We start from the raw sequence: 72,089 nt of genomic DNA, 5'->3' as shown, positions 1-72,089 counted from the left end.
ACCTCAGATCGCGCAGGGCAGCCCGCCCTAGGACGCCCAAGGCAACCGCCCAGGCCGCCCATGGCGCCACCCTAGGCCGCCTAGGGCCACCACCCAAGGGCGCCCACGGCAGCCACCTCAAACCGCCCAGGACGGTGCCCGGGCCTGCTTACTGTGTCCATGCCTGTTTGTCCGTCTCACTTGCCGTCAAGGCCGTACAACGCCTGGACCGCCCCGTCTTCTCGTCCAGTGGACCGCTCAACGCCCAGATTCACCCAAACTTGTTTCGATCAGAATTCCCTACAGCCTCTTCACGCAATACAGTGCCGAGGTACGCATGAACTCTTTGGTGTCAAAGTGTTCTCCATCCTGTATTCCACGAGAAGTCTCCACCACCATCAGATTTGTTTTGATTTGGATTTTCCTACAATTCTCTTCGAGAGTTTCTATCGTGACGTGAATTTGGGTATTGATTTTGGTGCTTCGGCATCGTCGCGGTGGGTGAAGACAGTACTCCCGCCCTCGACGAGGATCGGAGCTGCACCACTAGTATTTCATCGATTTTAAACTCCAAACTCGACCGTGTGGACTTCTGTGGTCTGTTTTATCGCTCCCTCACCCAATCCATCCTTTGCCTTCCATCCGTCCTTATCATTTTCTCTGTCCCTCCAGTCGTCCATTTCCCAATCCTACATCAACTTGGTATCATAGCCTAACTTGTGTCAGCCCTGTCATTTCCGCCATCGTAGAAGTCATCATTGCATTAGTTCCATTGCATGCATCTGCGTTCAGGCAAACGCGTCTCCGCTCCAATGACAGACCAACCCCAAGATGGACCTGATGTGTCCGTCCCCGTCCATGAGTTGTCTTCGTCCGCCCAAATGACCTCCTCTCGAGGGGACATTGATCGCGTGTCAGACACTATTCAGAATTGTTTTTCGTGACGTGAATACAGGAATTACCAACATGGACAACTGTCTAACCAGTTTAATCGATGTAGTTAGTGAACTAACGTACCAACTCGAGAACAGAGGTCTTGACCGACATCGCCGTGATCGCGAAGATCATTACCCACCTAATCCTAGATCTCAGGATTAGGATAGGAATCAATGTGACCTTGATGACCCTATACGACCCGAGGATAGATCCGAAAGCCAAACTCAGAATTGTCCCGAACGAGACGATCTGATTCCTCCAGAGATTCGCACTCCGGTCCGTGATAGGAATCGTCGAGATGATTACTATCCGTGAGCCTAGGACACCAAGTCAGGATAGGAATCATCCCCCATGGAACGATCCCTATCCCCTTGTGGATAGAGCCCCGATGCATGATGGAAATCATCTACCACGAGACGATTACCATCCACCGAAGGAGAAGATCCCAGAGCGTGATAGGAATCATTCCCCACGGAATGATCCTTATCCGCTTGATGATAGACATCGTTGATGGAACAGGAATTGTCCGGACAGGAACGATCATTTTTCACCCGAGGATGTGGTTCCCCCTCGCGATCACCGCCGTGCGGATCACGACAACCAGTGGCAGCAAATTCAGCGTAGCGTCAAAGTCGATGTTCCATACTATGAGGGATCTAGGGACCCTAAAGAGTATCTTGATTGGGAGTCCAAATTGAATAGTTATTTCAAGTGGTACAATATGCTAGAGTGGTAGAAAGTTCAATACGCCGAGATAAGATTAGGGGGACAAGCGAAAATCTTTTGGGAGAATCTTGAATTTTCAATTTATAACCGTCGTGAGGCACCCATAGATACTTGGCCCCAAATGAAGGACAAACTGCGTGAGAAATACGTCCCACTTGCTTATTTAGATAACCTTCTTGACCAATGGCACATACTACAGCAGGGTAGACACCCCGTCTCCGAATATATCACTCAATTTGAGGAGTTCTATATGATGTGCCGAGTTGAAGAGAACCCTCGAGTCGTTATTTCTCATTTTAGAACTGGTCTTAATCCTTATTTAGAGACGGAATTGCTTGTCCGTAAGGCCACCACACTCGAACAAGCCTATCAGATTGTGGAGGACTTAGAACTGTGTCAAAACTTGTACCACACTCCCGTATACAGTCGTTGTGCTCTCACCGACCGCACACACTCATCAAATCCTGCTTATCCCAACCGTGTGGTCCAGCGTAGCCCTCCGTTAGCTCTCCCAGCACCACCTCCTGTTCCCGCTCCCACTTGCACTACGACCGTGCATCGTCCTCCAGCCCCTTCGCCATCTTCCACTATACCAAATGCGCATACATCCTCTTCCCTCGATTCTACTGCCAAGGCTCCACCTCAACCCAATCCCACACATATCGGTCCCTCTGGCTTGACCTGTTTTAAATGCCAGGGTCGTGGTCATAGAGCTTCTCAATGTCCATCACGAGCCCTACATATAGGTCAGGAGCCCTCCGATAACATCACTATCGTAGATGATCAGCCTATCGACGAGGAAGAATATAGAATAGATAGCTACGTCGAAGAAGAATTTGTGCACGAGGAAGATTAAGTGGGCTTCATTGGTATCACCCACTACCCACCAACCCTTCCTCGTCGAGATCCTTCTACATCTCTTAGGGGAGTTATCCGATGTACCCTTACCCAACCTTCGACCGATACTTCCACTTTTAGGATGTCCATATTCTATACATATTTCAAGATTCGTGACAAGATGTGTAAAACGATTGTAGACAGCGGCAGTTGTATTAACGCCGTATCCGATGTCATGACGTCACATTTGGGATTGCCTTTAATCGACCATCCTAACCTGTATTATGTATCCTGGATTGATGCTACCTCGATTCCTATAAAGAATCAATGTCGTCTTCCTTTGAAGGTTCAATCTTACGAGGAAGACGTATTGTGCGATGTGCTACCCATGAAGGTGGGCAGCCTTATCCTCGGCCGCCCTTGGCTGTATGATAACGATGTACATCTTTTTGGTAGGAGCAACACTTGTTCATTCATCCATCGAGGAAAGAAGATTACGTGGCATCCCTATACCCAAAGTCCACAAAAGCCTTCGCCAAAATCTCCATCCTTAGGCTTGTGTGTTATTAGCGGTCACCAATGTCAGAAGGAGCTAGATAGTGAAATGACTATGTGCTTAGCTATGATTCCTGATCATTCCTCCGAGGATTCCACCACCCCACCACCCGAGGTTTCTCAGCTAATCGATGAATTTGCAAGTGTCTTCCCTAACAATTTACTTGATGACCTACCCGCGATGCGTGATATTCAGCACGCCATCGATCTCATTCTGGGGTCATCTTTACCCAACCTTCCTCGTTATCGGATGGATCCCACGCAGTACAAGGAGTTACAGTGTCAAGTCCAAGAACTCTTGGACAAGGGATTTATCCAAGAGAGCCTTAGCACGTGTGCCATATCTGCACTGCTGGCTCCCAAAAAGGATGGGAGTTGGCGCATGTGCATAGACAGTAGAGCTATAAATAAGATTACAGTCAAGTATAGGTTTCCTATTCCCCACATCGACAACATATTTGATATGATGGCAGGTTCAAAAATTTTCTCCAAAATTGATCTTAAGAGCGGTTATCACCAAGTTCGTATCCGTCCAGGAGATGAGTGGAAAACTGCCTTTCAGATCAAGGACAGATTATATGAGTGGAAAGTCATGCCCTTTGGTTTATCGAACACACCTAGCACCTTCCAGCGATTGATGAATCATATACTTAGACCATTCATAGGGAGCTTTGTCGTCGTATATTTTGATGATATTCTTATTTACAGTAGGTCCACACCCGATCATCTCCGTCACTTACGTCTAGTTTAGGAAGTGTTGAAAACCGAGCAATTATATGCTCATCCAAAAAAATGTTCCTTTCTTGTTAGTCATCTCTCATTCCTAGGTTTTATCTTATCTGACCAAGGTGTATCCGTTGACCTGGCCAAAATTACCGCAATAATCCAATGGCCAACCCCCAAAAATGCCCATGATGTTCGTAGCTTCCACGGATTAGCAACCTTTTATAGACGATTCATTTCCAACTTTAGTACCATCATGGCACCACTAACTGAATGTCTCAAAGGAAATCATTTTGAGTGGACTACCGCAGCGCAGAAATCCTTTGATGAAATTAAAATGAGAATGACTCGAGCCCCCATCCTCCGACTTTCAGATTTTGATAAAGTATTTGAGGTTGCTTGTGATGCGTCGAGATTAGGGATTGGTGGAGTATTGAGTCAGGAGAATCACCCCATCGCATTCTTCAGTGAGAAATTAAACAAAGCCAAACTAAAGTACTCCACCTATGATAAGGAATTCTATGCCATTATCCAATCTTTACGTCATTGGCGTCATTATTTATTGTCTAAGGAGTTTGTTCTCTACTCTGACCATGAAGCTCTAAAATATCTTCACTCCCAACAGAAACTTAACCCTAGAGATGTTAGATGGGTTGAGTACATCCAATCTTATACTTTCGTGCTCAAACATAAGAGAGGTGTCAAAAATAAGGTCGCCGATGCCTTGAGTAGACGAGTCCACTTACTGAATGTTATGAAAGTTGAGGTTATTGGATTTGACCAGATGAAGGACCTATATCCTGATTTCCCAGACTTTGCTCCCATTCTAATGATGTTAGGCAATTACCCGAATCCTGAAAACCAAGATTACATCTTAGAAAATGGATTTTTATTTTATGATCGTCGCATGTGCATCCCGCAGTCCTCTCTTAGGGATTTACTTGTGTGGGAGACGCATGCCGGAGGCCTTAGTGGTCATTTTGGGAGAGATAAAACCATCGCTATGATCAAGCATAGGTTCTTTTGGCCATCCCTCAAGTGAGACGTAGCCAATATAGTTTCCCAATGTCGTGTGTGCGCTCTCGCCAAGCAGGTCAAACAGAACACCGGCCTATATACCCCTCTACCGGTTCCTCAGAAACCTTGGGAGGATGTAAGCATCGACTTTGTGTTAGGACTTTCAAGGATGAACAAACGCTATGATTCCATCATGGTGGTTGTGGATCGTTTTTCGAAAGTGGCCCATTTCATTCCTTGCTTTAAAACTTCTGATGCCTCTCATGTCGCTCAATTGTATTTCAATGAGATTGTGCGTCTCCACGGACTTCCAAAGAGTATAGTATCAAACAGAGATGTCCAGCTCACTAGCTACTTTTGGAAGACTCTTTGGCATCTTTTGGGGACGAAGCTCAAGTTTTCCACGGCTTTTCACCCCCAAACTGATGGAAAAACCGAGGTTGTTAATAGGAGCCTCGGCAACCTATCACGATCTCTGGTGGGAGACAACCTTAAATCTTAGGATTCTGTCATTCCGCGTGCTGAGTTTGCCTACAACGCGTCAGTCAACCGTACTACCGGCATGAGTCCATTTGAAATATTGCATGGTCATTCACCTCGTACACCGACTGACCTTATACCCATGTTACCGCATACTAGAGTCTCAGATGATAGTCATGAGTTCGCTAGTCATATTAGACGTCTGCATGAGGAAATTCATAACACATCATCAATAGCAACAACTCATACAAACAGACCGCAGATTTACACCGACGTTTTTGCGAATTTAAAGAAGGTGACATGGTGATGGTGAGGGTTAGGCCGGAGAGATTCTCTTCCAAGCGGGCTACTAAGCTTCATGCTCGGAGTTCTGGGCTGTTTACAATCCTCAAACGAGTAGGGGAAAATGCCTATGTCGTTGACATACCCTCCACGTGGGGGATAAGCACCACTTTCAATATCTCGGATTTAATCGGATTCAAAGCCCCACCTCTTTCATCTAATGGCCCTCCTCTACCCTCGGACTCCTCGGTGAGTGAGTTTGACTTGTCCACTCCTCCTTCACTACCTTCTGAGTGGCAAGAGAACATCGAGGCTAGACTGGATGAGGTAATCACCTTCACCAAAGGTGGGACGGTGCGAAAGTTTCTTGTTTGTTGGCAGGGTAAAGCATCGACGGACGACACGTGGATTATGATGAAAGACCTGGCTTGCCTGCGCCCGGCTTGGTGACCTCGCCGGAGTTTTCAGATGCTTACTCGATAGAGTCGAGTTCTTCGCACCCAGGGTAAATGGTGGCATGGACGCCAACACATCGACAACGGACGCGCCGCCACCGTCAACTGGAGTAACTGTCTCCATTACGGATACACCGCCATAGTCAACCAAAGTCAACGCCTCCGCCACAGACACGCCGCAACCGCCATCAAACAACTTCAACATATCGGCGTTACGCACGTCTCCACGCACACACACTCCTTCACGCATCATGACACGTCGTCAACGACAGATCCACAATTACCCCTTGGCATGACATGAAGCACGTCTTGGGTCTTTAATTTCTCGTCTTAATTTCTCGTATTTAAGTTGTATTTTCTCTTTCCTCCAAGGCCTATATGTATAGGCCATTATTTCAAGAAACAGTTAGGCAGTCATTATTCAAGAATCGAGTTTTGTTTAACTCTTCTTGGAGGACTGCCCAAGCCTCCCTATCCCTTCTTCAACCCTACCTCCGCCGCCACTGCTACTACCTCGCGTCGCCAGGCAACATCCTCCTCCTCCTCTCCACTCCCCTTCCTCCCTTTCCCTCTTGTCTCTCTCACTCTCTCTATCTATCTCTATCTCTCTCTCTCTCTCTCTCTCTCTCTCTCGCTCTCTCTCTCTCTCTCTTTCTCTCTCTCTCTCTCTCTCTCTCTCTCTCTCTCTCTCTCTCTCTCTCTCTCTCTCTCTCTCTCTCTCTCTCTCTCTCTCTCCCTCTCTCTCTCCCTCACCCTCCTAGGGAGGCCGCCCATGACCGCCCAAGGCAGCTACCCCAGGCCGCCCAGGGCGACCAGCCCCAGGCCGCCCAAGGCTTTCGCCCAGGTCTGCCGCCAAAGGCTGCCCAAGGCAGCCACCCCACGCCGCCCAGGGCTGCCGCCCAAGGCAGCCCCCCCAGGTCGCCCAGGGCAGCCCGCCCAAGGCCGCCCAAGGCCGCCCAAGGCAGCCACCTCAAACCGCCTAGGGCAGCCCGTCCTAGGCCGCCCAAGGACACTGCCCAGGCCGCCTAGGGCTGCCGCCCAAGGCCGCCCAAAGCAGCCACCCCAGGCCGCCAAGGGCTGCCGCCTCATAAATCCAAAATGATAGTAATATATATGTGCAATTTCAGCTAATTTATCTACTTCTTTATCTTTATCTGGATATATTATCAACATTTATGTTAAGTTGTGAAACAGCATGAAAAAAAATCAGCTTTTTCTAATTTGGAGTTAATTATTATCATTTGTGGGACTAACCCCACTTAACTCAATGAGTTAAGTGGAATGAATCTCACTCTCTTCTTAGTTTATGTGGAAGATGCAGGAATTAGGTGAAACTTTCATGAATAAAGGGGATAATTAAATGAATAGGAAGCTATTTGGACCAGAGGAGCAGGCTCAGCCACAACCCTGGGCCAATAAAGAAGGCCCAAAGCAAGACAGTTGGCTCTAGTCTAAAGGCCCACTAAGGAAGCTCCACTAAGCCCACTATGAGAGGCATGTTGGGCCAAAGAAAGGAGGGCAAGGGGAAGGTCCAGTCATGATTATTTATGAATATTTCAGGGGCTTAAATGATGATTGGAGGACAACCTTGGACGTGGATCCAAGCCAGAGAAGAAGATCCAGCCATTCAATCCACAAAGCATCCAAGGGTGGAGACTTAAAGATAGCACCTTTAATGCTAATTAAGGAAAGAAGCCTTGAACGTCCAGGGGGTATTTCAAAGGTCTCAATGCTGATTGGAGGACCATAATGGATGTGGATCATAACCCTGAAAAGAAGATTTGGCCATCCATTGTATTAAAAATCCAATGGCTCTCCTTTGCTCTCTCTCCCTATATAAACCCCTTCACCCTATTGTAAAATTCATCTTATGGTTCAATCGAAAGTAATGTTTGGGTGGCCTAAGTGCAATTGAGTCATAGATCCATTCACCTCAGTGAGTGCCAGGCTGAGCAGGAAGCATCCAGGGCTGAAGAAGCTGGTGGAAAGGAGAAGAAGAAGTCCCTTGGACCTTAGCGGGTGTGAAAAAGAGGTTACCTTCTTATTTCCCATTTTTTGTTCTTTTCTATTCGTCTTTTGTCTTTTGATTAGTCTTGGATCAGCTAGCCAATATCCAGACGGTTCCAGTGCATCCAACCACGCTCTAAAATTCGTTTTAGAACTCATTTTAGAGTGATTTTAGTACAGTCCATTTTTTCTCTCTCCTCCACCAAGGCACCTTCCCCATTTGGCATCCGGACTTAGCCAAAATTTGACTAAGTCCAGAGCGCCAAAATGTTTCATTTCCTATTTTGTTTTAGCTTTCAAATACTCCTAAAAAATACCAAAAAATTATTTTCTGCCTATTAATATTATAATAATATTTTATTTTTCTTTGTTATATATTTTTATTTAATTAGTTATTTATCTTCATATGTAGTAAACCTACTTCTAAAATTATTAAAAAATACATAACTAAAGCACAAATTCCTAAGAAAAAAACCCTTGCTCCATGTGGATCGACCCTTACTCTCCCTACGCTAGTAAGGTTATTATAAATTTTTGTTGTTTTAATTCGGATAAACCAACGACACTAATTAGTGAAGTTAGCTCATCACTAATTACCCTAAAATCTGAATTATCACTGCCCAAGGCAGCCACCCCAAGCCGCCAGCGCAGCCCGCCCAAGGCGCCACCCCAGGCCGCCTAGGGCCGCCACCCAAGGGCACCCACGACAGCCACCTCACACTGCCCAGGACGGTGCCGCGCCTTCTTACTCTGTCCGTGCCTGTTCGTCCGTCTCGCTCGCCCTCATGGCCATACAAAGCCCGGAACGCCCCGTCTTCTCGTCATGTGGGCCGGTCAACACCCAAATTTGCCCAGACTTGTCTCGATCAGATTTCCCCGCAGCCTCTTCACACACTCTAGTGCTGAGGTACGCATGAACTCTTTGGTGTCAAAGTGTTCTCCATCCAGTATTCCACGAGAAGTCTCCACCACCATCAGATTTGTTTTGATTTGGATTTTCCTACAATTCTCTTCGAGAGTTTCTATCGTGACGTGAATTTGGGTATTGATTTTGGTGCTTCGGCATCATCGCGGTGGGTGAAGACAGTACTCCCGCCCTCGACGAGGATCGGAGCTGCACCACCAGTATTTCATCGATTTTAAACTCCAAACTCGACCGTGTAGATTTCTGTGGTCTGTTTTATCCCTCCCTCACCCAATCCATCCTTTGCCTTCCATCTGTCCTTATCATTTTTTTCGTCCCTCTAGTCGTCCATTTCCCAGTCATCCTACATCAATTTTGTTTTATAATTTCATCAGATTGCGGCCCGTTGCACCACAATCCCATTGTTGTTCATCGGCCTGACCCAATGCAAGAGTAGAACAAATAGTGGGATTCTTGTCATATATGGAGAAATGTAAAAAGATGCAATGCTATATAAGTTCTATCAAGTATTCCTTAATGAATTAAAATACAATACCTCTTCAATAAGCGTCCAAGTCTTCACGGATGGCCAGAGGGGGCCTATCTGGTGGTCTCGTTGTGTGCTTGTGTGATGGCCTCTCGGTGGGCCTCTATGTGTGGCCAGCTTGGGTTTTGCTTGCTGGGTGCCGCTCCTTATATGTTGCGGGCGGCTTGAGCACCTGCGCTCAGTTGCATCTGGCTGGCTCGCGCGCTGATGTGCTTGATCGGCCCTAGCTGGCCCATAAATCAAAAAATATTTTTATATATTCTTTATTTTATTTTCTCTCTTTCCTGCAATATAGATAACATATTTGATTCAAAATTATAAATTCACAATGTCTTTAACATATTTTATGAATAAATTTTATAAAATGTTGAACATGTATAAAAATGACATTAAAATGCATTTTTTTATCACTTCCTCTATTTAGTGCGTGAAATGCAAAATTCCTGTCAAATTGAAGACAATACACATGAACTGATCCCAAAATCACTTTAAAATGTGTATGATTACATGAGACATTTTGGGCTTATCAGGGATCATGCGATCCCAAGTGGTGAGGTTATCCCGCATGATGAAACGGAGGAAGTTCCCTAAATTATGAGTCACCACTTTTGTCTACCCATCCGTCTACGGATGGTAGGTCGTTGAGAACTTGAGTTTCGTTTGCATCAAGGCCCAAAGGTTCTTGCAATAGTAACTAGTAAAATCCACATCGGGATCTAAATGCAAATGATCACTGTACTCCATGAAGGTGATTGATCTCGTCAAAAAACAGTAGCGCTTCTAATGACGGGTTTACTGTCTTTGAACACGGCACAAAATGGGACATATTTGAAACTCCATTGATGCAGGATGATAGGACTGATATGGGTAGGGTAGACTAACTGAAGGATGGATAAAACAGACCACAAATCACAAGATTGAATTCAAAGATTTAAGTCCTGTGTAAATACTGATGGTCCAGCCCCTTTCCTCATCGAGGGCAGGAGTACAGTCTTACAACCACCACGGTGAAAACAAAGCCACAATTTCAATAAATTTGAATGGGCGTTTGCTAGAGGATTCAAAGGTCTGACAACTAACCGCTAGAAGATTCAAATCCATGAACTAATCCAACGGCGGTGGACAAGTAATTGAGGAATACTGGATGAAGAACACTAACACCAAAGAGTGCAGAAAGTACCTCAACACTAAAGTAGTGCATCGTGGCGATGCGAGAAATTCTCGACGTGTCATTGGCGGGGGCGTATGACGTGCGTATCGACATGGTGTCATGGATCCAACTGGGGTAGGCAGTTGCACACGAAGGCAGTTGCAAGCGGCAATAGAGAGGATAGGAGGCAGCGCTCAATGCACGCGACAGGAGCGGGAGGGTGGTAGCGCGGGCAAACGGCCGTGCGCGCAGCGTCGTGGGCGGGCGGCCATGCGTGTAACGGATGCTGACAGCCTGCCGGGCGGGGCCGATAGCCCTGCGTGCAAAGAAGCAGAGGTGGCGGTCATGCGTACACGAGCACAAGCCATGGTCACCCACACGTGGGTGTGAACGGAGGTCGGACGTGTGTGGACGTAGGAGGTTGGCGGGCTTTGCGGATGACCTTGCACGCAGCGGTGCAAGGAGGTGACTATGTGAGCGCAGACACGAATGGCAAGCAATGACAATCTTCCCTTAACGGCAATGGTGACGGCGGCAGTGGCTCGAAAGGGAAGAGGGCCAGGGCAAATTTTCCTCAAGGAGAAAGAAACTTCAATTCTTAAGAAAAATCACCAGGTGTTTCTTACAACATTGGCCTACGTATAGGCCTGGGAGGAAAGAGAAAATAGGAAATAACTGTTAATTAAAAAATCTAATATGTATATGATGTCGGCGGCGTGTCGACGTGTCACGTCAAAGGACAGTTTTGAAGCTGGTGTTGATGACGTGTCATGATGCGAGATGTCTCATTTATAGGTGAAAGCATGTCTGGTGCTAATGCGTTGTTGTGGTCGCCACCATCCATGAATTACCACCATGGAAGAATCATTTTGTCAGGACGCCTTGGGTAGTTTGAGGATGAAATAATTCCTGACATCATCCCATGGGCATGGGGCACTTGTAGGGGGGGTATAGAGAGTTGCATTTTGCTTCATTGTCTTGGCTTTGAAGTAGGTCAAATTGCGGGAAACAATCTTCTTGACATCCCTCTTTAGGGAGGCCTAGTAGAACTGGTACTCTAAGGATTAGATTGTCTTGTTGATGCCGAAATGTCTGCTCAAACCACCTTTGTGTGTATCCTATATAAGAATATCTAACAGCAAAGACGGGGGCATAGATATAATCTTCTCGTGGAAGAGGTAGCCGTCTGAAATGTAGTAATCGTAATATTCACACTTGGGGTATTCGGCATAATCCTATGGAAGTTTATCAAATTTCAGAAGTTGTGTCCTTATCCTGTTCAGGACGAGCGGTCTCTAGCTAAGAGCTTCAACTATGACATTATCTTTTCCCTTCATGTGTCTGATGACAAATGTATAAACCTGTAAATAGGTGATTTAGCAAGCATGCCAATCACTGAGCTTTATGTGGTCATGTAAGTGCCTTAACGCACTACGATCTGAAAATAACACGAATTCCTTCAGGAGGAGATAGTGTTGCCAGTATTGGAGAGATTGGACGAGGGCATAGAATTTGCGATCATAGTTTTTGTACCGTCGCCTTGTATCATTTAGTTTCTCACTTAAATACTCCACGAGTGTCAAACCTGACTAAGGACACCACCCATACCTACGCCTAAGGCATCACAAGGGACTTCAAAAACCTTGTTCAAGTATGACAATCACATACTATAGCCTCGGCCATGAGTTGCATAACTTCGTCCCAGGCCTTATCGGCAGCCTTCATCCACTCGAACTTCTCATTTCCAATGAGATTTGAAATTGGCAAGGTGACACCACAAAATCCCAAAATGAACCTACGATAGAAGGTTGCCAAACCCATGAAACTATCGATTCAATAGAAACTCCATGAGCTAGTAAGATAAAATCAGTGAGTGAGACCTCGGCCATGAAGAAACTACACATCTTAGGGTTAGCGTAGAGTTTTTCCCATTGGAGTGCAGCGCACCCCACCCAAAGATGCTGTAAATGGACCGTACTCAAACTACTCAAAATCAAAATGTCGTCAAAGTAGACGATGATAAAGCTACTGATGAATCAGTGCAAGACCTTGTTCATCAACCGCTAGAACATACTCGAGGCATTGGATAGCCCAAAAGGCATGGCGCAACATTCAAATAGGCCATCCTTGATCTTAAAGGCTGTCTTCCATCCATCCCAGGTCAAATGCGGACCTGATGGTACCCGATTCGTAAATAAGTCAATCTTCAAAAAGATGTTCACTCTAGCCACCTCCTCGAAGAGGTACTGTACCAGAGGTATAGGAAAATGGTACCTTACCGTTATCTTGTTGTGATGGCACAGGAGTCGCAGCACCTGCGCCATGTCCTGTACTTCTTAGGCACCAATAGTGCGGGGACTATGCAAGGGCTAAGACTCTCGTATGAGGCCCTTGTATAGGAGCTCCTTCAACTACCACTATAGATCCTCGTACTATATCGGGTCTATCGGATAATGTGCTTGCTTCGGGAGAGAGGCGCCCGGAACAAGATCGATGGTGTGATGTATGCTACGCATGGGTGGGAGCTCGATGGGGAGCTCTTCCACAAAGACATCCCCAGAATTGGCCATGATCGCAGTCAACTCAAACGTATCGGGCACACGATGTGAGTCCTCTGGGGGATGTCCAGGATGAGAGCAAAGCAGATAGGGGAATGTTACCTTTCTCGGTCAAGCGCTTGTCCAAATATGCACCCATTGGTGATCAACATTGCTTTCCATTGGGGTGTTGGTGTCCAGTCAGTCAGGGCTAACTGAGATGGTAATCATACCAATGGATGCCACAACAATCATCGTCCACCATATCGTTGTCGAACACCCATGGTCGTCCCAATATGATAATGTCAATCCTCATGGGCAGCACATCACACAACACCCTCTCATCTTAGGTTATCATCTTTAGCGATATATGGCACTGAGGCTTTATCATGATGGAAGACCATCTGAAGGAGCACATCCAGATTCGTCATCAACCGCACGTACTCAAGCTGATGCGAAGAATCTGACTTTTCGATATCAGGCCTGATGTCAGGTTCCTCTCCAGTGGTTCTATCTTGCATGATCATTTGTATTGCAACAGTATCCATTGTTTTACTTTCCTCTACCTTTCAGAGGCTCCCCTGCATGTGCACAGGCCTCCCCATGAATGGTGTTTATGCTTTGTCTTAGTGATTCACTATATACCTTTAGGGGGGAAGTCCATTTGACTTCTTCCCCCCTAAAGGACCCTTTTAGGGAGAAGCCCAAAAAGCTTCCCCCTTAAAAGGGTCCCACTAGGGCGCCCATAACTGCCCCTCTCTACTATAATAAGAGAAGGGAAGGCGCACATGGGAAGGTATGCCTTGATTTTTTGGGGTCAAGTAAAACTGCAGTTGTTGTTCTTCTTTCTTGAAAAGGATCATCGTCATTGTTGTTGCACCATCGTTCCATATTGGTCTCTTCTCCATTCCCGTGCAAGGATTTATTGATCATTCTTGTTTAGCAGTCCGACGCCAAGAGTTCACAAGCGTCATCAGAAAGATATTTTCCACCGACAAATCGTTGTTGAATATTCCTGATCAATGTGACATGAAAATCATCTGCAGACCATCACATGCATGTGACTTGCAAGGTCCATGAGATTGGGAAATGTTGCCGCGTGCGACTCTTCTTTTCCGCCAATGCATCCATGTGACGTCCTCGGCCATGGGAAGAAGCTTCACTGTGATTCTCCATTTGTCGTTTATCTGGACGATCAACCTATTGTACATATCAGATCGTCCAGTCGACGTGAACTGCCACCAAACTGACGGAGGACACTAGGAAGATTCTTATTCTGGCCGTCGATCTGCCCACCCGTTTCCAGAATCGATCTATTTTCGTTTTTATGATTTCAACTGGTCCTGTACAATAGAAACAAAGCCCCTACCCCTTCAACAACTAGAAATATTTGGTGTGCCTAGATCCGATCTCCCACTGTCCATTTATGTTGATGGTTAATCCTGGGTGCAACAAAAAGAAAGGATAACATGAACAAATCACGCCCGATGACCTACATATGGCGTTATTGTCTGCCCTAACTTCTAGCGTGGATTCGGTGGATCACCGGCCACTCTGTTGACTAATATAATTTGTGCAAATGCCTCATTGCTGATCGACATTCTCTGATCCGATGACCCCGACCAAGTAGCAATTCCCATTGTTGTCCCCAGTTGGATACGTTTCATCTCTAGCACCTGTCTTCAAAGCGTCAGGTCATGTTATTCTCCCCTTTACAATATTTATTTACTTCTTCTAGTATTGGTATCGTCTGCTCCGCTGCCTTGAGTAAATATACTCGTTATAGGTTTAGACACTAAATATAGGAATTAGAAATTTCCTTTTTGGTATCAGATCTGCCAGCTTTCGGCGTCGGTTGAGATGTGCTCGAAAGGTGATCGTCCCTTATCCGTTGGCATTCAAGTCAAACATAAGGGTCATTGGGAGCTTGTGCATGCACTGGCCCTTCACGTTGTCCTCTGAGTTATGCCACAGATCATCTGACTTCTGATGTGCTTCTCGTTGGGTTTTCAACTATACATATCATATTATATAATCACATCACATTGCACGTTAATTCCCCTGTGGTGTAACACGATCCGCTCAATCCCGGCGCTCGTGTTACATCCAATATGTGAGTTGGGTACATGATGTGAGTCTTCAAAGGGACATCCAGGATGAGAGTGATGCAGACAGGGGAATCATACCTTTCTCGGTCAATCTCTCATCTAAATATGCACCAGTTGGTGATTAACGGTGCCTTCCATTGGGATGTCGGTGTCCGATCGGTTAGGGCCAACTGAGTTGGCAATCCTACTGATGGGTACCACAACAATCGCCATCCACCATATATGAACAAACACATATTCATTCGCCCCATTAGTTGAATGTAATTGTCAAACAACCATGGTCGTCCCATTATAATACTGTCAATCCTCATTGCACAACACCCCATCATCTTAGGGACTCATCTTTAATGGTACGTGGCTCTGAGACTTTATCGGAAGGTAAGAAGCATCAATCCATGAAACATTGCAAGGTGTCGCGTGCGGCACTTAGGTGAGGCCTAGTTTGGCTAAGTATCTTCGAAGATTGCATTGATGCAGCTCCCACTATCTATGATGGATTGACACCTATGTCCTCTGATTTTGACGTGCACGTAGAAGATTGACGTGTGTTGAGCGAGTTGAGCGAGGGTCGGCAACGATTGAGTTCATGACAATGGTACTATTACCTCTGGGACAGAGGTCAAAGATGCTAAGGTGGTACCTAAGAGCGCATAACTTGGGCATGTCGGGGGAGCATGAGGAGCCGTTGATACTAATGTTTGGGCCGCAGGTCATGGCATAGGTGGTGTGGCAGTAACTAACTATTAGGCTCAAGGAATCTCAGAAACCAGAACATCCTGGTGGATCTAGAAGTTCATTGTTTGGGACACTAGCACTGCGGTGGCAAGAGTGATCTGGATATATCCTAAATGTTCCTGGTGAATATCATCATCAAGGTGCTCCCTCAGATAGACATCAACCTCAAAACCCCCATCCAGTCGAGGATCGATCGGATTCCAGGAAATATCCATGTGGAAGAGTGAAGGGCAATCAAACCTGCGATGCCCAAACCCTTAGCACTTGAAACACTATACTGGCTCATAGGTGATGGCTGGGGCTCAAGCAGTCAAATGACTGAAGAGGCAGCCTGTGCTATGGGGGTAATAGTCAAGGGTAGAGTGATGCTCCTAGGGTTAGAGGTAATCCCTATTATCCATCCAGTGGTCAGAGACGTCCTGGTGGTTGCGATCGGGTCCAAGGGGGCGGTAGTGGTTAGTGATGCTACGTCTGATGCAAGGGTCACGTCCTCAAAGGACAACTCGTTGCTTTCTACTAAGCTACAAGCTTAATCGATGGTCGCTAGCCCCTTGGCACCCAAGTCTGGTCGGAGGCCTTGTACCAAGAGAGCGATCGTAATCTGTGAACTCTTGACAAATCTACAGTGCATAAGGAGCTCCTGAAAATCCTCGATGTTGTCACCCACTTTACGCTTGCCATGCTTGAGATCCATCCATGTAGAGCTTAGGGATGTAGTTGCCCACTTGGTGTATTCTTTTCTTTTCCAAAAGATCGTGACCTGACCACCAAGTCAGGCCTTGACATATGAAACACATAAATCATCATCCATATCGTACCACTAAAAGTAGCTCTCTGAGTTGAACTCCCAAACTGTGTAATCCTTTAGGTTTCGTGTGCCTTTGTAGACATGAGCCTCAATTTAGACACTTTTTTGGATCATGGCCCATCCTGTCACTAGAGAGGCATGAGCATGTCGAGTTGGTACTAAAGGAAGTACTTAATGCTGCAACAGAGCAGATGGCCCGAAAGTTTCTTGTCCATTTGCAGGGCCGGCTACATGTGGATCTCATAGCCAGATCTCCTCCGAGTACGGCTAGAGCTCGTCTGACCCCTCGAAGATATCCTTGGAGCTAACTCGTTGGAACCAAGTTCTTCCCACCACGAGGGAATGATGGAGGACCATCCCGCTGAGCACGGCCAGACTCGTCTTCAGCCACGTTGTGGATCTCAAGCCAACGTGAAGAACCCATGTTTTTGCTACCAAGTTTGAAAATTGCATTTACATCGTTTATCTCCTGTTTGGGTTGTTTTTTCGAGGGTCCTTCACATGTATGGTCCTCCTCTTCACATCATTATGTTTTATTTTATCACCCCTTTGATTGTGAGGAGGCTCCTCCTATGTGTGTAGGGGCCTCCCCCATGGAGTTCTGGTTTCTTTATGTTTTTTGGTTTACACCTTTGAGGGGGGAAGCCCACGCATTGCTTCTTCCCCTTGAAGGACCCTTTAGGGGGGAAGCCCACTAGGCTTCTCCCCCTAAAGGAGGCCCATTAGGGCACTCTTAATCCCCTCCCCTTTTTTCCTTTTACTATAAAGAGAGGGGGAGGCCCTTGACTAAAACATTAGACTATTTTTTTGACAAATAAGAAAGAAATGGCTATGCATGTTTTCCCGTTTTAGGGTTTGTTCTCTTACGTCCTGCCTTCCGTCACCTTGGAGAAGAGGGATTTGAGTCTACCAAGTTTGCCACAAGACCAACCAAGCCCCTGGGAACCCCTCTAAAATCGTTGACAGCCTACATACCCGCGCCGAATGTTCACGATGCCCCCTCCAAAATCCGCGAAAGGCAACGAAATTATCGCACCACACCGGGACCCTCCTTTCGACATAGCTGAGAAAAGAGGTTGACCAGCACTTCTCTTCCCTTGCAACTTGAGACCCACCGAGGTGTTGTTGTGCCGCCCTTATGTCCTCTGGGTTGTTACCTTAGCGGCTCTGCCGGTTAGCTTGGTCCTGCTGTCCTTCCATTGTGTCATACCGTCAGCCAGAGCTCCTCGCCTTGCCGTTCACGTCCAATGATACCGGCTCCTACAGCGTCACTCCTTTGGTTCACGAGGACTGCCCTTCCTTCACGGCAAGGCTCGGCTGTCTCCCAAGATTGTGGGAATGTGTTTCTATGATAGGGAGTTCCCGTTGACCTGGGCGATCCCTCCCAGCCTTCGCCATCCTCTTGACGTTGCACTGGTTCCATGACCCCTTCATCGGAGCTACCGTTTCACCCATCCGGTTACGTGAACTCTCTGGGAACGACTGCTCGAGTCGGTGCTCTCCATCTACGTTCCCTGATGGACCACTGACCTACCTTCCTGTGAAGTCCCTCTGCTCCATGAATACTGTTGGAATCATCCAACCTTGACTCTGTTGCTCACGGTTCTGCCGTGCGAGTCAAACCTTATTGGTAAGACTGGAGCCCCTCGACGCCATCCTCCTGGGTCTATTTCTCAGCACCAACTCCACCAGGAAGCGTCAACATTCAACCCTGTTTAAGGCTACCTCTCTGTGCGTGCTCATCCCCTTCGACACCATTCATCGCCAATGAGTGCACTCAAACCGCAGGTCTCTTTCTCTCCTCTTCCCTTCTTTATAGTATTATTACATCCCTCAGTGCTGGTCATCGATGGCTCCTTTGCTCCCAAGAGAATTTACACTTGTTATAGGAATAGACACTGTCTCATATTAGGAAGGTCCTTTGTCGAAGTACGGGACATGCACGGACGGTGATCGTCCCCCCCAACCCGTCGGTCTTCGAACCAACCACCGGGGACATTGGAAGCTCATCTGTGACACAGCTCCTTGTGTCGTCCATCTATACCAACGCCCTAGATCTTTTGGTCTCTCGTACTGCCCGTTGAATTTAACTATCGCATCTTTTAATTTTGTTCCATCCCAAATTTTCGTCCGTCCCCTGTAGTGTTACACGAGTCACTCGATCTCGGCAAGTCGTGTTACATCACCATCCACTTTTGGAGGATTTGTATCATATGGACCTTAGGGATATATTTATCCTTAAGTTTTCTTAACATTTCTTCTCAAGTGATCGGTAGATCTCCTCGACATCTCGCGGCATCCTTCTCGGTCTTTGAGAATATCTTGGCCTGACCTCCAAGTCTGGGCTTGATGTATGAGATGCATAGGTCATCGTCCATACCATACCACTAGAAGTAACTCTCTAGGTCAGACTCCCAGTCCGTATAATCCTTCTGATTCCGTGTGCCCCCATAGAGAGGAACCTCGATTCTGATGCTCTTCTAAATCATGGCTTGGTGGGCCTCTCATCTACAGTATCTATCATCATCGTCACTGTGACGACGGGCTAGCTGATGTCACTGGATGTCCTAGGGCTCATAAGAGTCTCGAGGCTTCAATGTTGGTGCAGGAGCTAGGTGGTAATCCTGTGGTGCATGTGATCTGGGTGGCATGTCTATGGCTCTCGGCGCGGGCGTCGCCGGCTGGATATACAGACCATATTAGGTAGGGGGCGCAAATTGCACGAAGGCCATGGTTGCGGCCGGCGGTGCAGCGGGTGGCGTCGGGGTAGTGTTTGGGTCGCAAGGTGCGTAGGTCGGCGCTGGCACAAAAGTCCGCTAAGGTGGCACTAGGGGTGCGGGAGGCACCCCGTAGTAATCCAATGGACTATACGGTGGCACATGAGTCATCGCTGGCCCATACAGAGCTAGAGTCTCCTGAGGGGCTAGCGCGTAATATGGCTCCTTATGCGTCAGTGGATTGCCCCGCGCATATGGCGGGACATAAGTGTCAAGGGTCAGGTACTGAGCAGGGGCCAGCTCATAAGGTCAGCCCCAATAGTCTTGATGGGGTCCTCCTGAATGATACCCTGCCATGGCGGATGCCTCCTCTCGTGGCAAGAAACTCGACTCCGAGAATGTTGCAGCCGGTCATGGTAGTAATATCTATCCTCGTTGCATCTCGACTAACGGTACTGATAACACCCTAATTTCGGTCTTTATTTCATGTTATTAGCATGATTTATGCATATAAAAGGCTTAAATTTGGGTTCTTATCATATATTTACACAAAAATAATGCTTCCAAGTAATTTCTGATTTTTCCCTAATTTTCTGTTAATTATATGAATTTTTAAGGATTTATTGAAGCTCGAAATAATTATTTTTGGATGAAAATGGCACATTAAAAAGTTTATTTCGACATTTATCAACATGGGAATTAATCAGGGAATTTTCTAGAATTTTCTATAATTTTTTACGAATTTTTAGGAATTTTCTGGGATTTATTTCAAGAAGAAATGCATTTATTCAATGAAAAAAGGGCATATTTATAGGAGAAAAAAATGTATTTATGCAATTTCTAGACTTTTCGGGGCCTTTTTGCAACGTTTCGTTGCAAAAAGACCCTGAAAACAGCTCTCGGTCGCCATGGCAGGCATAAAGATCCTATTTAAAATCATTCAGGGTTTTATTGCAATTTTAAATATATATTTTTAATGTTATAGGAGAAATCGGAGGAGAGAGAGTGCGCCAGGGGCATATACGCAATTACTTTTGGGCGGCGTCCAAAAGCAATTCCAGGCTTTTTAAGGACTTTTCTGCAAAAAGGAGGATTCAAAATGCGCCAGCCAATGAGAGAGTGACACGTCATTGCGTGTTGAAAAACGAAACTAATAAATAAATCAATTTTAAATCCAATGGATTAAATTGGTTTAAAATTGATTTATTAATAACGTTTGATCCTGAAGTCCGATTGAGATGATTTTTTTATGGATTTGTTTGTCTTGATCCCCTCTTTCTATCTGTACGGTTAGATCATTCAGATCTAGCCTACATTGATAGATAATTATTAAGTACTAAACGGGGGTAAAATGGTGATTTTTACCCTATAACCTAAGTATAAAAGCTGAATTTCGAGAGAGGGAGCTCATTCTGGAGGGTGCTTCATCAAAGCTGCAAGACAGAGAGGAGTCCCATCCTGGATCAACAGTTTTGGTATTTTTTTCTTTCATTGTATTCAAACTTTTGTGCATTTTGAATGAAATAGGTTAAGTTGTTTGTTTCTTCATCTCCATTCTAGTCTGAACTTCTAAATCGCTTGGCTTGAGCGGCATGTACAAGCCCTGATTAGGATTGAGAGGAGAAATTGAGGAATTTTACCTGGGCATTCAATTGCATTACAAAAGAAAATTATAAAAAAATTTAGTTTTAATTTTTAGAAGTCTCAATTTACCCCATTTTAGTTCTGAATTATCAATCTGAAAAATCAACCCAACTCATTTTAAGAACCCTCTTTCAACCTCTCTAAATGATTTCTTGGATCCTTTAATTAGGATCCAAGAAGGAAATGTAGAGCTCTTAGTTCTTCTAATCTTCCCATCTCTCCTACCCCCCTCTCTAAATTTTCACCTAATTAGGGTGACTTGATCCTCATTGAAGATCAAATTCACTCTAATTAGGATCTAAAACACCAAAAATTAAATCAAATTGAAATTCCTACTTGCCTCCCTTGGACGACACTCATACTTATCACTATACATATTAAGTAGAGTTTTATAAATTTTATTGCATAAGCCAAAAATTCACAACGACAAGGGCTAAAAATTTGCGTAATTTTCATCCCTATTTTTGGCTTATCAGGTATCGACGTCTCTGTTGTCCCCATGGCATCTGATGTGCCTAATTGGGGCGCGTTGGCTGCTTGATCCATCGAGGTGGAATGTCGAGGAGTGGTGGGGACTCCGAGTTATCTCTGGCTGGTGCTTTCTCGGTGCATTAAATGAAGTAATCCGCCATGCTAGAGTGAGGTGGGGACCTGCTGCTGGTGTAGGAGTTGGTGGTAGTACAGCCAGCCCTCAGCCATCGGACCTGGGTGGGGCACCCTCATATGCAGGTCGCTAAGGGTCGTAAAGGACCTGATGTAAAACACTATGACGGTACCGTCGGATTGGATAAGAACCAATGCCAAAAATGAATGATGCAATTTTAAGATAATGAGAAAGTAGTTCTGAGTTTGATGATCTATTGCAGAGATCAGGATGACACAAAGAAAAGGTCTTGGTCTGTAGGCTCCCAATGACCCACATACCAAATCAAACACAATCGAGCTGAGATGAGTAATGGCTACCCTTAGGCGTCCCAACCTCCGTCATTGACGAGTATAAATTGACACCTCAGAAAGAAGAATCCTATCGCCACATAGTGGAGGCTACTCCTATATATATTAACTCTCTGAGGCAGAGGAACGATGTCAGCGGCATTAAGGGAACTAATTACGCTGAAAATTAAAAGGGGAGTTTAAAGGGTAAGACCTGAAGGCAGCGCTCAAAAAGTTGATTCGGCACAAGGCTATGTCCAGGAGTCACCCATTTCAATTGTGATCGGTACAAGATGGTATAATATATCTTCCAAATGAGTTGCTCTTAACCTGGTGCAATCTCCAATTCGCAAGGATCAGCATGTGCTGGATAATGGATTCCGTTGAAGGTGTCCAAAAGGTACGGTAGTTCTACGATCACTTCTCCCTCTTTCGACGCTTATAGAATCTTCTCGCAAACGAATACGCAATCAACTTGGCCAGCAACAAAGAGTGAACAGACGATTGTAAAATTCGGGGCCACGATCATTGGCTAATTCCAATTCACCAACAGTGAAGAGAGCTTGGTCGTGGAAATCAATATGATGAATTCAATAGTGAAAATGCCTGCAATTTCAAGATCAATCAGCATTGTGTAGTTCTAGCAAAGCAATTTCTTTTTCTTCTCGCCATCGACTTCAACCGTAACCGCTCTATTTTTGGGGGAGATCAATGGTGGGATGTAAACAACAATGTCGTAATTGCTTCAATGTCCACGTCTTCAACCCTCAGGTAATTCACCAATGAGAACTTCTACGACTGATTTCAGAATGAGGGATGAAATGCTTGACAGAAAACCAGATTTAAGGATCAAGAGGAGTATTCGACGAAGAGATCAATCACTGTCACAGCAGTTTATTAACAACCACCTTCAATACTTCAGTCCGTCAGCTGATCATGTCGAAACAAAATGCCCTTCCACGCCAATGAAGAGGAGATCCACAATAACAGAGGTCAACGACAACCGTTTTAGTTGTCACAAAATGCCGATCCAATGAACTTTGGCAACAGAGACTCTCATTCTTGCCGGTAACTGCCCCTTCCGATAGATCTAACGTGGGAACCACCCACTAGAAGAAGTAAAAGAAAATAGAACAAAAAGGGGGAACACAATAACTCAAATTTTACCTTTTTAAATGACAATCTGTCTTCTCCATTAAGGCATATCCCCTTTTTACATAGGTAGATGCCTTAATGGATCATTAGCGGAATGGTCCAGGTTAGAGAACTTCCCCTAATGGGACAATTTAAACAACTACATAAAATAAAACAAGTCCTAAACAGGTGGCCCCATTAAAAGTCCTTTCATAGAAAGAAATGGGTAAAATAAACAACATAAGTTACCTGATTGATCGTCAAGACGTGTACTTGAAGGTCGAGGTCTTCGCCTTGACTCAAGCATCACATCGTGGTTCATGGTGGGCTTGAATAGAAGCTTTTCGATGGTCCTTCATCAGGACCTGGGGGGGGATTCACTGTGGTTGTGTAATTCAATTGTGCATCAACTAAAGTCCTGTTGGCGCAGTATATAACCACTTGTTTCTTATCAATTCTTTGACCTAACACCGCTCCTACAGCAAAATCAGAAGCATCACACATTAGTTCAAAAGGAAGGGTCCAATCAGGCTCTTGCAAGATAGGCGCATTCACTAAGGCTTCTTTCAAAGTATAAAATGCATTTTTAGCTTCTAGTGTTAGTTCAAAATCATTATTCTTAGACGATAAAAGATTAGTAAGTGGTTTAGAAATCTTAGCAAAGTCCAAAATAAAACGTCTATAGAAACCAGTGTGGCCAAGAAAACCTCTAAGGGTTTTTAGGTTGGTTCGAGGTGGAAGGTCCTGAATGATTTTGATCTTGGCCTTGTCCACTTCCAGTCCACGGTTGCTTACCATGTGCCCCAGCACCACTCCCTCCTACACCATGAAATGAGATTTTTCCCAACTTAATACGAGGTTGGATTCAATGCATCTCTTTAATACTTTGGTGAGACTTAGGAGGCAGTTCTCATATGTAGATCCAAAGATGGAAAAATCATCCATGAAGATATCTAAACACTCTCCCACTAGATCGGAAAATAGTGCATTCATGCATCGCTAGAATGTGGCAGGTGCGTTACATAACCCAAAAGGCATACGCCTAAAGGCGTATGTCCCCATGGGACTCGTGAAGGTCATTTTTTCTTGATCTTCAGGATGAATGTTCACTTGATTGTATCCTGAATATCCATCAAGAAAACAGAAGTAGTGTTGCCCCGACAGTTTTTCCAATATTTGATCCATGAAGGGTAGCGGGTAGTGATCCTTCTTGGTTGCTTTGTTGAGCTTTCGATAGTCGACGCATACCCTCCATCCAGTGGTTAAGCGTTTCTGCACTTCTCCTTTTTCATTCACTTCAACAGTCACTCCTGACTTTTTGGGAACCATGTGTACAGGGCTTACCCATCTACTATCGGAGATAGCATATATGATTCCTCCATTCAACCACTTCAATATTTCCTTCTCAAGGACTTCTCACATATAAGGATTAAGCCTCCTTTGATGCTCTCTACAAGGTCTAGCTTCCTCCTCCAAAAATATCCTATATTCACAAATCGAGGATGGAATTCCTTTAATGTCATCAAACGTCCAATCTATGGCCTCCTTATGCTCTCTAAGTACCTTGAGCAATTCATCTTCTTGTTTTTGAGTAAGTGATAAAGAGATGATCACATGTAAAGTTTTCTTGTCATCCAAATATGCATATTTGAGGGATGAAGGTAGAGGTTTTAACTCTAGGCCTCCCTCAACTGAAGGAGAGTCCATAATCTTATCATCTAGCTCTCTCCCTTCTACATGCGATAAATACTCCTTTACAATTTCCACCTCTCCTTCATCCTCTGTACACAAATTTAATTCTTCGTTGCTTCCTAAGGAGCACTTCATCATTTTCGATATATCAATTTGAACTCTCTCTTTTCCAATCTTGAATTCTACAGTCCCCTTCTCCCAATCCATAATCGTCCTTGCTGTGACTAAGAATGGTCTTCCTAGAATTATAGGAGCGAAGCTAATATTCCCCGATATCTTTACAACAGTCACTATGAAATCTACAGGGATTTCACAGTTTTCTACAGTGATCATGACATCAGTTAATCTTCCCTCAGGTTGCCTAACAGTTCCATCAGCTAAGAGTAGGTCCATGTGTATTTCCTCCAATTCCCCAAATCCATACTCGTACAAAGCTGTTGGAATGATACTTATGCTCGCTCCGGTATCTAATAAAACTTTGGAAAAGGTTTTTCCTCCTATTTCACATGTAATGAAGGGGCTCCTGGATCTCTGATAACACCCTAATTTCTGTCTTTATTTCATGTTATTAGCCTGATTTATGCATTTAAAGAGCATAAAATTGGATTCTTATCATATATTTACATAAAAATAGTGTTTTCTAGTGATTTCTGATTTTTTCCTAATTTTCTGTTAATTCTATGAATTTTAAAGGATTTATTGAAGCTCGAAATAATTATTTTTGAATGAAAATGGTATATTTAATATTTTATTTCGACATTTATCAGCATGGGAATGAATCATTGAATTTTCTAGAATTTTTTACGAATTTTTAGGATATTTCTGAGATTTATTTGAAGATGAAATGTATTTATTTCAAGGAAAAAAAGTATATTTATAATAGAAAAAGAAGTATTTTTATTATTTTCAAACTTTCAAGGGCCTTTTTGCGAACTTTCGGTGCAAAAAGACCCTGAAAACAGCTCTCGGTCGCCACTGCAGGCGTAAAGATCCAATTTAAAATTTTACAGGGTTTTATTGCAATTTTTAATATATATTTTTAATGTTTTAGGAGAAATCGGAGGAGAGAGAGTGCGCTAGGGGCATATACACAATTACTTTTGGGCGGCGTCCAAAAGCAATTCCAGGCTTTTTAAGGACTTTTCTCCAAAAAGGAGGATTCAAAATGCGCCAGCCAATGAGAGAGCGACATGTCATTGCGTGTTTAAAAACGAAACTAATAAATAAATCAATTTTAAATCCAATGGATTAAATTGGTTTAAAATTGATTTATTAATAACTTTTGATCCTGAAGTCCGATTGAGATGATTTTTTTATGGATTTGTTTGTCTTGATCCCCTCTTTCTATCTGTATAGTTGGATCATTCAGATCTAGCCTACATTGATAGATAAATATTAAGTACTAAACGGGGGTAAAATGGTAATTTTTACCATATAACCTAAGTATAAAAGCTAAATTTCGAGAGGGGGAGCTCATTCTTGATGGTTCTCTATTACAGCTGCAAGACAGAGAGGAGTCCCACCCTGGATCAAGTTATCTGGTACTTTTTCCTTGATTGTATTTGGATTTGTGCATTTTGAATGAGATTAGTTCAATTTCTTGTTTCTTCTTCTTGGTTTTGATTTGAAATTCTAAATCGCAGGGCTTGAGCGGCATGTACAAGCCCTGATTAGGATTGAGAGGAGAATTTGAGGGATTCAACTAAGCATTCAACTGCATTCCAAAGAAAAACTCTAAAAAAATTAGTTTTAATTCTTAGGAGATTAAATTACCCCCATTTCAGTTCTGAATTATCAAAGTTGCAAAAAAAAACCAAACTCAAATTAAAAATTCCCTTTTAACCTCTCTAATTGACCTCTTGGATCCTTTTATTAGGATCAAAGAAGCCAATTTAGAGCTCCATATTTCTTCTATTCATCTCAACTCTTCTAACCCCCCTTTCTAAATTCTCATCTAATTAGGGTGACTTGATCCTCATTGAAGATCAAATTCAGTTTAATCAAAGTGAAATGACCAATACAATCACCTAATCGAATTCCTTACTAGCTTCCCTTGGACGACACTCGTACTTATCACTATACGTCTTAAGTGGAGTTCTTATAAATTTTATTGCATAAGCCAAAATCCACAACGACAAGGGCTAAAAATTGCATAGTTTTTACCCCTATTTTCGGCTTATCAATTGGCGCCGCTGCCGGGGAAGCAACGCTAAGGAATTTAATTGGTTTTGATTCTTATCAATTGAGTGCCTATGAAGTATTTTGAAATCTTAAATGAGTTATTTGGTTTAGTGATTTCTCTCTTTGATTTTTAATAACTCTAAATTTCTGATAATTTTTTAACTTCAATAGAGAATATCATATTTTAATTTTCTTGAACATCTATATGCAATGAACGTTTGATTTTGGGAATAATTATCCTTTTAGTGCCTTTTGTCATCTTATTTATCTAATCCTTGATTAGTGAATCTAGATTTACGTAAATGAAAAATATGCAGCCAAAGGTTAGAATGACAGTGAAAGAGCTTGTGATGCAAGCTGCAAGGGAGGGCAAAATAGAGACAGATAGTACCCAGACATCTTCACCTCCTATGAGCGTATTTGGACACTCTAGTAATCAAACACGGCGAACAATAGGGGACCATTACAAGGCACCTTCATTTGAGGAATATTTTACACTCAGAGAAAGATCATACAAAAGCCTTCATGGAGATGAGTTGAGGGTAGATGTTTCAAACAGAGAATTAAAGAGGACGGAAGAGGAAAAGAACAAAATAGTAGATGAGAATGTTCGATCTTTCCACGACTCTAGTACTCCTATATCTTTAGAGGGAGCATCTTATGATCATGAATTTATTAGAAGAACAACTGATGATGCTACAATAGATTTATCTATGGAAATTGGAAGTAAAGTTCCCTCACAACCAATAGATTCTAAGGGTGATAGCTCTCCTAGGAGTTCTAGTGTGCCTAAGCTTCATACACAAGCTCCTATAGATCCCACGATCATATCAGTGCTATCACTAATGAAGGATCAAATGGTGAACTTACATGAAAGATTAGAGAAGATGGAGAACTCTAGAATATTAGAGCCTAGTAGGGAAGTGTGTAGGGAGGAGGAGCCTTTATTCCAACTTCCCCCAACTCAATCCGAAATTTTAGACGGGGAGGTACCTAAAGTTAGTCGAGAGTCGAGGAGGATTACAGAGCCAAAGGACTCTAGAATAGTGTGTGATATTGGAGGAAGTAGATTCCACAATGTGCTTATAGATCTAGGCTCAAACCATAGTATCATCCCTTCAACTGTCCTAGAGAGACACCCTATAGGTAAGGTGACGCCATCTTCCCAACTCATATGCTTTGATGATGGTATTCATATCACTCCTACTGGCCAAATCACCAATGCATGTGTTGATATTAATGGATGTCGATTTAAATCTAATTTTTTCATCTTAGAGGGAACGACAAAGAAAGCACCTATTGTTTTAGGGAGATCTTTCTTAAGATTAGCAAGAGCGGTGATAGACGTAGAGTTTAAGGAACTTATCCTTAGAGAAAATGATAAGAGAATTACCCTTAAGCTAGCTGACCCTTCGCCGAGTAGAAGTGGACACTTTAGGGCAGAGGATAAGGAAATCTCTAAGGAAAATATTGACGAGGACAATCATGCCTCAACAACTACTTCTTTCCTTGAAAACAAAGGTTCCACGTCACCATCTACTACTTCAGTTATCCAAACTCATTGTAAACCCTCATGTTTGCATTCCCAAATACGACTCGTGGCCTTGACACTAATTAATCACTACTTACAGAACAGTATCAAGGTATTACAAGAGGAAAAGTGCAAAATGAGAAGGAGCACAGAGGAATGTAGTTTGGATAATAAAAAAACTTTGCATAAAGATATTGCTGATATTCCCTCAACCTCCATGCCAAATAGGAAGAACAAAAGAACAACAAATAATAGAATAAGGACAAATGCTGGCATGAAGAGGATGTTTGTAGACAAGAGGAATCATCAAGGGGGCAATAAAATACATGAGAAAATGAAATGGACTCCTAGGCAATCAACCGTTACAAGGTCGACGGTCATTCCGATCCCAAATCTACGGCACCAAGTATGGATTCCTAAATCCATCTTAGAACCCTTTAAGAAATTATCACGTAAGGCGTTATGGATCCCTAAATCCATACTAGTACCGTTTGTTTGAATCCCTTGGAGTTTTATCTTTATCCTTACTTTATTTTCTTCTTAGTTTTATTTTCTTGTCCATTTTGCTCGCTTTGTTTTTTGTTTTGTTTCAGGAATGGGGCCTCGTATCCACAGCTCTCACGGGAAGATTGTCAAATGCAGCATGACGTATTCAAGATTTTACATCTATCATCTAAACAACAAGCCTCAAGTCCATCCCCACTGTTTGCAATTCTCTCCCTCAATTTTCCTTTTCGTTATTTTAATCGTTATGCATTGAGGACCATGCGTGTTTTAGTGGGGGGGAGCTAGTTCATTTTATATGGAAAACGTTGACTCATGTGATTAATTTTAAAGAATACTACATGAATTGAACCTGCTTTTAATGATCTTTAACATGCACATACATGAATTAATTTTCTTTCATCCAGTGGTTTGGAAACATGTGTAGAGAAGTTAAGCTCCCAGAGCGGATCAGGAACATGTTGAAGTGCAACACAAGTGATTTTGAGCAATGTGGGTTCAATGTCAAATTGGGGAGGTCGTCTAGTGGTTGATTAGATGATGGAAAGTCTAAGGGTAGAAGCTCTATACTTCAAAGGAGAGTGATGAGTGAATTGAGATCCCCCATTCCAATCAGCTCAAAATAGCCGATCCCACTTATGTATTTCGTCCCACCATTAGCCTACTTTCATTCCAAAATAGTGGGCAGTCATTCTCCAAGTCCTATGCACAGAATCCACCATCTCCATCCACCTCATTGTTCCACACACTTCACGCCATATCCATCATAACCTGACTCCACCACCTTGCTCCCACTACCAAAGATATACCTATCTCCCAAGTACATCTATCTCCCTTTCCACGGTATCACTCCGATACTGCCTCTTCAACTCTTTTTCTGTCCATAATTCACTCTACATTATCTAAATCTTATTCTTCTATCTCTTCTTCCTAGACCAATGTGATTGTTATAACACTCATGCTAGTTGTGACAAGATGTTTGGAAAACCATTTAGATCATGGAAAGTGTTTCATTTTTTGTCATCCTCCTCGTTGATATACAAAAAAAAAAAAAGTTTGAAAAAAAGAAAAAAAAGAAAAGACAAGAAGAAGGAGAAGAAGACAAAGAGAAAAGAGCGGTTTGACTTGCACAATTTCTGGTGTTAACTTTCTATTTAGGGCAATATTGTTCTCTATCTTTGTATCATCACATTGGTCCCATCTCTGCTATCTCCCCCACTTCTTCTAAAACTCTTGGGAGTAGGTTGTCGTAGGTAGCACCACATTCCATCAACCATACATTTTTTAACACACTTATTCAAGTCCCCTCATGTTATTCCCATCTCTTGTGTCACAACCCCAACAATCATGCCATATATCCCTTTTTGTTATCTTCATTTTCTGTGCTAAAGAGGAGGAGAAAATTGGATGCCTCTATTTTTGGGGTGGAGAAACACTAATGGGAGACAAGTACTCGGTGGCCGCCACCCCGGGAGAGAGTGATCTTGCTTGCGAGAGATGCGAGACCAGCTTCACATGAGTGCAGAGAGTTTACCTTAGGAGTATAGCGTCATACCTAGAAACGAGTACACTCCCTTCTCATCCACTTAGGCATTCAAACCAAGGAGAAAGGAACCCCACATTCCTGAAAAGGCCGTGGCTCAAACTGTCATTTAGTGTTTTAGCTTGGCATCTGATTGATACACTTAACACTTCCAACACTCATTGTCTGACCTCCAGGATGAAAGAAATGATAATGTGGCAAAATACTTAGATGTTGCTAAGGGACAAGCAATGTCTAAGTAGGGGCGTATATGATAACACCCTAATTTCTGTCTTTATTTCATGTTATTAGCATGATTTTATGCATTTAAAGAGCATAAAATGGGATTGTTATCATATATTTACATGAAAATAGTGTTTTCTAGTGATTTCTGATTTTCTCCTAATTTTCTGTTAATTCTATGAATTTTAAAGTATTTATTGAAGCTCGAAATAATTATTTTTGAATGAAAATGGCATTTTTAATATTTTATTTCGACATTTATCAGCATGGGAATGAATCATTGAATTTTCTAGAATTTTTTACGAATTTTTAGGATATTTCTGAGATTTATTTGAAGATGAAATGTATTTATTTCAAGGAAAAAAAGTATATTTATAATAGAAAAAGAAGTATTTTTATTATTTTCAAACTTTCAAGGGCCTTTTTGCGAACTTTCGGTGCAAAAAGACCCTGAAAACAGCTCTCGGTCGCCACTGCAGGCGTAAAGATCCAATTTAAAATTTTACAGGGTTTTATTGCAATTTTTAATATATATTTTTAATGTTATAGGAGAAATCGGAGGAGAGACAGTGCGCTAGGGGCATATACACAATTACTTTTGGGCAGCGTCCAAAAGCAATTCCAGGCTTTTTAAGGACTTTTCTGCAAAAAGGAGGATTCAAAATGCGCCAGCCAATGAGAGAGCGACACGTCATTGCGTGTTTAAAAACGAAACTAATAAATAAATCAATTTTAAATCCAATGGATTAAATTGGTTTAAAATTGATTTATTAATAACGTTTGATCCTGAAGTCCGATTGAGATGATTTTTTTATGGATTTGTTTGTCTTGATCCCCTCTTTCTATCTGTATAGTTGGATCATTCAGATCTAGCCTACATTGATAGATAAATATTAAGTACTAAATGGGGGTAAAATGGTAATTTTTACCATATAACCTAAGTATAAAAGCTAAATTTCGAGAGGGGGAGCTCATTCTTGATGGTTCTCTATCACAGCTGCAAGACAGAGAGGAGTCCCACCCTGGATCAAGTTATCTGGTACTTTTTCCTTGATTGTATTTGGATTTGTGCATTTTGAATGAGATTAGTTCAATTTCTTGTTTCTTCTTCTTGGTTTTGATTTGAAATTCTAAATCGCAGGGCTTGAGCGGCATGTACAAGCCCTGATTAGGATTGAGAGGAGAATTTGAGGGATTCAACTAAGCATTCAACTGCATTCCAAAGAAAAACTCTAAAAAAATTAGTTTTAATTCTTAGGAGATTAAATTACCCCCATTTCAGTTCTGAATTATCAAAGTTGCAAAAAAAAACCAAACTCAAATTAAAAATTCCCTTTTAACCTCTCTAATTGACCTCTTGGATCCTTTTATTAGGATCAAAGAAGCCAATTTAGAGCTCCATATTTCTTCTATTCATCTCAACTCTTCTAACCCCCCTTTCTAAATTCTCATCTAATTAGGGTGACTTGATCCTCATTGAAGATCAAATTCAGTTTAATCAAAGTGAAACGACCAATACAATCACCTAATCGAATTCCTTACTAGCTTCCCTTGGACGACACTCGTACTTATCACTATACGTCTTAAGTGGAGTTCTTATAAATTTTATTGCATAAGCCAAAATCCACAACGACAAGGGCTAAAAATTGCATAGTTTTTACCCCTATTTTCGGCTTATCAATCTCTCATTTTGATAGGGATGGCATTCAAAATGCTAGATGCATTCTCTGAAAGTTTAACTACTTCCCTAGGCTTTCTACTTGTGCAAGAATCCTTAAGGTATTTTTTAAAGGAGGGTGCACACCTAAGCATATCTTCTATAGTAACAGTCATGGTGGCTTTTTTAAAATTCTCTAGCAACCTATTTTCATAGTCAAGGACAGGTTTTATTCTCTTTAGAGCAGAGGGGTAAGGAACGTCATGAGTATGGGTGGAAGAAAGAGGCTCCTTCGCATAAGAAGGTTCCTCTTCCTCTCTACTTTGCTCATGTTCCTTTATTGAATTCTTTGGAGAATTCTGATAAGGGTCCTGAAGTTCTTTCCCACTTCTCAGTTTTGAGGTTGCTAGAACTTCAGGATCTTCCTCATCCATCGCATCATGAATGGAATGCTGTACATGGTGTAAATTACATGGATTTATCATGGGTTGAGTTGGGAATCTATTGGATGTACAGTTGGGTTCTAAATGTGTACCTTGAGGTTCAGCAATTCCTGGCTTTAGGCTCTCTAGTAGCTTTCTCATCTGTTCTTGTGACTCCATCATTTGCCTTGTTTGGAACTCCATCATCACCTGCATCCGCATCTCCATCTCCGCTCTCAATTTCTGATTCTGCTTTTCTATCATATCTGAAATAACCGGGGTTTGTGCAAAAAAATCAGGTTGAGTTTGAGATGGAACCTGGTACTGCTGCTAAGGTCTAGGCTGAAACTGCTGCTTCTGCTGAAATTGAGATTGAAATGGGGCCTTGCCGCCTTGGTTGAAGCTCTCTCCATTTTGGAAACTCATCCTCTTTTGCCCCGCCCATGGTTGCTGTTGTTGGTTGAAGGCCTTCACTTCCTCCTCCATGGCCTGGCAAGCCCCATCTTCATGATCTCTGCTGAAACAGAGAGAGCAAATTTTAGCTTTCATGATTGGAGAGTTATTAAGAAAGACGTTTCTCAATGTGGATGTGAGCTCCTCCAATTTCTGATTTGTCTCTTTGAGGCCTGCTTGTATCTCCACCTCTTTGGCATTAACTTGCAGCACTCCTGCCCTCTTAGGCTGCAGATTTCTCCCATTCTGATTTGCTCCAATTTCCTGCAGATCAGTTTCCGCAACTCTCTCCAAAATATCAAAGACCTCATCTTCATATGCAGCATAAAATGTTCCACCGGTGGCTAAATTCACCTTATTTTTCATGAAATCTGAAAGGGATTCATAAAAAATTTGGGCTAGTTGGCAGTTTTCAATTCCATGGTGAGGGCATTTCCTCATCAGGTCATTGAACCTCTTCCATGCTTCACTAAAAGCTTCACCGTCATGGGGATGGAAATTGTGAATCTCTCTTCTATAAAAAAGTGTTTTGGAAAGAGAGTAAAATATCTGCAGAAACTTTCCCTGCATCTCATCCCAGGAATTGAAAGTGATTCCTAAATTACGGTACCAAGAGAAAGCTTTATCTTTTAATGTGAGAGGAAAATATTTCATTTTCAGCATTTCTGTAGATAGTCCTGGAACGTTTTGGGAAGAACATCTAATATGGAAATCATCTAGAAATTCCAAGGGATTTTGTGCAGACAATCCATTAAATTCAGGTAAGGATTGTATTAATGCATTGTCATACCTGAACATGATACCCTCACCTATGTTCAGATTTACATCCGTTTGCCTCAAGCTTCCAGAGGGTGTTGATCTGTCCAGCATGGTTCTTCTTCTCTCATGCTGTTGACGTCCTTCTTCTGCCATGTTTTCCTGCTGATTTTCTGGTTGTGTGACTGTAGATTCTGGAGCGGTATCTCGCGCAGCGTTCTCTGCAGATCTCTCACCGGCTTTGGACCTTGTCACTACCATAGACTTCAGAAGAATTTTAGAAGGACAATAAACTGAGGATTTCGAGTCCTGCAGCTTTAGAAAAATGAATCAACAATAACTAAAAAAAACAGAAAAAATTACTACTGTAAAACCGTGCTCCCCCGCAATGGCGCCAGTTGATAAGCTCTAATTATGGATATTTTTACTGGTTAATCGTGTGAGGATTGAGCTTATGCAACAATTTTTATAACCTCACAGCCTTAGGGCGAGTAAGGTGTCGATCCACAAGGAGCAGGTAAAACAATAGCAAATCCTTTCAGTTTACTTTAGATTATTAGTTCTAAATATTCAGTCTTAACAATCAAAGAAATTATCTTTAGTAAAGTTCCTTGAATTTCCTCAGAAAAGTTATGTAAAATGATTTCTCAGAGGACTAATAACTTCTTTCTCAGAATTAAATCACAGCAGTTCACAAGTTTTACCCACAGATTCACGTCTGTGGGTTTGTCAAATCAACAAACACCTGGCGCTCATACGCACGGGTGCGTCCTGTGCACGACAGCCTCAGCGCGTGGGGTGTTCCTGCGCACGGCAGTTGCTGCGTGCAGGCGCGGTTGGCGCAGCTCTGCTGCGCGCGGGCAAGGCTTGCTCGCGGCGTAGCAGGGCGCAGCTATGCTGCGCGCGGGCGAGTCCTGCTCGCGGCGCAGCTGGGCGCAGCTCTGCTACGCGCGGGCGAGTCCTGCTCACGGCGCAACTGGGCGCAGCTCTGCTGCGCGCGGGCGAGGCCTGCTCGCGGCGCAGCTGGGCGCAGCTCTGCTGCGCACGGGCGAGGCCTGCTCGCAGTGCAGCTGGGCGCAGCTCTGCTGTGCACGAGCGAGGCTTGCTCACGGCGCGGCTGGGCGCAGCTCTGCTGGCGGCCTGGGCTGCTAGCGACCTCGGCTAAGGCCTTGGTCGCTGGCGGCTTTAGCTGCTGGCAGCTTATGCTGCTGGCGGCCTTGGCTGCTTGCAACCTAGGCTGTGGCCTTGGCTGCTTGCAACCTAGGCTGTGGCCTTGGTTGCTGGTGGCCTTGGCTGTTGGCGGCCTGGTTGCTGCTACAAGAGAGGATTTCAAACTTGGTTGCTAAGAAAAATAGTGGAATTTTAGGGAAAACGAGAGGGAGAACGAACAATAAACTTTCAATCAACCAAAACACGAACAATGTCGATTGGAAACGTTCGCAGATCCCTGGGATGGATCTTCCAACCTAATCTAGATTGTTTGAAAGGGAGAGAATTACACTGTACTGAACTTGAGAACTCGCTTCAACCAGGTGTCACGTTTCTTGCGGCGAGGTGGAGGTCGTCAATCCCATGCTATTCCTCAGCTTGCTCCTTCTCTCCAGCTCCAATGCTCATCAGCTCTTGGAGGGTGTAGAACCCTTCTTCTCCAAGCCCTATCCTGTTCAGTTGGAAATTCTGGACAACCTAAAATGAACCCTCAAGAGGCTATTTATAGGTTTCTCTCAATTATGCTTCTTGGAGATTTTTAGGGCTTTTTTTTCCTTATAGTTTTTTGCCAGCTCCTCTTAGTCAAATGCATTTCTCTTGATGCTTGATCCATATCTGAACTCATTAAATCCAATAAGTAAGATCTAATCCACTTGATTCAAAGAATCAAGTGGGGTTAGTAAGTAGGAAAATAATGTACATGAGATATAACCAATATGGATTAAATGAATGCAAATGATACTTTAATACTCAAGAAATCCTTAATAATTGATGACATATTGAGAGTCATCATAGATGTTGTCTGGTATCGAGATAGATAGTGTTATCAAACGTCGATGGTGTCGTCGTCTGATGGATGAAACCCTAACGGGCTGATGTAACTATGACGTGATGAGATGCGTTCTATGTGTCGTACGTGCACGCTCCGACTCGTGGGCGGCGCCGAGCTCCGAGCTTGGACAGAGTCACGGGGTGACGACGATGGACATACTCGTTCGTACCAATAAGATGCTCAAATGTGTCGTAGTTCTCTCAAGTATTCCTCTTTCACCTACCTAGCCCGAGCGCGGTGGAGTCAAATCAAAATTATACTACAAGAGATAAGTAAACGAGCGACGGGAGAGGATGGCGTACCTCGTCGGCGCGGCTTGTGGTGCAGAATTTGTCGATAGTCAACATTAGGAGTGGGTGTGGCGGAAAGGTGCCGGAGAGCCAACGGCGGCTTGACTGACAGAAGTGCAGGAGTGAGTAGAAGGGGAAGGGAGCGGGGGTGAGCGACCACTTAAGCTCAGCGATGTGATCTTGTATGAAGGTCAAAGTGGCGGAGTTGACTGGTAAGGGCTTGCACCGGGCCGACGGCGAATGTCAACGAGGGGCGCGGTTACGCCCGTACCTATAGCGGGAATTGATCGTGGCGTTGATGGGCTCAGATCAGGGAGATCTCAGACCCGTGCCAAAGATGCAGTGGCAAGGTAGTCAGCCCTGTGGTTGGGGCGTCCGTCGAGTAAAAGTTGGGCACTACGGCAAATGTGGCAAAGGCTCACTAGTTCGTCACATAGAGAACAATTGTTGTAGGCAGAATTCGTCCGCCGCACCCGGGCCCTCCAATGCAGTGCTTCCAAAAGGGGGTCACCCACCCCTGAGTAAATTACTAACAACTCTGGAGGGCGAACTACTGAGTGGGTCGCTCAGAGACGTGGGTATCTCGATACCAAGCAGCGTAACCACTGGAGGCCACCATAGGAGGGGAATTACGTCCGTCTGGAGGGAATGCAGCCTTGGCGAATTGAACTATTTGGTTCCTGGGGTCTGCATTGTCTAAATCAAACCCTGATTCTCCACACTAATGCAAGACATCCATGATTTTGGTCGCCAATGGCGGTCAATAACGGGCGCTGAATTTTGGACGGAAAGTGTGCGCAGGGTCCCAACGAGTGATCGATTCGCCGGCATAGCGAGAGGGGGGAGAAAAGAAAGGGGAGAGAGGAGATGGCCCTCCCCAATTCCTGATCGATTCCCCCCTTCTTCTGGTTTTTAGATTCCCTCCTCCACCCCCCCTCCCCCCCCTCTTCCCCTTCGATCTATATCTCTCAAAGAGGGAGGGTGAGACCAAGAAACTAACACACGATATTCTTCAAATTTCCTGGTCTACCTCTTAGGGTGCCCCCTCTTCCTTTATATAGGGGGAAGAAATGGGCCCTTAAGTGGGTCAACAAGGGGGGAAGTCTGGTCCATTAGGGAGGGTCCTTATATAATGGGCCCCCATTACAAAGAAAAAGGGGAAATTTAAAAAATAAAAAGTTAAAGAGAAAGGGGAAAGGACTAGGGGCCCCTTCCTATGACGATGAGGACAGACATACATGACGCATCACGAATGCGATGAAAACAAAATGACGAACATGAAAGACATAAAATACGACTAAGAAACGACAAAAATCAAAAGGCGATAACGAGCATGCTTTCACCTGGCGGTTGATGATGGTGGCCGACGGCACGGACGACGTCGTTGATGATCCTTGATGGCATGCGCCATCAGATCCTTTGACTATTTTATCATGAATTCAATATTTTATTCTAGAAATGTTGATAATGGATATGATGATCCAAAATATGACAGCTATTATTGTCTGGAACAACCTTATTATGAAAGGACGTAGTATTTTTCTAGGAAAAATTATCAGGCCCGAACATATTATAATCATCATGTCCAAAAGCTTTTTTGTAAAATATGTTTTATGTGTGGCCATGGTAATGTAGCATGCTAGAATATGGAACAAAATTTAATGCACGTTGACCAAGGTTATCACCAAAGGAGCACAACGGGAAATCAAGGAAGCATAAACTACAATCATGAATCTAAGGATCCATTTCAGCAGAGATCATTACATTTCCTCAAACCTCAATGTCGCTCAAAATTTCAGAATGTAACTTTAACTTATTAGAATCCTAATAATAACTTATTGCAGGTACTGAAAATGATGATGGAGCTGAATGAAAGGATAATAGAGAAGATAGAAAATAGTGAAAGGGCCAATGAGGAGCTTAAAAGTCTCTTCTCAACCTCATGGAAGATGAAAAATGCAACATGTGTGGTAATCAAGGTCAACCCTGAACTTAAATATTTTGTCATTCTTATCAGCCTTCTCATGTTGAATCACATGCATCATCTTCCTTACCTTTAATCAATGAGGAAAATTGGAACTTAATTCATACTATGCGGAGAGTAATACTGTTAAAAGAATCATCTGTCCTTTTCATGAAAATTCCTAATAATGAAATTGAGGGAGATGAGAACGAGCAGACTGAGGTTTTGATAGAAGAAAAAATTTAAAGAGATCCTTATCCAGAACATCACGAAATGCATGTTCCTTTTCGAAAACATTTTCATTATGGAATATCAAAAGATAATTCAATTGAATGTATTACTGATCAATATTGTTTGAAACATGGTACTTTTGTAGATAGTGGAAAAGAAAATCCTGAAAATTTTGAACCTTTTGTAATTATGATTGTACATCACATGTGTTCTATGATTAATGATGATCTTTCAAGAATGACTAAATATTCTTAACAATAAATTGACGATGAAAATATGGATGAAGAATTTGTGGATAAACAATTGAATGAAGAGCTATTTGAACAAATCATTTCAGATATCAGATGTTATTTATGGATGAAGAAACCGATGTGCTAAGTACTCTCTACTTGAGAGTATGTAAAGAACGTAAAATTATTTCTATATTGATATACCATTTTGTGATGTTAAAAATGATATCTTTATGAATGTACCTGGGAATGTTAAGGATCATATGATTATCAGGGAAGTATATGATGTTTCATATCATCCTTTGATTCATAAAGATAAATGATGTTTCCTCTTTCCTCTTATTTTTCTTCATCACATCCTTATTACCTAGTTATTACCACTGATAACACCCTAAATTCTGTCTTTATTTCATGTTATTAGCACAATTTTATGCATTTAAAGAGCTTAAAATGGAGTTGTTATCATATATTTACATGAAAATTCATGGAGGACCATCTCGAGGACGACGCCACAATGACAAAGAACCATCTCAAGGATGACGCGACGGGACATCATCAGCTTTGCCGAGCAGCTCGCGCCAACGTTCGCCACCCGGGGTTTAAGTACCCCGCGTAAGAACTTTTATCTTTTTACTTATGCTCATTTTCATGTGTGTTTGTATTTTCGGATTCGTGGACTGGCCAATGTTGTTTGGCCCCGTCCTCGTCGTTTTTACTTTTTATGTTTGTATTTTGAATTTGTAAGGAGAGGACGAACCATGTCTCGCGACGGTTCGTCCTCTCCCACGTTCACTTGGCACCCATCCTCACTATATAAGGGGATGGCATGCCCAAGGAACACCTTGAAGTCATTGTTGAAAAGTTTATTCACAATTCGTCTCCCCCCTATCGTAGAGAGTAGTGTACGGGGTTTGGCTAGCCCCACCCCACGTTGAGATCACTCCTTGAGTAGATCCCACGTCTCTCCAGTCGAGATCACTTCGAGGGAGACGTGTTAAAGCGCACCGTCGAGATCACTCCGGTGCGAGGAAAGAGTTTCAAGAAGCCGCCGCCATCATCAAGAATCGAAAGAGGCCTTCGTCGAGATTACTCCGGGGGTCTTGGGAGTTTCAAGAAGAGTCGCCGACACGTCATCAACCGGGGAAATCTGCTCCACCGAGGGAGCACACCCCAGATCCATCAAGAACTCCTCTTTCTTGGAGGGTTCTTGGTTGTTACAGTTCAAGAAAGCCATTTCTTGGTACCTTTTTCCACCCTTCCACCATTCCTGATCCATACCCCACCCTTCTCTTCGTTCTTGATCCACCCCACCACCGTTCTTGTACATCCTCCCACATTTCTTGAATTTCCCCTCTTTCCCCTCCTCCACATTTTCTCTATTCCTTCCCCTCGCCCCGTTTCTTGATTCTACCACGCCCCACCCATTTTCTTGAACTTCTTGATCCGTCCCTTCACGTTCTTGAACCCCCCCCCATCTCGTTCTTGATCTGCCCCTCCACATTCTTGAACCCTCCCCATCTCATTCTTGATCCTTCCCATCACGTTCTTGAACCTTCCCATCTTGTTCTTGAGCCGTCCCTTCAAGTTCTTGAACCCCCCCATCTCGTTCTTGATCCTTCCCATCTCGTTCTTGACCCTTCCCATCTCGTTCTTGATCCTTCCCATCTCGTTCTTGATCCGTCCCATCTCGTTCTTGGTCCTTTCCCCATCTCGTTCTTGACCCTTCCCCATTACCATTCTTGAACCCTCAATTCTCCCACACTTCTTTCCTCTCGATTCTTGGCCCCTCGCCCTCACCTCCCGCTCGACCACCCTTCCACCGTTCATCACCCAGCGCCCGTGCGAGAGGGTACCCCTCCCGCGCGCCTCTCCACCCGTCGCTGCAGGCGTCCACGCACCCTCGCCTGCGACCACCGCGTCGTGCGTCCGCTCGCCAGTGCGCGCCTCGTGCTCCTCGCGCTGGCCCGTGCGCGCGCGCACCAAACACCTCCGCGCATGCCCGTCTGCAGCCACATCCTTTGCCCTGGTCCCAAGGTCGGTTGACTTGATCATCAGTCCGACGTCCGAGCGATCTCGCCAGAGTCGTCGACCGACACGTTACCATCTACACCACATCACCTGCCAGAACGAGATTTGACGCCGTGGATTAGCGGGACTTAAGGTTAGTCTAGTTTCCCCTCCGTTTACCAGCATTATTATCTTTTCCAGTCTCGTCTTCTGCTATCGCATCCTCTGCCATTATTTTCATTACAATTCACAAATTGGATAGCCACAGTCGTCGAGTGTAGGAATTCTTGAGATTGACGGATATTCTTTGGCCTAGACGCCGAACACTCCAGGGCCGTCATACGCCCCTCATTGTCTAGACATCTAGTTGATTTCGCGCGTCATTGGGAGTTTGATCTAGGGATCATTCTTCTCTCGTTGACCGACACGGCCGACACCGTTATCCGACGATTCCCTCTACTGCTCATCCGCTATTTTCCCGTGCATTGAATTACATCTCACATCCTCGCACCATAATTCCTGTGACGTAATACGAGCAGATTGATCCCGGCCGATGTCGTATTACATCAAAAATAGTGTTTTCAAGTGATTTCTGATTTTTCCCTACTTTTCTATTAATTCTATGAATTTTAAAGGATTTATTGAAGCTCAAAATAACTATTTTTGAATGAAAATGGCAAGTTTAATATTTAATTTTGACATTTATCAGCATGGGGATGAATCAGTGAATTTTCTAGAATTTTCTAGAATTTTTTACGAATTTTTAGGAGTTTTCTGAGATTTATTTGAAGAGAAAATGTATTTATTCTAAGGAAAAAGGTATATTTATAAGAGAAAAAAAGTATTTATATCATTTTTGAACTTTGAAGGGCCTTTTTGCAAAGTTTCATTGCAAAAAGACCCTGAAAACAGCTCTCTATAACCACTGTAGGCGTAAAGATGTAATTTAAAATCTTCCAGCGTTTTATTGAAATTATTTAATATATTTTTAAATGTTTTTAGGAGAAACCAGAGGAGAGAGAATGCGGCAGGGGCATATACACAATTACTTTTCGGCGACGTCCAACAGCAATTCCAGGCTTTTTAAGGACTTTTCTGCAAAAAGAAGGATTCAAAATGCGCCAGCCAATGAGAGAGCGACACGTCATGGCGTGTTTAAAAATGAAATGAATAAATAAATCAATTTTAAATCCAATGCATTAAATTGGTTTTAAATTGATTTATTAATAACTTTTGATCCTGAAGTCCGATTGAGGTGCTTTTTTTATGGATCTGTTCGTCTTGATCCCCTCTTACTATCTGTGCAGTTGGGTCATTCAGATCCAGCCTACATTGATAGATACATATTAATTACTAAATGGGGGTAAAATGGTGATTTTTACCATATAACCTAAGTATAAAAGCTAAATTTCGAGAGGGGGAGCTCATTCTTGATGGTTATCTATCACAACTGCAAAACAGAGAGGAGCCCCAGCCTCGATCAACCTGTTTGGTACATTCCCCTTTCATTGTATTTGGATTTTTGTGCATTTTGAATGAAATTAGTTCAATTTCTTCTTTCTTCTTCTTGATTCTGATCTGAACTTCTAAATCGCTTGGCTTGAGGGGCATGTACAAGCTCTAATTAGGATTGAGAGGAGAATTTGAGGGATTTAACTAGGGATTCAACTGCATTCCCAAAGAAAAACTCTAAAAAAAAGATTAAATTACCCCCATTTCATTTCTGAATTATCAAACTTACAAAACCAACTAAACTCAAATTTAAACTTCCCTCTCAACCTCTCTAATTGACCTCTTTGATCCTTTTATTTGGATCAAAGAAACCAATTTAGAGCTCCCAATATCTTCTATTCATCTCATCTCTTCTACCCCCCCTTTCTAAACTTCTCTTCTAATTAGGGTGATTGGGTGCTCATTGAAGATCAAATTCACCTTAATTAGGGTTAAACTACCAAGAAGATCATCAAATTGAATTTCTTACTAGCTTCCCTTGGACGACACTCGTACTTATATCACTACACATCTTAAGTAGAGTTTTTATAAATTTGATTGCATAAGCCAAAATTCACATCGACAAGGGCTAAAAACTGCATAATTTCTACCCCTATTTTTGGCTTATCAACCACCATCTCATCTCACTGTCTTTATCTCATCACTACCTCATATAACCAATTTAATATGTATCTCCTCTCATTCTTTTTCATAATTTATCAGTTTTATTGATTGAACTTGAATCCCATGAAGACATATTTTAGACACTAAATTGAGTTTATCAAAGTGGTCCTATGGCTTGATACACCAACTATGCCTTGTGAATGTGAAGTTTTATTTGGACTATGAACTATGAGGTTCTAATCATGGAATTCCAAAGCGTCTTAGATCAAGTGAAGTAAAAATCCCACACAAATGATTTAGTATTCAAGATGGGATTTATGCACTTGGTATTACAGGATATAGACTAAATAAATGAAACAAGATACAATTAAATCATTCGCAACACTAGTAGGAATATAGGAGAAAGCATTGTTTTGTGATTTCACCACACATTTTTACTGACCAAAATGATATATTGTGATGATTTTCCATAATTTAAGTCATTTTAGAGTCTAACATAAATGATGGATTACACATACAAGGTTAACTGATAATGGTAAAGGTTCCACGAAAGATTTAACGTAGTTCTTTGTATCTTGTAGGTTATGAAGAGTAGCTTGGTACCCCATGGGCTGGCTACACAACCAATCAATTAGATTAAATTGATCATTAATTAATTAAATAATGTATAAGTGATATAGTAAATTATTAATGTTATCTCGATAAAAGGTTATCAATGCTTCAAATAATTAGATCAATCCATGGGCACATAGGGTCATATGCCTAAGATTCTGGATGTTAATTAATAAAGTCTAAATTTAGGGATTTTAATTAAATGTATTCAGAGAAAATGAATTTTATGAAACTCAGTTGGAAATTTTATTAATAATTCTCAATAAGTCTAAATAAATATCAAAACATCAACAAATATAAAATATGATCTAACTTACAATTTCATTTTGATTTCATTTTATTCCATATTTTATACATGTTTATTATTGAAACTATGTTATTAGTATAATTTTCATGATTAAATATTGAACACTAACACATTAATATATGAAAATTTTTTTGTTATCATTCCAACAAAAAATACTCATCTTTGCTGAAGGGTACTATGATTTAAAATTATAGTGGGATAATCCTTAAAATATGTTATCATTCTTATCAAAATTATAATATTCATAGTATGCTAATGATTCATAAATAAATTTACTAAAAAATATTTTCTAATATTAAAGCATTAATAAATTCACATGTTAGACAAAGATATTCCTAGGGTAGAAAATATTTTATTGGTAAAGGTCTTGCCGGAAAACTATGATGATAATAGTAAAAAAAAAATTTAAAAATGTTCATTATGATTAGACAAATTGATTTGGATTTATTCAAAATACTATATTTCCAAGTCTTCTATTTTCATAAAAACAAAAAAGTCAAAAAAATGGATGAACAAACAGTGGATAAAAAAATTATGATACAAACAAAGGCAATATTGTCTAAAAAGAATTAAATTATCTTAGGAATATGTAACATATTATATGCAAATTATTATATATTTACTAAAATTTATTAATGTTATTAATCAAAACTTATACAAGTAAATCAAGATGAGACTCAAGGAATTTTTGAGATCTTTATTGTTGAAATTCAGTATTTTACGTCATAGTTTGAATCATAACTTCATATTGAACTAAAATCCTGTAGAATAACTTGAGCCTAGTGCTAAAAAGTCATTCTATTGTAGAATTAAAATGGAGATAAAATCATGAAATGGAGCAGGATGGAATCAGTAATAAATTTCTGTAAATTCATATTTGTGAGTTATAAATACTGATAACATGCAAATACGCATGATAATTCATGTTTATTTCATGCATTTTAGAGCATAATTTAAATAATTTTATGCACGTAATTTTCACCAAAAATACATATGTCCACTAAATAATTATTCTTGAATTAAAATCAGTATATTTTGATGTTTAGAATGATTTAAATAAAAAGTAGATTTAAAAATAATTAATTTGGTGAAAATTTCTTCCAAAAAAATGAGTTGTAGAAAAAGAGATATTTAATTTTTGAATTTTAGAGAATTTTCTGGATTATATTTGACATTTTCCAAGTATTTTTTTTTAGATTTTAAAATGGTAAAATCAAGGCCGAATAAGGAGGGATGATGTGGAACAACTGGTGGCTCTCTTTTCTTGTGGAACAAGTGAAATTTGTGCCCTACAAGGATGGATGATGTGGCGTGCTCTGGTGGCTCCCTATTTTGGTGGAACTACTCGAACAAATGAATGGCTAGAGATGCTCAAAATTCAAATGGCCATAACTGCTGGTCCCATGGGCAGTTTTGGCTGAAATTTTGTGTGGTGATCAACCTCTTATTTCGCTTTCCATAACCTATGGCTGAGCCTATAAATAGATCCCCAAGTTAGGCTCTTCTTGTACTCTTTTTGTGTTTCTCCATTTAGTGGACCTTGCAAAACAAAGGCTTTAGAGTGCTAATTTAGGGCTTTTCTTATTTCTAAAGTGAGTTTCTTCCCTTTCTTGATCTATCTTCGTGTCTACTGCAACACGCCAAGGCACCGGGCATAATTTACGGGTCCATGAAGGGAGATTAGTGCTTGGGAGCATCACCAAAGGAAAAGGCAAGTCCTAAACACTTAATTATGATTATTATACCATTCCCCCATCTTTCTATCCATTCCACATTCTCATATCACTTCACTCTCTTTTATAAGTTATTAAACCCTATGAGTAGGGATTAATAACTTATATTACTCATTCCTAATTAGAATTTTCATAGAAACCCCTAATTAAGGTTTTTTCATCACATTCATTCCTTCTTCTCATCATATCCTCATTCCATGATTTTAATAATATCCTAATCTCCGTTATAAGTTCATAATTCTTATGAGCAAGAATTAAGAATTTTAACATATAAAGTATTTAAATTAAACGATCATATAATATTAGTTATCTCTTTCTTCACACTATTCACACCTAGTCTACTTTCGCAACCATTAATTTGCATTAAAATAAATCTTAATCACTCAGCCTTCGCTGTGGTTTGACCCCGTACCAATTTACATCAGTAATGAATGAATTAGGGCTAATTCTAAATTTTATTGCATGTCTCAAAATTACACATCCACTAGGTTAACCACCTAAATTTTAACTTATCAAATACCAAATAAGAGGATGCAATTCATACTTGCTTAAGGGGTTTATGGTTGTGATAATAAGTTTTAAAACTGACTTTGAGGGATCATTTTTATTGAAATTCAGGTCAAATCCTTCAGAAAATATCTTAAAATAATACATAAATATTTATGCATATAATCAGATAGGTTATCATTCTACATTGCAGAAGCTATATTAAAATTCCACAATGGTGTTTTTTATATGCATTTCCTTTGCCATCAACAAGGGAAATTTAAAAGTTGTATCGTCTATTTTTCATGGTTTCATAAAAAAATAATGTAATTTTAATATATATTATGCAATTTAAAATATTAAAAAATAAAAATATATTTAATTTACTTCATTTCATAGATTAATGTGTACTCAATATCTTACTTTTGTTGTTAGCAACAGCATTATAGTGTAAATTAAGCATAATAACATGTCATAATGTAATTTGACATACTATACATTTTATTGTCTTGAAAATAATTTTGAGTGTAATTAAATTTAATTAGTGAAAACTTTGTTTTACATTTTTATTATCTACATTTTTAATTTTAATTTTACTCCCATATAATTAATGGTAAAATAGAGGATCTTTGGAAAAAATATAGGCCAGAGTTGAAAAAAATTTATCTCTGAAATGAAATTAAATAAAATAGTAAAAGTGGAGGGGTTGCCCATGGGAGATTGGAATGAGGATTCTCAAAAGGGTGTCGTACTTATATACTGATGCCGGACGTCGTAGGTGATGTCGTCCGATTGGTTATTTGTTTCGGTTATGAAACTGTGCGATGCAGTACAATGACCCTAGGTGGATGTACGTGCAGTCCCCGACTCGTGGGGTTTTCCAAGCTCCAAGCTCCGAGGTGGGCGACCAATGATGATGAATGTGACGATTTTACCCTCGTCCGAGCGATGATGGCGACTATGGTGCCGAACGGAACAATTTCGTTGGCGCTCACACACAACGGACAGGCTCGGCCCATACCTAAGAATTCACTCAACTCATAATTTTCAGAATATAATTGTGTCTCACCTATTCTACCCCACGCGCGGTGGAGTGCAGTCGATAATAATGTTGAAGTAGATAATTTAACTAACGAGTAAGGGGAACGATGTAAGTCGTCGGTGGTGTCGCCCATCGTCAATGTACTTGTCGATGCAATGGCTGGTGTGGGGAGGTGCGGCAGAGGCATGCTAGAGACAGCACGGTACTGCTCGACAGGCGGCGGGTGCAGCGCATGAGACGTGAAGGTGGAGAGGAGGCAATGAGCGAGGAGGCACAAGCGACACGTCACAGGAGGGCGGCACGATATGATGCAAGTGGCACGGCCCGATTCAGGTGGTGAAGGGATGTGCAAATGCAGCGAGCGATCGATCAATCAGTGCAGTGTACGAGCGAGTGACACGGGCGACCAAGTAGAGCATGCAGGAGATCGGGCAGTGGAGCAGCAACCACATGGTGGCGCGATGGTGGTGCCGGTGTGGACAGAAAATGAACAATGAGTGTGTCTGTCATCTGGGTAGGCAAGGGGGCCGATTGAGCGGTGGGCAATGCATGCAACGAGGTGGCGCCACTAGTGGCCGGGTGGCGTTACGGAGGCGCTCGATAGACGGTCATTGAGTTCGGTCGGGCGGAGTTGCGAGTGGTTGATCTTTGATGCAGGCGTGCCAGCAAAGGTGCAGGTATGGCGGCTGCGTGGCTCACAGCAGCGGCGACCGATCGATTGGCGGCGCGGGCGCATAGAAGCCGAGACGTGGAGCCACGACAATGCATGAGCACGTGCAGGTGGCACATCTTAGTTTGCGGGGAAGGGGTTAGAGCAGTGCAAACTCGTGCACCAAGCAGAGCACGCGCGGCAATGTGCCGTACGTGTGACGGCTCGGTAGCGCCGAGCGACAGGTGTAGGGTGGCGCAACAGGTTATGTCATAGTTTAAATTAAATAACTAGATAAAACATATTACTTTATTATGTCATATTTTTAATCAATAGATTAATTCACCAACAGGTGACTTGCCAAAATACACTTGATGGTCTAGAAGGTTCAAAGGGGGATTATTAACTGATTCATGTAACCTTACTGCCATCAATTAATGTGTACATATAATCCATCATTTTTACAGCACTAATAGAAAACATAAAGTTTGGTCAACCATCAAATTCTAATCAATCATTATGATCAGAAATGATGCATTAGGAACTCATCAGAGAACTATGACATTTCTAATAGCTTGGCTAGCGGCTAAGGTATTCATTGAATCACTTCCTCTTACACCAACTGAGGACAAATCCCATGTTAACCAAATAAACTTTTTGTAGTTCTGGTGCTGAATCTGACCTAAGACCATTTGACATCCTATGATGAATCACTCATAGATCATGGTAAAATAAAACATTCAATCCACAAGATGCCCTTGGTGTCTCAAGCCTATACATCACTTAAAAAGAAGGGCATGCATTGACTTGTCTGGTATAGAACCATCCACTTACTCATACAGATCACTTTAGTGGACTCTTATACATTAAAACCACCCAAATTACGACATATTTATCATCCAAATTACATAAACATCTGCATCAAAGTGACCATATTAGCTTCCTATCATGGTTTATGTTGCTTGGAATATCCTTTAGAGTGAATTTATGATATTTTAAAATATGTTTTAAAACTTAATCGGTATTTTTCATATTTTGTTGACTTTCAATTCATTAGTGAATTGATTCTAAAACTCAGAGAATATTTATGTTAAATTCCTTAAGGCATTTATGAATTTTTCTAGTTTTTTCCTTTTTTTGTAAACTTTATAGTGCTAGATTCATTATCGTAAAATTTCGCAGTCAGAAGATATTTGTTGATTTATTTTATCTCTTTTTATTTAAATTTAAACATATTTATCCAGATTTAAATAGGACATGAAAATCATACCATCTTCCTTGGCTAATGATTGGCCCATCCAATAATTAAATACATATCATTTTTACGATGTAGATATACCTCGCATGATAAGATTCCCTAATCAATTTTTGAATTAAATCTAGTTTAGTGCCACGTTGACATGGAATTATGAAAAATTCTGGCATTTTCTTGCAGTAAATGTTAATGAGCATGAGCTACTGAAAAAGTTTAATATTTTTTTGTGCATTAAATGCAATATGATTTTCTTATAGGCTTGAAATCCAAAGTGATGTGTGGTATGTTCTCAGGTATAATGCATAAAGCTGCAAAAATAATTTTTTTTTTTGTATATCCAGTTTTTTTCTTAGTGGCTGTGCACATTCCACATGGTGATTTGAGAGAATGTATATTCTCTTTGGAGGTTAGCTTACAGCCACTGATTTTGTATCGACTATGCATGGACACATGGATTTGTGCCAGCATGAATGTAGAGCATGGTTGAGGCTTATTTTTTAATCCATCGTATGAATATTCTCTGGCACCATTCCACCTTTCCTTTCTCTATTTTACCCGTAGTTATCCACTTTGTTTATCCTTATCTTACATTGTATTTTCTTGGCACACATTTAATAATATGTGCTAATATGGGTGAAAAAGAATGACTGCTTTCAATTTTCATGTGGCCAGAAGGCTAGTAGAGATATCTAGACTTTCATAGCCACACAAGATGAGAGAGAGAAATTTCTTGTGAGAGATATGAGGGCTACTATTTGTTGAAAGGGTGGGATCCTTTCATGGCAATAGTATCAACCTAGTGAGAAGTAAGCTTTCCTCCTCATGACCACTAGCTCTCTCCAACATTACAAGAGTGATGATCATTAGGGCTTTAGTATTTCATGGGGTATTCATAATCAGAGGTGGAATTTATATTTTTAACACTCAATACTTGTTTCTCTTTAGTTTATGAAAAGATGTACGAGTCAAGGTGAACATAATGGATTTCTAGGGGACTAGTAATGTTGATAATAGGGTTTGATGGTCCCGGTCCAGTCCATACTTTTAATAAGGACTTAAGCCTTATGATGTTGGACATCGTCGGGGACGTCGTCCGATGGAGTACTGAGATGATGCACTGATACCAAGATGATGTCGGACATCATCCGGGACATCATCTGATGGGATATTGAGGCAATGATCCGATACCAAGATGATGCCGGACGTCATCGTGGACGTGGTCTGATGGGATACTGAGGCGATGCTCTGATACCAAGATGATGCTGGACATCGTCAGTGGCGAAGTCTGATGGGTAAATTTTCCCACAAGAATGTAACTATGTGTTGTAGTGATCCTAGGCGGATGTATGTGCACACCCCGACTCATGGGGATTCGCCGAGCACCAAGCTTCGGTCGAACAACCGGAGATGATGACGGTGACCCTCTAACCCTCGTCAGAGTGGCAAAGGTGCCTACGACATCAAACGGAATAATTCTGTAGAGCTGACATGTAACGGACGAGCTCAACCTGTACCTTTGGAATTCACTCGACTAATCTAACCCATGCGCGATGGAGTGCAGCCAAAAATACACTGAAAAAGTTAATATAACTAACGAGCAAGGGGAACAATGTACCTCGTCGGTGGTGTCATTATCGTCGATGTCTTCATCGGTGCATAGGCTAGAGTGGACGGTTGCGGTGGGAGCGTATGGAGGGCGACATGTCATCGCTCGACTGGCAGCAAGGCGTGGTTAAGGAGTTGTGATGCTGGAGGAGGATGAGAGGAGCGAGGTTTTGCATCAACATGGTGCAGAGTGACACCCTACTAAGATAGTGGCGTGGCTCATCGCAGGTGGTGAGGATGGAGCATGCAACGTGGCTGCATCAAAGGCTCAGGGCAGGCGTCCAGAGGGGTATGGATGATTGTGCTGGCAGCTTGAACGGTGTGATGGTGCAATCACTTCGACGATGCTTGTCACGGGCGAGCAGTGGCCGGTGGACTAGAGCAGCTAAATGGCAGGGTGCTGGCGGCTCACAGCGGTGCAGGTAGCAGGCATGTCTGGAGCAATGTGAGTGGCTGGCATCACGCGAGGCAACGCACGCAGACCGTTAGCACATGTTGGAAGTGGGTCAACGCACCTGATCAGCGGGGGCAATCAGGACATTGTCTGATCAACGCACCAACACATACTTTGCATGCGGGTCAGCAACATGCAATTGTAATAAGATGACGGTTGCAGTCCCAGGCAGGGCCAGCGGTGGACGTGTCCAGAGCATTGTGTGAGACCGACGTTGCACGCAGGTAGCTCATGTCGTTCGTCACTACGCGACGGGAGGGTTGATGCACCTGATCGACGTTACACCCACACCGTGATTGCACATAGATGGGTACACAACTCAGCGGTGCGCAATCAGAGCGGGATGATGGGGCTGTCCAAGGTGGTGCAACACATGCTAGGGATGCCTGCGAAGGAGTGCGTGACTCGGTGAGTCCGACGGCCCAGCAGCCCAGGTGGTTTTGCCAATGTTGAGACCGGTGGCGCGTGTTCATTCAAGTGGCGGCCATCAACAGTGGGGTAGGGAGTGCACTGGCGTGGCCGGAAAGTGGGCGGAGGCAAGGATGGCAGCTACTAGTGGCAACGTCCTCCTTTTTTTCCACCCTCTTTCTCTTTATTCCACTTCCCTTTCTTCGCGAAATGAAGGGCTTTGAACGATGAAATTTAACACAAAAACCCAAAGTCTGAATGTTAATGCATCCATCGTGCCCTTATATAGGGGCACGATGGGCCCTTACTAAGGACATAGTAGCCCTTAGTAAGAGCACTATGCCCCTTTCAAAACAAACACAACCGCAAAGATAAAATATGAAGAACGTGACTCAAAATTTGAAGTTATGAGACTCAATAAACACGCACGGAAACATGATGAATACGGACAAGGCAACTACAGTAAAATGACGAATATAACGAGCCCATGCTGAACAAAATCAAAACAGCGAAAATGCGGACATGCTTTACCTGGGTTATTTGAACCCAGGTGTCTTCACTTGCGCCTTGACGTTCCGGTCAGGCTGGACATGAATTGAGGGGCTGTCAATGATGGGGATGTCGGCTCCGAAGACATCTCTGATGGAGTGGACTGGCACACTCCATCACCTTACCTAAGGATTGATAACTTCCAAATTATCAGGTTTAATTAATGAATATTACATTATATGTATGTGTTTTATTGGCCATATTTGCATGTTATCATAGATAAATGGGGATAAATGAGTTACATTTTTATTTTATGGATGTTTCTAATTTTTTATTATTTTTACATGGTATTTAACCTCATTTCATTGAAGAAATATTTTTTACAGGGCCTTAAATACTTGGCTAAAGGTTGGTAAGGGTTTTCCTAATTTTTCTGGAATTTTTCCATATTTTTTTATAATTTTCTGACCATTATTTAGTCAAGAAATGACTTTAAAATTAAAATAATTGATATTTACTAATTTATTTAATATTCAAATACTAAGTTTCTATTTAATAGGTGGCGTCCACATCATTCGCCTGAAAATTTGGGTGAATGATTGGAAGCGCCAGGATTAATCAATGATCGGCTCATTATGGCGTCACGAATCGCGATGCCATAATGAGCGAATGATTGCTCAAAAGACAGCATGGCGCGGTCGGCCAGAAAGGTCCATTTTTATTTTTGTGCAATAAATGCATGCGGAGAATCAATCTCCGCGTGCATTTATGTCGTACTTCCTCATACGTACAATCGGTTAGCCGCGTGCATTGATTGCACACGGCAACCGATAGGCGCATTTATAATTATTAAAGAAGTCATTTTATTTAATATATGCGGCGTCGATTCGCCACGTGCATTAAATGCACGTGGAAATCAATGCTGTGTATATTAAATAAAATGACGGTAAGCTCACCTCTCTTTTATTTTTTTATTTTGAAGGCGTTGACGAGGGTGACGTGGCTTACTTTTAACCATTCAAAGAGAGCATCGATTCACCAATGATTGTGCGCTGTGAACGCAGACAACGATGTATCAGAATGCGATCCGAGAAGGGGAAAATGAGAAAGAATGCGCCAACCAATCAGAAAATGCCATTTTCTACCTTCTTGGAGGAGAGATAAAAACAATCCAACGGCTAGGATTAATCCTCAATAAAACAGCGATATCTTGAGATCTAGCCGTCCGATTGAATTAAAATTTTGAGGGCATGTTTTTTTTCCCCCTCTACAATCCAGATGGTTGGATCTTTAAATAGAGTGTGGAAGAAGGCGAAATTCACTTTTTGAAGCTCTCCCCAAGGATTTGGCCAGGAAGGACACAAGAGTTGCTTTAGAAGTCGACAAATCTTGATTCTGCATTCAAAGTTGTAAGTTTCTGATTTGTATTTTGAGTTTCTTCTTGAGAGATTCTAAACGCCTTGGCATTGGCAAAATGTACACGCCCTAGAAGTTGTTTAGAATGAAATTAGCATTGCAATTTCACTCTGATTTCAGATCTGATTTTTAATCTTTAGTTTTAAATAGATTTGGAACAATTCCGCATTTTTAGATTTTTAAATTAGAGTCGGATTTCACCTTTTCCCCAAATTCTTCACTTTCTCTTTCTAGGTTAATTCGTCTAGTTTCTCTTTTTAGATTTCAAAATTGATTGTTTGGAAATTTAATTCAATATATAAAAACCCTAAATATAAAATTTCATCCAAAAATTCGTCCATCTTGAAGTCCAATTCCAAAATCCCTTTCTTGATTATTAAATTCCAAAATTTAATTCATAAAAATTGTCATAAAATTTTGTAATAATTGGGAAATTAATTATCCAAATTAATCGAATGTTATAATTAAAATTATACTATCTTGAGCTTTTTGATCGAAAATAGTTAAATTCAAAATTAAGTTTTTACTTAATTTTAATTAATTAAAAACCTCATTAAGTATAATCAAGGTTTATTATTTGCAAAAATGAATTCATCCTTGAATTAGTTCATTATAAATTGGATAAAAATTATTGCCTGCTGCCTCCCTGTGGTTCGACCCCTTGCTTGCTCTATACACTGCATTTCGGGATTAAGGGTATTTTTAAATTTTATTGTATAAGTCTAAACGAAAAATCAACGACGTATTTAAACATCAATATTAGGCTTATCAAGGATTGGTCCAGTTCTGGTCCGGTCTCGTTCGGTCCCAATCTAGTCATGTTGACTAGTCAAAGTTGAAGAACAAAAAGTCCATATGAAAAAATGGTATGGACTTCTCATCAAAGGGAAAATTTGTTGAGAAGTCACTTATGAAGTCCAAATAACGCTTTCTAATCAAGCTTCGTACAATGCCCAGCCCTCAAACTCTCATCGAGAACGTGGCACACGCTATGGAGTTCATGGTGATAGTCGAGGACGTGGAGGACACAATGGGTGCTTCATTCCACGATGCCAACTCTGTCTCAAACAAGGACATCGAACTCCAGAATGCAGGTCTGCATCACACCTCCGTATGAACTCTTTTAACCCTCTCTCAACAGCCATGGGACGTCCACCCCTTCAAACCTTTGGTGGACCTCCACACACTTATGCATCAACTTTTGGAGGCTTGGTGGCTCCACCTCCATGACCGCCGCCAGCTCCACAACCTCACCCTTACCACCATACGACCTGGAACTTGGACAGTGGTGCCACTCACCACATTACCTTAGATGTCAACAGTCTGTACGGACCATTCCTATGAAGGATCGGAGCAGCTCTACATCGGCGATGGCTCAGGTTTGTCAATACAAACTTTTGGATCCTCTACAATTTCTTATCATAACCTTAACCGACCTCTCCATTTACAAAATGTTTTACATGTTCTCCAAATTTTGAAAAACCTTCTCTCTATTCAAAAATTAACTTCCGATAATCATATCTTTGTTGAATTTCATCCTAATGTTTGCTATGTTAAGGACCGCATGAGGGGGGAGCTGCTTCTCAAATGAATGGCTCGTGACGGGCTTTATTGCATTGAAGCTTCACTGGCAAAAGCTCTTTTGGGGGAACGGCAATCCTGAGATGTGTGGCATCTTCGACTCAGATATGTTTAATGTTTTAAAGCAAACAATCTCCCATTTTGGTCTTCCTATTTCTCAAACTTTATCTTCCATTGTGTGCTCTGTCGGTTGTCTTGCTAAAACTCAAAAAATTTTGTTTAACTTTTGTTCACGTACCTCCTTGGTGCCTCTTCAAGTGATCTACTCAGACCTATGGGGTCTGGCACCTGTGCAATCCTATTTAGGCTTCTCTTATTATGTTACATTTATCGATGAATTTAGAAGGTACACCTGGATCTACCCATTGAAGGCCAAAAGTGACATACTCCCCTCATTCATTCAATTTCAGCAATTAGTAGAAATACAATTTTCAACCAACATCAAGAATTTTCAATCCAATTGGGGAGGTGAGTTCCAATCCCTTCATAAATATCTTCTAACCTATGGCATCAAACATCAGGTTTCATGCCCGCACACCAGAACGGAATGGAACAGCTAAGCAAAAATACTGACACATGATCAAAACATCCCTCAACATGCTTCATTAGGCGTCTATGCCCTCAAAGTTCTAGGATGAAGCAACCGCGACGACACCCTACCTGATTAATCAAATGATTTCTCCAACACTAGGTAACAAGTCTCCATTCAAGTTGTTTCATTCTAAAGTACTCGCTTATAAATTCCTAAAAGTCTTTGGCTGCCTATGCTTTCCTAATCTTCGACCATCTAGTAAAAATAAATTTTCAACAAGATCCGAGCAATGCGTCTTTCTTTGGCACAGTTCATTACATAAAGGTTATCGGTGTCTTTCTCTTGCTAGCTCCCGTCTTTATTTCTTCTGAGATGCAGTTTTTGATGAAACTATAATTCCCTATTCATCTGCTTTTCAGCAGCCTCGCCCCTCTAACGGTTTCTAGGCCTTGATTCTACTTTAAATATTATTTCTACTACTTAGGATACCTCTTCTTTCCCTTCAACATCCATTGACCTTGTTGTTTCCACCTCTGTAACTCCAGATGTGACTGTGTATCCCTACCTTTGCTAGTGTGGCTAACCTCTACATATACAGCTTCATCCACTCCACCTGTATGCACGCATTGCATATGAAACCTATTAAACATACCAGACTGTCCCCAAGGACTTGCCTGCCATTTATTCTCTTTCAATACACTTCACACTGAGGTATGGTCTCAACCCTGCATCTCCATCTCTTCTGAACAGACTAGTGTCTCACAAGCCTTAATTTGACCAATATGGAGTCAAGCCATGGAGGAAGAAATTTCTGCAATTAGTCAAAATAAAACCTGGGTCCTAGTGAATCCAACCCCTGGTGCTAACATAGTAGGGTCCAAATGGGTCTTTAAAAGGAAATTAAATACTGACAGTACATTAGATCGATGCAAAGCAGGCCTTGTTGCACAGGGGTTCAGTCAAGCCCATAGGGTTGATTATCAAGATACATTTAGTCATGTAGTAAAATGACAACTATTAGAATCTTATTGTCTATTTCTATTTGTAATAACTGGCCAATTAAACAGCTTGATATCTCCAATGCCTTTTTACATGGAGATCTTACTAAAACTATATATTTGAAGCAGCCTCCTGGCTTTACAAACTCGTCTCATCCTCATCATGTATGTTTGCTTAAAAAGTCTCTTTATGGCCTCAAACAAGACCCACGTCTGAGGCATAAGAAATCTCATTTCTTATCTCGACTTGGCTTTCACAACACTAAAACTGATACCTCTCTCTTCTTCAAAAACATGTTTTCCTAAAAGTTTTTTCTGCTTGTTTATGTTGATATCTTAGTAATTGGATCTAATGCTCATAACGTTCTAGGGACAATTACCTTGCTCAAAAATGCATTTCATGTTTGTGATCCTGGTAATGAAAATTTTTTTCTTGGAGTTGAAATAATTCCCACAAAGCAAGGTATTGCTCTATCCCAATCAAAATATCTGACCCAAATTCTTCAGACTGCAAAAATTTGCAAATGTAAACCTGCTAGTACCCCCTGCACTCTCTCTTCCTCTGCATCCTATAAACACACTCATAGGCCTGACCCAACTCTTTATCGCAAGATAGTTGGCAGTTTACAATATCTTACACTTACGCGGCTTGATATAGCTTATGATGTGAATGGGGCATGCCAAACTATGCATGATCCCCAAAACACCCACTAGGTCGCTGTCAAACACTTACTATGCTACCTAAAAGGGACCACTGACTACTTATCAATTTCTTGTTCTTCCTCGATACACCTTAATGTTTTCAATGACTCTGACTTGGCTGGGGATTGTGCTGATCAAAGGTCCACACAGGGATATCTCGTCTTTCTTGGTCAAAACTTGGTCAGCTGGTCATCCAAAAAGCAGTCTTAAGTATCACTCTCTAGTACTGAAGCTAAATACAAATTGGTAGCACACGTGACGTTAGAAATTATATGGGTAGAATCTCTGTTCCATGAGCTTCACCTTCAAATAGGTATGCCTCCCAATTTATGGTGCAATAATCTGGGTGCCACTTATCTCCCTAAAAACCTAGTTTTTCATTCCCACACAAAGCATATTGAAATTTCATTTCATTTCTTACTAGAAAGGGTGTCCGTAGGTCTCCTCCATGTTTTTTTTATTTCCACTAATGTTCAACTTACAGACTTGATGACTAAGCCATTACCCAAGCAACGGTTTCATTGGTTGCGGTAAAAACTCAATGTGATGCTCACCTTGGTTTTGCGGGGCCATGTTAATGCACTAACAAATAGTCAGTTAGTAGGATGTCAGTCTCGTTCTGTATGGACTCCGCTGAATGGACTTCTCGAAGTTCACTCTGCCACTTGCTACTACCATGCCATACGATGAGCGTTGCCGCCTTACCTCCACAACCGTTCTATAGACAGCAGACCTCTTGACTGATGTACCAACACCTGGCTCTCCCACTCCGTATGGACGCCACCTTTGTCTCCTCTCAAGCTCTATTTCAAAGCTCAACAGAGCGAGACACACTATCCCATACGTGCCATCATGTCGTAGGCCATGATGGTGCTTAGGCAGTGGCCTGCCATCTTAATACAGATCTGTTTGGATCTCCAGTTGTGCCTATATAAATGATGGACCACTTGCTCTTGAAATTTACGGGACTTTCTTCTCATGTCCTATTCCCTCTTCTTCTGTCTCTCTTCTCTCTACCGACACTTCATCTTGTAACAGAGAGGGGTGGGGGACGCGACCAGCTAGGGGCGGAAGAGAGGGGAACATAATCAGTTGGTGAAGGGGAAGCAATGATGATATTTTATTAAGTTTTTTTAATCCGGTCCCGATCTGGTTTTACCATCGGACCAGATTCGGCCCAAGCAGCTTGTCTACCTTAAAATGGTGGACCGACGGTCCGAGTTCGGTCCAATCCGACCAGTCCCAAGTCCAAAATGTCAAAACCTACTTGATAACAAGATAAAGGTGTTTATAAGTACATGAACGATTTATAAATTACTCATTTACTATTTAATTTATCATGTTTCTGACTAGATTGTCATAATATTTATGAATTTCACCACACATACCACTTTAATCCAGTATTTTTTACGAAAGTTGCTTGACTTTCATGGAAAGCATTGTTTTTTACTGATGAATATTTTGAAACTCTAGTTGTGGAAACATTTATGGAAACTAAATTGGATGCGGATCAATGGGCTAGAGCATGCCATGTAATTATTTGAGCTATTTATCTGGGATATTGGGTAAAATTGGAGAAACTTTGGTTTTGGGCTTCAAATGAATAATTAGAGAGGTTTGGGCCACATGTTGGATTTCCTCTACAATCCTCTCTAATTCCTATTCTAACAAAGAGAAAAAATTTCAAATGAAAGATTTACAGATGTTCAAATTCAACCAATGGAAAACGGGGAGGGAATGTCGAGGAGACAAAGTAGAAAAAATAGATGGACATTTTACATCGTGCCGAATGTAAAAATATCATTTTCCTCTTTCTCCCTAACTCGTTCTAGATGTGCTCTAGCTATGGCTAGCCAGCAGGATAAGGCTCACCCGAAAGTGTATTTTTTAGTTATTTTTCTGTTTATATTTAGTTCTATAAAAATGAAAAAAGTTACTAAGTGATAAATCACATTTAAATTTTTTAATCATTTTCTTTATTTTTTGCTTGAAACTAAATTTCTAAACATCCAAAAAAATTATTAAAATATCTTTTTGGCTTATGAGCTTATTCATTTTATTTCAAAGCCTCGAAAGAAATAGATATTTAATTATTATTTTCCTATGGATTGACCCCTTCCGTACCTTATTATTACTTATAGTATTAAGTGGAAAATTATTTTTGTTATTTGTGTTCATCTAATAAAAATTCAGATGAATATTGTCCACTGAGTGAAAAGTTGAATACCGTTAGTAAAACAAATGAAGCCCATCCTCTTTGGTGAAAAAAGGTAAATATGAAATCCAAAATTGGAATAATGGAGGAATGAACACCATTCAACCAAAACCCTTTGTTCCTAAATATTCCCAGATTATTCTACTTTACTCGAAGCCTTTTAATTACCATTAGACTTTCTCTAATGATCAAAATAAAAATACTTTGAGGGAACTGGTTAGGGAACTACAAGAGAATACAAAGGACAATAAAGACATGGCAGAACAAATGAGGGTGGACATTGAGAGGTTGAAGAAGAGCCAAGAAGTGCAATATCATTCACCTAATCAAATACCAGTGGGATGAAAGATAAAATACATGAATTTGTTCCAATGGAACACAGCTCTGGTCAATTACTAACACAACCTATTATTAATCCTGTAAATTTATCTTTGGTTGAAAATAATGATATCCATGCTGGTGACAGATTTTTGTGAAATAACTATAATCATGATCCTATAAAATGATGATTGTGATATTGAAAGCATGCATGCAATTTCTAATGGTGAGAAGTGAAAACAATTTACCTGACCCCGATGAGTATACAGTAGACAAAAATGGTGAGAAAGAGGTGGAGAATAGACCAATGGAAGATGAATGCCATGATAATGAGAAAAAGAAAAAAAATCATATCTCAATCGAAATGATTACAGACCACCTATCCATTATCCTAGTGCATTAAGATCATCCAGATTAAGCCCAAGGAATAATCAGATGCTAGAGATTTTTAAACAGGCTACTACGAGTATTTCTTTAGTCGATACTATTCAAAAGATTCATTCTCATTTAAAATTCTTAAAATAACTTTGTACACATCGTAGGAAAAGAAAAACAAAAGGTTCATCAGTCTGAGAATATCAGTTCAATTATATTGAATGAGACTCCATAAAGAAAAGGGACTCATGGGTTCAAATGACTGAATGGGAAATATGTTGAATGATTTTTAGTTGATCTCTTTTAGATTCTTGATGAAGTGTAAATATAACTCCTAAGACTCTTTATGATAAATTTAAATTTTGAGATTTAGAGGCTGATTTTTTAGAAATGCAACTAAATGAAAGATCTGTCAAAAAGGCTGATGGAAGAACTATTATTTTCCTATGGATTTCCTAGAAAGTAGCTATGGACATCGCAAGAACTTTGAACCATGTAGTTCCATGGACATCGCAAGAACTTTGAATCATCTTAGGCAAGCTATTCTTAGCCATGGCCACTGCTACCACAGATTGGGATACAGGTATGATTGAATTAAAATTAGGATATTAAAAACTTTAGTTGCCTTTATTTAAATTAGTGAAGCATCCTATTGAATCAAGTGAGGATATCTGCTTGTTACATTTGGTGGAAGAAGATGATTTCAATTTTGATCCATGTATAATTTATTTAAACTTGAGAATGATTAATTGATGAATGAACCTTTGGTTGAACCTCAAAAAGTGATACCTTCTTTAGTCTTGAACTTAAACCATTTCCTTCTTCTGTAAACTATGCTTTTATAGCACCTGGTGTTATAAACCTGGTAACTCTTTCGTATTATTATCTCATCTCTTTTATCTTTTGAGAAGGAAAACTGATGTAATACGACTTGCCGGGATCGGTCGGCTCGTATTACGTCACAGGAATATGATGCAATGTTGTGAAATGCAAGTCGATGAATGGAAGATAGCAAATGAGCAGTGGAAGGATCAACGATAAAGATGCAAGCCATGCCAGTCAGTGAGAAGAGAGTGATCCTAAGGTCAAACTCCCAATGACCCGCGAGAACTACTAGATGACTATGTAGAGAGGGGCTTTTGACAGCCCTGGAGTGTTCGGCGTCTAAGACAACGGCTATCCTTTCAACCACAAGAAATCCTAAACTCGACGAGGTGACTAACCTATCCGTGCCGTTTTGAATAGACGGGCAGAGGACGCGATAGTGGGCGACGAGACTGTAGAACGTAATAATACTGGAATGATCGGAGGAGAGACGAGAAGGTACCTTAATGTCGCTAGCCCACGGCGTCGATTATGCCCGAAATGAGAGGGGACAAGTTGGCGAAGGACGGCTGGACCGGTGTGGCATCGTTGACAGAAGACAACTCGGACGAGGATGGACTCCGTGGACGATGTCACCAGGCAGGCCAAAGCGCTAGAGAGCGGGGTGAGGCGCAGGGCGGCCTGTGGGCGTGTGGCGTGCGCAAATCAATGGGTGCGCGGTGCGTGTAGGTAGGCAACACACGCCGCGTGCGGTAGGCGTGTCCATGGCGCGTGCGGTAGGCGTGTCCATGGCGAGCGCAGGCGGGAGGACGCGCGTTACTGACGGGTGCCTGAAAGCACAGGACGGGTACGCGGGCAGGTGCCTGCATGCGGTGGGCAGCCAGACGCGCACGCTTGAGCTCCGAGCGCGCAGATGTGGGCGCGAGGGTGCGGAACGCGCAGACGCGACTCTCGCTTGCGCGGAACGCGACCTCGGGCGCGCGAGGAGGGTCGTGTGTGGGCACGGAGCACAGGAGAGTGGCGGCGCTCACGGCAGATGTTGGGGCACGGCGGTGCGAGAGGAGGGCAGTTGACGACGGCGGAGGTCCGGGTTTCGGCAGTGGAGGGCGGAAGGGCGGAAGGGCGGATGGCAAAAACGGAGGGGATGGAAAGGTCCAGGTGACAGGGCGGGTGGCGATAGGAAGGATGGGCATGGGCGATGGAGCAAGAAGCGAAGGAAAAGCAATGAGGGCGGGTGATAAGCTCGATTTTAGTGGTTTTAAATGGTTATTTATCAGTTAATGCGTGTGAGGATTGAGCTTATACAACGAAATTTATAACCTCACAGCTTCGGGCGAGTGAGGGTCGATCCACAGGGAGACGGCAAAAAACAGCAGAAGAATTCTTTCTATCAAATCAGTTCTTTTAAATCTCAATACTCAAGTATAAACTCTAGTAAATGATCTTCAGTACAAACGACAGAGTTTTCTTTAAAAGTCTCGGTGCAGCAAATCTTCAGTAAGGATTTCCTTTACTGAGGATTTGCCTTTGCCCTTTGCGGAAATTTCACAAACACCCAGCGGGTGTTTGTGCACGCGCGAGCTTTTGCGCGTGGCTGCTGTTGGCGGCGTGTGCGCGCAGGCAGCTGCTGCACGCAGGCGTGCCTACGCGCGACGCTGCTGCAAGCGGCGATTGCGCGCGAGCGTGCCTGCACGCGATGCTGCTGCAAGCAGCAATTGCGCGCGGGCGTGCCTGCGCGCGACGCTGCTGCAAGCGGCAGCTGCGCGCAGGCAGCTGCTGCGCGCGGGCGTGCTGCGCACTACGCTGCTGCAGGTGGCGTTTGCGCGCGGGCAGCTACTGCGCACGCAGTGCTGCTAGCAGCTTGAGCTGCTGGTGACCTAGGCTAAGGCCTGGGTCACTGGCGGTTTGGCTGCTGGCTGTGTGTGAGAATTTCTAGTGCAAATTCAGTAGAGAGCTGTAGATTTTTAAGGGAAAACAAGAAGTAGGATGAATTGAACAACCAAAAAGACGTTAGATTAACTAAAACATAAACAACTCTGGTTGGAGAATGCTGAAGAACCTTGCAGGTTGCTTCAAGCCCAACCGAGATTGTCCAAGAGGGAGAAGAATACAAAGCTGAACCAGCTCAATCACTCCGACTTCGTGTCACGTCCTGTCCGGCGAGTCGGCGATCTTCTTGAGCGGATACTCTTTAGCTTGCTTCTCCTCCCAGCTCCAATGGCTCATCAGCTACTGGAGGGTCTGCAGAACACCTTCTTCTCCAAGCCCTAGCTTCCTTAGAGAAAATTCTGGACCCCCTCAAAATGAACTCTCAAGAGAGTATTTATAGGTTTCTCTTAACACATGCCCCGGGGGCATTTTCGGAATTTTCTTCTTCTTGAATTTTCGCCAACTCCTCTTGATTCTTGTCGTCCTCCTTTGGTTGTCTTAACCTGTTTCTGAACTTACTAACCAAAAAAATATCAAATATAATCCACTTGATTCGAAGAATCAAGTGGGGTTAGTAATTTTATAAAATAATGCATATGCATGACAACTCACATGAATTAACTAAATATTCTTGATGCTTTGATACTTAAAAGTCTAAATATTTGATGACTTATTGAGAGTCATCAAACACCCCCCAACTTAGATCATTACTAGTCCCTTAGTAATGAAATGCAAGTGAGAATAAATGATGATCTCTAGTTGACTTTTGACGTTTGATAACTTTGACTCATGCTCTCGTCAAGGAGTGCTTTCATCAATTGAGCTTAGCCAACTTAGGGGAAAACCTTAGGATCTATTTCATCCCTTCTACCTCAACTAAGTGCACTTCTGATTTATGGAGTACATATAGTAAGTACTTATTATATGGATTGGGTTGAGTCAACACCCCAAGCGCACTACTGAACGAGGCGTAGAGAGCGGTGCTACTGCTGGCTCAATACTATGGCTATAATAGCATCGGCTCAAACACATGGGAGACAGCTTTTCCACCTTTATTTTCATTAACATTTTCTGCTTGTTGGTCATGTTTGATGACAATCAATTTTTGGTTGCTATGATGCAAGCTTGTGCTTGTTTTGCGCAGTGCAGCTTCCACTTTGCATTTTGGTGGCGCTTATCCACTACCCATGTGCCGTCCTTAGTAGACCGGCAGCTTATTTCCCCGAAGAGGTTTGTATCCCTCTTGGTTCAGGGAGCTTCACTCACGTCTTAATAATATTGCCAATGATCCAACACTAACCCTACTCTCCACTAAAGCTAAAAATTTCGTGCATGTAAGTGCTAACTCAACCCGAGGTGGATGGCAAGATGAGAGAAATATGATGGTAAGATATGCGACCGTAGTAGTACGAACCATTGTGCACCTAGCTAGGCTTATTTCACCTAGGATTCCCTAACTGGCCAGTCTTTAAATTCTAACACCCTTGAAAAGAGCCTTATTATCATGCATATCATTGTACAAGCATCTCCTAAGATCATCACATATCCATGGTTTGGTTGATGCAAAACGAAAAAAGTTTCATGGATGATAGAGTAGTTATGCATGCAACTCTATTCCCCTCCCCCCCCTCCATAAAAAAGGGCATGTTCCTACATGACGGGAAGTAAATAAGAGTAAGGGGAAATGGAGATCAAACCATGGAATGGAGAGCGGTGACCGGCCTTTGAGTTGTCCGTCTACGGTGTAGGTGAGCTTGGATAGGAATGGCTGCACATGGCGACGCAAAAAAAAATGAAGAAAACAAAAGCAGAACCAAATAACAAAACAGAGAGAATAAGAAAGGAACAAAAACTACTAATCAGATCATGCTGCTATCAGGTGGTGGTTTTTCTAAAGTGATATTCATGGGGCTTTGTAGATCTTCATCTTCTAAATAAGGTTTGAGCCGTTGCCCATTAACAGTGAAATGCTTTTGACATATAGGATCTAAGATTGTAACAGCTCCATTCTCAAAAACCTGTAGGACAATGAAGGGGCCATCCCATCTAGTTTTCAATTTTCCTGGAAAGAGTTTCAACCTAGAATTGTAGAGCCAAACTTACTGGTTTGCTACAAAGACTCTTCTCCGCAAGCTTTTATCATGAAACATTTTCATTTTGGCCTTGTAAATCCTTGAATTTTCATAAGCCTCATTTCGTAATTCTTCCAATTCATTCAACTGAAGAAGTCTATGTTTGCTGGCTTTATCTAATTCCAGATTGAGCTTTCTAATAGCCCAAAGGGCCTTGTGTTCTAGCTCAAGAGGTAGGTGACATGCCTTTCCGAAAATAAGTCGAAATGGGGACATGCCTAGAGGGGTTTTGTAAGCTGTCCTATAGGCCCATAATGCCTCGTCCAGTTTCCTAGACCAATCTTTACCATCAGGACGCACTATTTTTCTCAAGATTTTCTTAACTTCCCTATTGCACAGTTCCACTTGACCATTGGCTTGAGGGTGATATGGGGTAGTGACTCGATGATGGACACCAAACTTCTTAAGGAGGTTTCTAAAGTTGTTGTTTGTAAAATGTGATCCTCCATCACTAATGATGGCTCGTGGGCATCCATATCTATAAAAAATATACTTCTCGATAAAATTGGTCACTACCTTACTGTCATTGGTTTTGGAGGGAATGGCTTCTACCCATTTGGAAACATAATCGACTGCCATCAGAATGTATTCATATCCATGAGAGTTAGGAAAAGGACCCATAAAATCAATTCCCCATAGATCGAAAATTTCTACTTCTAGGATGGGTTGTAAGGGCATTCTATCCTTCTTGTTCATATTGATGGAGGCTTGGCACGCTAAAAAGGTGTTGTAAAATTTTTGGGCATCTTGAAATAAAGTAGGCCAAAAGAAACCCGATTCGACAATTTTATGCGCCGTTACCTTAGCCGAGTAGTGTCCTCCTCCGGGCTTTGCATGGCAGAATTCTAGAATGCTTCGTTGCTCGCTCTCGGGGACGCACCGCCTCAAGACTTGGTCTTGCCCTTGGTGAAATAGCTCCGGGTCTTCCCAGAAGTAGAACCTAGCATCCTTCAGCAGCTTCTTCCTCTCGTGAGATGTCCAACCTGTGGGAATTTTTCCTGAAACCAAAAAGTTGACGATGTGCGCATACCAAGGAACTGATGTTCCTTGTGCGGATAAGACATGTTCATCAGGAAATGCATCATTTATTACTTCTGGTTGGACGCCTACAATGCGGGAGAGGTGATCTGCTACAACATTCTCACTCCCTCTCTTATCTTTCATCTCCAAATCAAATTATTGCAATAGAAGCACCCATCTAATAAGCCTAGGTTTAGCCTCCTTCTTTGCTAGCAAATATCTAATAGCTGCATGATCAGAAAAAATAGTAATTTTACTACCTAGTAAATAAGACCAAAATTTTTATAATGCAAAAATGATAGCCAGCAACACCTTCTCGGTGGTGGTATAATTCAGTTGCACATCGACTGAGGTTCTGCTGGCGTAGTAGATCACCACGGGTTTCTTGTCAATTCGTTGACCTAACACGGCGCCTACTGCAAAATCAGAAGCATCACACATAAGTTCAAAAGGAAGGGTCCAATCGGGCCCTTGCAAAATAGGCGCATTTACTAATGCTTCTTTCAGTTTACAAAATGCATCTCTAGCTTCTAATGTTAGTTCAAAATTATTGTTTTTAGACGATAAAAGATTTGTGAGAGGTTTAGAAATTTTAGCAAAATCAAGAATAAAACCTCTATAGAAACCCGCATGGCCGAGGAAACCCCTAAGGGTTTTTAGGTTGGTTGGAGGTGGAAGGTCCTGGATGATTTTGATCTTGGCCTTGTCCACTTCCAATCCACGGCTGCTTACCATGTGGCCCAGCACTACTCCCTCCTGCACCATGAAATGAGATTTTTCCCAGCTTAGTACGAGGTTTTACTCAATGCACCTCTTTAATACCTTGGTGAGGCTTAGGAGGCAGTTTTCAAAGGTAGATCCAAATACAGAAAAATCGTCCATAAAGATTTCTAAACATTCTCCTACTAGATCGGAGAAGAGCGCATTCATGCATCGTTGGAATGTGGCGGGTGCGTTACATAACCCGAAAGGCATACGCCTAAAGGCATATGTCCCTACAGGGCTCGTGAAGGTAGTCTTCTCTTGGTCTTCAGGATGGATATTCACTTGGTTATATCCTGAATATCCTCAAGAAAACAGAAATATTTCTGCCCCGACAATTTTTTGAGTATTTGATCCATGAAGGGTAGTGGATAATGATCCTTCTTGGTCGCTTTGTTCAACTTTCGATAGTCAATGCAGACCCTCCATCCTGTGGTCAACCTCTTCTGTACTTCCTCTCCCTTCTCATTCAGTTCTACAGTCACTCCTGACTTCTTAGGAACCATATGTACCGGGCTAACCCATCTACTATCGGAGATTGCGTAAATGACTCCGGCGTTTAGCCACTTTAGACTTTCCTTTTCGAGGACTTCTCTCATATGGGGATTTAGTCTCCTCTAGTGCTCTCTAGAAGGTCTAGCCTCCTCTTCTAAAAAGATTCTGTGTTCAAAAAATCGAAGATGGAATTCCTTTTATATCATCAAATGTCCAACCTATAGCTTCCTTATGCTCCTCAAGCACCTTGAGTAGATCCTCTTCGTGTGCTGGAGTGAGTGACGAGGATATGATCACAGGTAATCTCTTCCTGTCATCTAAATATGCATATTTGAGGGATGAGGGGAGTGGTTTAAGTTCTGGGCTTGCCTCTACTGCTGTGGATTCGAGGAGCTCATCGTCTACCTCTCTACTTTCTATGTGGGACAAGTATTCTTTCACTACTTCTTCTTCTCCCTCATCTTCTGTACAGAAGTTGAGCTCTTCACTGCTCCCTAAGGGGCACTTCATCATTCTATAAATATCAATTTGTACTCTAGCCTTTCCTATCTTAAACTCTACAGTCCCCTTCTCCCAATCCATGATCGTCCTTGCCGTTACCAAAAATGGTCTTCCTAGAATAATAGGAGCTAAACTAAGGCTTCCTGAAATTTTCACGTCAGTGACTATAAAATCTACAGGTACTTCACAATTTTCTACAGTAATCATGACGTATGTCAGTCTTCCTTCAGGTTGCCTAACAGTCCCGTCGGCTAGGAGTAAGTCCATTTGTATTTCTTCAAGCTCCCCAAAGACGTATTCTTCGTACAAAGCCGTCGGGATGATGCTAATGCTAGCTCCTGTATCTAATAAGACTTTCGAAAAAGTCTTTCCTCCTATCTCACATGTGATAAAAGGGGCACCTGGATCCCTCATTTTTATAGGGAGGTCATTCAAAATGCTCGAAGCATTTTCGGAAAGTTTTACTACCTCTCTATGCTTCCTAGTAGTGCAAGAGTCCTTAAGATATTTCTTAAGAGATGGTGCACACCTTAGCATGTCCTCCACGGTGACTGTCATCGTGGCCTTTTTAAAGTTTTCTAATAACCTATTTTCATAATCAAGTACAGGTTTTTTTCTATTCAGTGCAATTGGATACGGTACATGTTGCCCACTCATAGACGGTAGAGATGCTTCCGCATAGGGAAGATCCTCTCCTTGTTCCGCCCTTGGCTCATTCCTCGTCTTAGAATTCTCTGCAGAATTCTGATAAGGATCCTGAAGTTCCTTTCCATTTCTCAACTTTGAGATTGCTAGAACTTCAGGATCGTCTCCATTTATCTCATCGTGAATGGCATGGTGTATATGATGTAAATTGCATGGGTTTATCACAGGTTTTGTAGGAAATTTATAAGACGTGCAAGGGGGTTCTGCAGGGGTACCTTGGGACTCAGACGGTCCAGGCCTGAAACTCTTCATCAGCTTCCTCATCTGCTCCTGTGATTCCAGCATTTGCTTGGTCTGGAATTCCATCATAACTTGCATCCGCATCTCCATCTCCGCCCACAACTTTTGGTTTTGCTTCTCTATCATATCTGAAATGACGGGGGTGAATGTAGAAAAATCAGGTTGGTTGTGAGATGGAACCTGATACTGTTGCTGGGGTATGGACTGGAACTGATGTCTTTGTTGGAATGGAGGTTGAGCTGCCGGCTTGCTCCCTTGGTGGAAGGTCTCTCCATTTTAAAAATTCGGCCTCTTTTGCCCTGCCCATGGTTGCTGCGTTTGGTAGAAGGCTTTCACCTCTTCTTCAATGGCTTGGCAGGCTCCGTCTTCATGTTCCCTGCTAAAACAGAGAGAGAAAATTTTGGCTTTAACGATGGGTGAGTTACCTAAGAAAACATTCTTCAAGGTGGAGGTGAGCTCCTCCAATTTCTGGTTGGTTTCTCTTAAACCCGCTTGCAGCTCGCCCTCCTTAGCATTAACCTGCAGAACTCCTGCTCTCTTGGGCTGCAGGTTCCTCTCATTCTGACTTGCTCCAATCTCCTGCAGGTCAGTTTCCGCAACTCTCTCCAAAATATCAAACACTTCATCCTCATATGCAGTATAGAAAGTTCCCCCGGAGGCTAAGCTAACCTTATTTTTCATGAAATCTGATAAAGATTCATAGAAAATTTGGGCTAACTGACAGTATTCAATTCCATGATGGGGACATTTCCTCAGCAAGTCATTGAACCTCTCCCATGACTCACTAAAAGCCTCACCTTCATGGGGATGAAAGTTATGAATTTCTCTTCGGTAAAAATTAGTTTTAGAGAGAGGGTAAAATTTCTGCAGAAATTTTACCTGCATCTCTTCCCAAGAGTTGAACGTGATTCCTAGATTGCGATGCCATGAAAATGCTTTATCTTTTAAGGTAAAAGGAAAATACTTCATTTTCAAAATTTCTGTAGATAGTCCAGGAACGTTTTGGGAAGAACATCTAATATGAAAATCATCGAGGAATTCTAAAAGATTATGTGTAGGTAGTCCGTTAAATTCAGGTAAAGAATTAATCAAAGCATTATCATATCTGAATAAAATACCTTCACCTATGTTCAGGTTGACATCGGTTTGTCGCAGGCTTCCCGACGGTGTCGACCCTTCCAGCATTGTTCTCCTTCTCTCATTCTGCTGATGTCTCTCTTCTGCCATTCTTTCCTGCTGAATTTTGGGTTCCGTAACTGTAGATTCTGGAGTTGCTTCGCGTCGCGTGCCAATTGATAAGCTCGATTTTAGTGGTTTTTATTGGTTATTTATAAGTTAATGCGTGTGAGGATTGAGCTTATACAACGAAATTTATAACCTCACAGCTTAGGGCGAGTGAGGGTCGATCCACAGGGAGACGGCAAAAAACAGCAGAAGAATTCTTTCTATCAAATCAGTTCTTTTAAATCTCAATACTCAAGTATAAAGTCTCGTAAATGATCTTCAGTACAAACGACACAGTTTTCTTTAAAAGTCTTGGTGCAGCAAACCTTCAGTAAGGATTTCCTTTACTGAGGATTTGCCTTTGCCCTTAGGGGCAATTTCACAAACACACAGCGGGTGTTTGTGCACACGCGAGCGCTTGCGCGTGGCTGCTGTTGGCGGCGTGTGCGCGCAGGCGTGCCTAGCGCGACGCTGCTGCAAACGGCGGTTGCGCGCAGGCGTGCCTGCACGCGATGCTGCTGCAAGCGGCAGTTACGCGCGGGCGTGCATACGCGCGACGCTGCTGCAAGCGGCAGTTGCGAGCGGGCAGCTGCTGCGCGCGGGCGTGCCTACGCGCGACGCTGCTGCAAGCGGCAGCTGTGCGCTGGCGTGCTACGCACTACGCTGCTGCAGGCGGCGTTTGCGCGCAGGCAGCTACTACGCACGCAGTGCTGCTAGCAGCTTGAGCTGCTGGCGACCTAGGCTGAGGCCTGGGTTGCTGGCGGTTTGGCTGCTGGCTGCGTGTGAGAATTTCTAGTGCAAATTTAGTAGAGAGCTGTACATTTTTGACCTGTTTGGTTGTCTTAACTTGTTTCTGAACTTACTAACCAAATAAATGTCAAATATAATCCACTTGATTCGAAGAATCAAGTGGGGTTAGTAATTTTATAAATAATGCATATGCATGACAACTCACATGAATTAACTAAATATTCTTGATGCTTTGATACTTAAAAGTCTAAATATTTGATGACTTATCGAGAGTCATCAGCGGGCAGCAGGGCAAGAACGATGGGGATGGAGGGGAATTGGGCGACAAGGGAGGGGCCGATGGGGTGAGCAAGCATGGGCAAGGGCGATGGGGAAAATGGGGTGCAAGCGGAGGTGTGACGGTGGATGGGTAGTACCAAGAAGGGAATTCTTAGGTTGTAACAACCCAAGAACCCCTCAAGAAGATGGAGGTCTGAGGTACCTTGGACAGCCTTGGGTGGGATTCCAAGCGATCCCGTGGAAGGTGATGTTGATGACGGACTGGCAGCTTTCAGACGCCCTCGGAGTGATCTCAACGATGACCTCTTAGGCTCCCAGTAGTGACGACTTCTTGGTTCTTGAAATCTTTCGTTCCGGAGTGATCTCGACAGAGCGATTAGACACATTTCCCACGGAGTGATCTCGACGTGGAAAACGCAGGCTCTACACCACGGAGTGATCTCGACGTGGGTGAGGCTAGCCAGACCTCCTACACTCTCTCTATGATATGGGGAGACACAAGTTGTAAATTTGTTCAACAAAATGACTCCAAGGTGTTCCTTGGGCATGCCATCCCCTTATATAGTGAGGATGGGTGCCAAGTGAACGTGGGGGAGGACGAATCGTCGTGGGACGTGGTTTGGCCTCTCCTTAAAAATTTGAAATACAAATCAAAATAAGAGGGAAAAGGCGAGGACGAGGCCCAACATTGGCCCAATCCATAAAATCCAGAAATACAACAAGCAGAAAATAATGCAAGAGAAAATATGAAGATACTTACGTGGGGTATTTGAACCCCGGTGGCGAGCGTCGACGCGAGCCGCTCGGCGTGGCTGATGACATCCTTTCGTGTCGTCTCCAGGATGGTCCTCCGTCAACAACACTTTCATTAAAGCTCCATGATTTTTTAAATATGCCGCAATAGGGTGTTTAACTAATGATATAAAAGGATTGCCCCAACAATATATGAGCATAGAATTTTTTCTGAAGAAAATTCTAAGCCCACTAGACAGCCGCAA

General features: G+C 42.3%; 2 non-coding genes across 2 annotated transcripts; both read left to right on the top strand.

Annotated features, from left to right (window-relative positions):
* The first annotated feature begins 33,834 nt into the window (after window positions 1–33,834).
* Window positions 33,835–33,941, top strand: LOC144711545 (small nucleolar RNA R71). Its single transcript, XR_013583597.1, has one exon. It is a non-coding gene; the product is annotated as a small nucleolar RNA R71 (small nucleolar RNA).
* A 35,627-nt stretch (window positions 33,942–69,568) lies between these two features.
* On the top strand, window positions 69,569–69,677 carry LOC144711562 (small nucleolar RNA R71). Its single transcript, XR_013583611.1, has one exon. It is a non-coding gene; the product is annotated as a small nucleolar RNA R71 (small nucleolar RNA).
* The last annotated feature ends 2,412 nt before the right edge of the window (window positions 69,678–72,089 follow it).

Source organism: Wolffia australiana, chromosome 13, assembly GCF_029677425.1.
Source record: "Wolffia australiana isolate 7733 chromosome 13, ASM2967742v1".
Taxonomy (NCBI): domain Eukaryota; kingdom Viridiplantae; phylum Streptophyta; class Magnoliopsida; order Alismatales; family Araceae; genus Wolffia; species Wolffia australiana.
The sequence above is the reverse complement of the archived record's forward strand: the minus strand, read 5'-3'. Positions and strand labels throughout refer to the sequence as shown.